The 72,089-nt window shown below is 34.1% G+C and overlaps 1 protein-coding gene across 1 annotated transcript; it reads right to left on the reverse strand.

Moving 5' to 3' along the window:
• Positions 1–11,766: 11,766 nt before the first annotated feature.
• LOC124931763 (protein transport protein Sec61 subunit gamma-like) lies at positions 11,767–16,159 on the reverse strand. Its single transcript, XM_047472315.1, has 3 exons — positions 15,998–16,159; positions 15,760–15,875; positions 11,767–12,075 (listed from the first exon to the last, which is right to left on the reverse strand). Exons 1-2 carry the CDS (start codon positions 16,089–16,091, stop codon positions 15,760–15,762), a joined length of 210 nt encoding a protein of 69 aa, XP_047328271.1. The 5' UTR covers positions 16,092–16,159; the 3' UTR covers positions 11,767–12,075.
• Positions 16,160–72,089: the final 55,930 nt, after the last annotated feature.

The following is a 72,089-nucleotide window of genomic DNA, read 5'->3' on the forward strand; positions in this document are numbered from 1 at the left end:
GTCGAACTTCTAAGAGCCGTTCTTCTAAATACTGAACTTCCGAAAGCCGAACTTCTGAAAGTCGATCTTTTGAGTACCGAACTTTCGAAAGCCGAACTTTTGAAAGCCAATCTTCCGAGTACCGAACTTCTGAAAACCGATCTTCTAATTACCGAACTTCTGAAAGCCGAACTTCTGAAAGCCGGTCTTCTAAGTACCAAACTTCTGAAAGTCGATCTTCTAAGTACCGAACTTCCGAAAGCCTAATTTCTGAAAGCCGATCTTCTGAGTACCAAATTTCCGAAAGTTGAACTTCTAAAAGCAGGTTTTCTGAGAACCGAACTTCTGAAAGCCGAAATTCCGAAAGCTGATATCTTCAAGAGCCGATATCTTTCAAAAACCGATAACTTCCAAAAGTCGATATCTTCCGAACACCGAACCTGGTTTAGTCTGCGTATTATTATTTTTCCACAATTAGTTTCTTATTTTAAATATTTAATTAATAATACTACTTAATTAACTATTTTTACTATTCAATTTCTCCTTTTTTGATTATTTAAACTAAATATTCAAAATCTAGTAGTTTCACAATTGTTGACTAATTTCTTAAGTTGATTTGCATATTTAAATAGTTAATTGATATTACTACTTAATTAATTATTTTTACTTATTAATTTCCCCCTTTTTGATTATTTAAATTAAATATTAAAATTCTACTGTCTATTTCTCAGCACAAAATAATTATTTATTTTTATTTAAATTCCTTAATAAGTTTATAATTTAATATATATATATATATATATATATATATATATATATATTTTAATGGCTTGGGAATATTTTAAAATTTTGAATAAATTGGGTGAGTCAAAACACCATAATAAAAAATTATTTTATTCACTCTCTTATCAATCTTATCACTCAATTCATTAATCAAAATATTAAAATACTCTCTAATTAAAAAATAAATAAAAAAATTACCAATATATATTAATATCTTTTAAGTTATTTACCAAAAAATATTACCTTCTCAAAATTACCATTTATCAACATTTTTTTAAATAAATCAAGTTTATTTACAGAAATTTCTTATCAATTATTATTTTTTAAAATATCAAATAAACAATTATTTTTTTATGATCTATATATTATAAAAAAAAGTTATGAAAAAATTTATTTGATAATTTGACTTAATCAGATAATTTAATATACTAAAAACTTATTTAAAATAATTATGTTTGTTAATACATATTTATAATCACTTATTTTTATGTATGTAAGTAAAAATATATTAAAAATAATAAGTTAAAAAAAAGTTAAATACTATATTCTAAAAACAATTAAAAATAAAAGTACAGCCATATTATTAACCATATTATTATATGTCAAGTCAAATTATTTTTTCATTTTTACTATTTACAAGTAAAATATTCTTTTTTTCTTTAAACCTAATTCATATTATTTTTACTACATTAATTCCAAACATCATGTCATATAAATATGATTAAATTTAAACTAATTATAAAATAATAATAATATATATATATAATAAATTAGTATCTCTAATTTATTTATTTATATATATTAAGTTAATAAATTATAATTTAATATATAGTCATAAAAAATATTAATATTTATTTTAATTATTTTTTATTAATATATTAAAGTTTATACTTTAATATACTGAATTTATTAAATAATATAATTAATATATAAAAGTATTATAGTATTGATATTTTTTTTCAAATATTAATTTTAAATATTATCAAAAAGCAATTCAAATATTAAATAACGAAATTAAGTATGACATACAAACAAAATTTAAGAGTACTTAATAATAATAGTTTTATGAATAACAGGGTATCAGTGGATTATATATATTTTTTTGTATATTTATTATATTTTTATTTTTATTAAAATATAAATCTTTATTATATTACTTTTATAAAATTAATAAACTAATATATATAATTTAAATAAAATATATATATAATTTATTTTTTTAATAATTAAATAAAATTACAAGAGATAATAATGAGAGATGATAAAAGTAGGAAAATAATGAATAAAAAATTATGTGAAAAACTCACATTATAAATTTAAACTTTTACTGAGGAAGATACATAAAAGAAAATATAAACATAAAATATATTTGATTATAATTTTTATAAGTTAAATCAAACTAATTCGATTTTATTTTATAAGTTAAACAAAATTACTTTCAATTAAAATAATATAAAACTAAAGACAAATAATTTTATCCTGGAAAGAATTGAATCAAATCCAGACACAATATTAATTCAATTTAACTCTTATAAAATTAATATAAAAAATATTATTTATTATAGAACCTATAGACTATTGGTAAAAAATAATGGTCATGTTATTATGTATCAAATCATAGTTATTTTATTTGTTAAAAAAGGAAGGTATCAAGAATACAGACAACAAAAACATAGTGGTATTCAACCAGTCGGTTAACTAGTTAATTGGTTAAACGGTTCTGATTAAGTCCAGTTTTACCTCTTATTTTATAAACCGGTTAACCGATCAGTATTAGTATTGGTATTGGTTTTACCGTTTTGGTTCTACTGGTTCCGGTCGATTCCGTTCTGTTAACCGATTTAGCCGCAAACCGATAATTTAATTTTTGAAATTAAGTATTAAACTTATTAAATTATTTTTTTTTAAAATCCTTATTTGTGCCGTAATTTTATGTTATTCTCCATTTATTTATCTATGTTATAATATATTATATTATTGTTATAATATTATATATTATAATAATATTTGATAGATATATTTAAAAATATATTATATTATTATAACAATATAATATATTTGAAAGTGTTCCTTTTTAAAAAGTAAATATATAAATTAATTTGTTTTAAAAATAATTTTATACAAATTATAATTTAAAATTTAAAAATAACTAATATATATATATATATATTAAATATTATTTATAATATATCTAATATTTATCAAATAACTAATTAAAATATATATGATTAAATTATTACTACTTTATTAGTTAAAATAGATATGATTAAATTATTAATCAATTAAATCGCTAGAAAAATAGTTTTATCGAAAACTGAACCAATATGATAATCTATTCTCACGTTTCTATATTTTTTCTCAAAATTTTCAAAAATATTCACAATTTTTTCAAAAAATTCAATAGACACAAACATTTTCACAAGGTAAATAGAATTGTCCATCATTATGCATGTATGTGGGTACCAAACTCAAATTTTCTTCATAAAGTGGAGAGTGACCCGAGATATGTCATGAATACGTACTGCTCCATGTCAGTCAGAACATCGATTGAATCCTCTCATTTTTTGCTCATCGACTTTTCTAGCTAGTTGTTGAATATAAATATATAAAAAATAGAAATAGAAATATTTTTTTTATATATATATAATTAAAAGGTGTAAATGAAGTGAAATTGAAATTGAAATAGTGTCACATGCAGCTTTCCTCGGTCTGTGTATGTTTTAATAAGTGGTCAGCTTTTAAGATGTGTGTTGTTCCAGTAAGATTTGGGATCAGATTTCACTGATTTTGATGCAAATGTGGGGATGTTTGACTAGCTAAATTTGGATAATAATATTTCACATTTTGATTATATCGTTTTGTCTATATCTTCTCTCTTTTTTCTGTTGTACGTACTCTTCTTTAATCCTAACGTCATGATGTAAGATGATCAGAAATGGGGTATGATGTATCAAGCAAATCCTCAGAAATATCTTAATATATTATTATTATGCATGAAAATGAAATATGGAACCGTCCCACTCACCCCCTAGTCCATGTTCATAAACTACTTTTCTACGTCAAAAGCTAAATAACATGGCCCATGACAACTCAAAATTTCTGCTTTTTTTTTTAAATCAATTTCTTTGTACCTAGGAAAAAAATAACTCAAATGAATGGATTGGCCGACGCTGGGACATTGATGGGAAAAGATCTATTTCCTCTCGATGGAGTATTGTAACTTTATAAGACAAAAGGGAGAAACCCTAGAAGTTGAAATTATGTTTTGTAATGAACAAGGAACAAATCGAATGCAAAACAATATGGTCTTGATATGCACAATAAAGGGTTGTTTCAAAGGAACAGAACTGTGGCCTCCATGTTCAATAAAATATTTGAAGTTATTTGAATATTTGACAAGTTTTAGCTACTGTCATGAGTTTCCATCTCCTCTTAAATGATCATCTTATCGGTTATTTATGTGCTCATGTCGGCAACTTCAATGCCCCATAATCCATATTGTTTCATTAGAAATCTCAATTTTTTTTTATTGTCTGAATATTCAGGGGTTAAGACCATTCCAATGCTCCTTTTCGCCACGCATAAACTAAACCAACAATCAAGATAAGCACGAAAATGAAAACAAATGAAAAAGAAAATTTTTAAATTTTTTTGCATAATTTGTTTTTATTGAAAATAAAGAGAACTAGCATGACACCCCATATTCACGGTCATTCGTTTTCATTCAAAGCGTTTTCGTTGGGAATTGAACCCGTGACTTTTTGTTCTCATAGATTGACTCTTTCTACCGGGCCCACTTTGGTGGGGTAAAATTCGAATCTTAGTCTGTCATAAACTGAAATTGTTTCTCCTTGTGAACTTGTCAATGTCAATGCTGACTAATGTCATCTCTCAATTGAAAATAAACAATCAAAGCACTTGAAGCTCTGATACGAGTTTATTAAGCTGAATTATGAATATAGTAAAAAACAATAAAAAACAAAAATATATCATGGTTCCATTAGTAAAAATATGGGTAATATCGAGCAATAATAGCGATTAGTGTAAAGATCAATCGTTATTATCAAGATAGTAGCGATTAAAATTAAAATCAATCACTACTAACTTGTTAATAGTGATTGGTCTTTACACCAATCACTACATATAATGCTGATTGGTTACAAAACCAATCGGTATGTCCCCAATAAAATATCGTGAAAAAAGGCGCCAGATTTTGTCGCGTTTTGGAAGCATTAGTATTGATTGTTATAGCAACCAATCGTTTTACTTCCTTAATAGCGATTGAATGAGTGACCAATCATCATTACCTTAAGTCATATTAACGATTGGTACATACACAGAACGCTATTACCTAAAAAAAACGTAAATTAACCCTAGAGCCTCCCCTACTCCCGATATGTTTCTCTTTCTTCCTTCCAAATAACCGTATAACAGTATAAACTTGAATTGGTTTAAGTTTTTTAAAACAAAATATGATTTCAATGAATATTGATTTAGGGTTTAGTTAATGAAACTATTCTTGATGCTATTAACTGTTGGTGCAATTAGTTTATTCAATTTAGGTTTTAGAATTCAGGATAATCACCGAGTGACGCTACTTTTGATCTCTCCAATGTAGCTGTCATTGAAGAGGTTTGTTATTCTTTAAAACAACTCTATCTATTGTTTTCGTGTATCAAACATTTTGTACTAGTGCCCTGCATTTAGGGTTCATCACTATTGCGCATGTCTTCTAACGAATATGTTACTTTTTATTGTAGTTCTACTGTAATTTTAATACATATTGCTTCAAATAGTTCGTGGAACTGATTTATTAACTGGATCATTGGCCTTGTTGCAATTGTAGGATTATTTGGTGCTCTTGGAAATTAGGAATGATGTTATTTTTAATCAGGCCATTTCAATATTCATATTTCAACTAATTGCCCATTTTTGGATTAAAATGGATACCCCGATCACAAAAAAGCTTTTATGTTCTCGATTGTTCATTAGTAACATTACTATGCATCTTCAATTCAAATAAGTTGAATCAATAGTAAGGGTTTCAGAATATTAAGAATTTCAATTATGTTAAAGGTTGTTGTATGTTAATATGAGTTGTGACAAGGATGAACTTTATTTATTTGCAGCGAATCAACCGCCATCACTCTTGTTGTTTAAGTGGTGAAGTCAGGCTGAAGTTAGAGGCAAGCAGACATCAAATTTTGTTCCAAATGATTGATTTAAAGTAAATCCTTTTTAGTTTATTTGTACAAACTATTGACAAGGATTTAGGTATGGAATTGATGAATTTTTTCAATTATGTTGAAAGATGATGTATGTTAAAATGTATGTATAAAAGACTCTTCTTGCTAAAGGAATAAAATTATAACAAATATATATTTTTTTTTTGCTAAAGGAAGTGGGGATTGGTTAATAAATCAATCGCTAAATGATTTGGGTAGTAGCGATTGGTTATTAAGACAACAACAAGAAGGTTTCTACCGATTGAGAGCGATTGGTATATGACCAATCGCTATATGTTTATAACGATTGGTATGGAGGTTAGTACCGATCGTTTTACCGATTGTTATAAGGTATTTTTTTACTAGTGTTCACCAAAAATAAAATTTGGATACGTTCATCCTGTAGAGAGAGGTGAAAGTTTATCAATAATAGCTGTCATTTAGAAAGTTTCTCCCAAAATCATTCCATCGATATGAATTTTGTGAAAATAACTTGGATCTCTTCAACGGTCTTGAATCTACCATTTTTTTGTTCAAGAATCGACCGATCATGAACTTTTTTGCACCCGCATCTTCGACTTTGTATTTACGTTCAAGAGATTGTCATAGTTCTTTGGCCGTATTTTTTTCATTGTACACATTGTATTGAATCCGACAAAACATTCAATACATAGAGCGTTTCAAATATCAATGACCGAAACCGTTTGCACATTAACTTTCGTACGAACGTTTGCATCCAATAATGATATCACATTTGTCTCATCAAATATTATTTGCTATCATCTTTTAAAATTTTAGCCGTCAAACTTTTTTGACTTATCCAAATGTTTAGCGGGAACAAGCATCGTCATGTTGGATATAGGTGTTTCGGTAGTTATTTCTGTAACATAACATAAACATATAACAATTTGAGATAAGTAATATGACTATTTTAAAATTGTTGGTAATCTTATCTGGTTACAATTACACGTAGATTTATATGGCAATGCGATTAAAAGTAATTTATGAAGTACACTAAAATTATTAAGACAAAAAAGAAGAAAATCGTTTTGTATTGCTCTCGTCTTGTATTGCTCTAAAGCCTATAATAATCATAGTTATCTTCAAACAGTTTCATTGTATTCCGCTTGTGCGAGAGTATTTTTGTCGATGGTTGCTTCTAAAGGTACAACATAACCTATAATGGTTTAGTACATAAAACCATTACACAACGAACTTGACAAAAAAAATACATGAATCACAATCATCGGATTTCAATAAAAATGGTTGAGTGAAAAACTTGAATAACACTTTCTAACGGATAAGCGAAAGTAAGAAAATAACTTTTTGGAATTTTAGAGTGAAAAATAATAAAATGATGTAATGAAAATAATTGAAGTGAATGGATATATATTGCTCAAAATTAAACCACTGAATAAATAAAATCAATTAATAATCTAACTACCATTAATCCATTCATTCATTCAATGATTGACATTGATTGTCTCTTCCTTACATTGACATCAAATATTCATTAGGAGAATGCATATTACATAGTTTCATTTTCCTTTTAATAATTATATTAATAACAATTTATATCAGTTAACTCATTTATATTACAATAGCAATTAACAATATTAATTGTATTCAATATTCATTAATTATTATTCAATACATTAATATTAGTTAAATAATTAACAAATTTATAATTCATTTTGGATTAAATTTCAACATTAATTCAAAATTGAATTTTGTTGAATTTCATTTAATTTATGTACCCACATTCTCTTTTTCATTTATCAATAGAATTCGTTTAATACCAACACAGATATGTATTGAATAATACATTTGGGACATATGAGCAATAACTAATGCATTTGGGATAGTTGGTCATTAATTAATATATCTAGGAAATTTAGGCATTGATTAATGTATCTCATACATTTGGGCATTAACTAATTCATCATGACATCTATATATTGACTAATGCAACCCCGTCAAGGTAGTCTAGTGGTAAAAATCGGCTTAAGAAACCAAGAGATCACAGGTTCGATTTCATCTAGAAGCGCTTTGAAAAGAAGTGGAAGGTCATGATTGTTGGGTGTAATGTTAGTTTTTCTTAATTAAAAAAATGCATTGACTTATGCTTCTATAATATTTAGACATTTGCAAATACATCTAGGATATCCGGAGCATCGACTAATGCATCTGAGGCATATGAATATTGATTAATGCATCTGTGATATATGGGACATCTAAAGATTGACGGAAATAATGCATCTAAGACATCTAGGCATTTACTAATACATTTGGATATCTAGGCATTGTATACCCTCAAACCCAATTTTTATTTTACTACCCGATCCGAACCAGACCGCTACAGGGATCTCTATTTCTATCCCCATCCCCGATTATTCGAATATCCGATCCCTGAAAGGTATCTATTACCAGATTAAATACTTCTAAGATTATAGAGATTGAAGAAAAAGAAACATAACATTATTAAATAATAAATAACTTTCAAATTAGTAATATCGAAATGTTTAAAAAATAAATGAAACAGTTACTTATCTACATATTTATGTTGTAAATGTTGAAGAAGATAACAACTTGAGTTAAAGAAAAGTTAGAATGAAGTTTGAAAAAAAATTAATGAATGAAGATTGAAAATAAATAATAAGAAGAGTCTAATAATATTTGGTTATTAAAAGAAAATTTAAAGATGAAGAATAATGAAGAGACAAATAACTTTTTTGAAAATATTAAAAAAATTAAAGTTGTAGTAGAGTGTGGATAAGAACAAAATAAATGATATATTTATGATAATGTTGGTCATGATGGGTATTTGAAATGTCACATGAAGCCTTAATAAAAAAATATATTATTTGTAATATTAATATAGTTGGATATCAGGTTTAGGTTTTGCACACTCTACATCCCCGATCCCGGACTCGATCAGGTACATCTTCTTCTCCCCATGCTCGACCCAACCCTAAACCTGATTTAAAATATCCAAATCTGACCATTGGGTATTGGGTGTAAGAGCATTTTTTATCATCCATAATATAAGACATCTGAGTATGGACTAATGTATCTAGAACATCTCAGTATTGACTAATGCATTTAAAACATCTGTGAATTGACTGATGAATCTGAGAGCATTGACTAATGAATCTTGGGCATTTAGGAAATCAAGTCAATGTGGAAATTTATTGAGTAGTCTTGAATTGTTTGTTATAATGAAAGAGAATATTAAAAAAAATAACTATATATATTTTATTGTATAATCTTTCTACAATACAATGAAATAAGATTAACACAAATTAAATTTTTTTGTTATAGTAATACAACTAGAAAAATATAATAGTTACAATATTTTAGAGGCTTTCAGAGAGTTTATGACAAAATATTGATATTAATTGACTTAGTTGTGACTTATTTAAAATTGTAAGCTGACACTTTAAAAGGTCAATCCGGCCTAGTTTTATATTTGATAAAGTTTCGATAACCAAGTGTTATATAAACCCGTGTCATAATCCTAGACTTTTATGTTATAATTTATGTTATGTTCTTCTCAATAATATTCTCTCTTCTACATTATGTAACCAAATATTATTCTTGAAATTTATTTTTCTTGATTGTTTCCTAACATTTTAATACAAATTTACTATTATTGTGAGTGTATGAAGTATTTTAAAATAATAATAATAAAACATGGGTTTGGTTATTTGTTTTGATTTTGCTGGTCATGCTTTGAAGTCAATTTAGATTTGTTGTCGAGAAGTGTCCATTGGATGGATATAACAGAGAGTGTTGGGGACCATTATACCATTTAATGGTCCAATCTGACGTAGAAATTAACTCGTTAGATATCATGTTTGTAAAAATAAAATAAAGTGGAGAGAGAACAAAAGGCAAGTCTGTTTGGACTATAAAGTTTTTTTGATCAATTGTGTTTTTCCATCTGATTGGTATCTAGATTAGTCAAAAGCATCTGCTATCATCTTAGGCCTTGTTGTTCAACCTTGATAAAAAAAATAATAATAAATATTTGATTAGTGTGGAATATGTAAAAATTATACAATTATTCTAATAAACTATTATTTTTATTACATTTAAGAACAAAAATAGATATACTTCTTCTTTTCATTATTTAAATAATAATTTTTTTTTAATATTATCTTACCAATAATATTATTAATCAAAATATTAAAATATTCCCCGTTTAAAAATATTTTTTTTATATTATATATTTAAAATTTTTAACTGTTATTTTTTTTTAAACCATTCTAAGCCCAATTAAAATTATTTAAATAACTTATTATATCTTAGAAAATAACTCAAACTCTTTCTAATTTTAATCACCGCCTAACAAAAAAAAAAAAGCATTTAATCAATTCGAATTATGTTTAGAATGATATATATAGGACTCTAGATATAATATAATTTACCTTAGCGCTTAGCGATTTGTTTGAATAATATTTATGTATACAATATTAATTTAGGTATAATTTATACATTTAAAATGGTATAAATGTTATAATAATATACAAGCATTTATAAATTTTAATATTTATCTTTTACATTTTAATTTTATAAAATTATTATTAATTTCTTTATTATATTTTAGAAAGTAATAATAATAATAATAATAATAAACTATAACTAAATATTTATTTATATATAAATGTGTTTAATTTTCTAATTTAAATAATAATAATAAATGTACAATTACATAGTTTTATTTGATTTTTTAATTTATATATATATATATATATAAATATATATATTTAACTCCTAATAAAAATTATAATATTTTAAGTATAAAAATTTAAATGTGATAATTGTACATAATTAAATATAATAATTATTTATAAAAACAAATAAGGTTAATTAAAAATACAAATTTATTAAAATTTTAATTCTGTATTATATTTAATATAATAATAATAATAATAAACTATAACTAAATATTAATATTATTAATTAATACAACTTATATCTATATATATTATTTTTGAAACTAATTATAATTATACATTTTTAGTTTTAAAAATTATTTTATAAAATTATTATTTTATTTTATAGAAAGAATTAAAAAAAAAATTAAAATATACAAATATTTATAATAATACATAAATTTTAAAAATAATTATTAAATATTAATTAATATATATAAATAAGTTTTATTTATATGATTATATAAATTAAATTATATATAAAATAATGTAAACATTTATTTTAAAAATACATTTATACAATAATTAAATATTAGTTCTTTATTAATTTCAATATAATTAATAATAAAAAATACATATAAAATAATAAAAATAATAATTAAAAATACTTTATATAAAAATAAAAATAAAATAATCTCATACACTTCTTACTAATTTTTTATAGTACCACTCAAACAAAAAAATAAACCTATATAATTTATACATATTTTACAAACACTTCCACAATGTGTCTTATATCCCACACTTTTACATGTTTTAATTCTATAAATTAACATAATTATAATTTTTTAGTAAAGAAAAAATAAAAGATAAAGTTTGAATAAAACAAACATAAAAGATAAAATAAAACATAATCAAATCATATTCCTTCAATATTGTGTTTTCAATAAAACACACTAAAATCATGTTAGAAGTTTGAATTGGAGTAAAAAGTGGATTAACTCAAAGTTTGCTCTTGTTGTCCAGCTAAGTTAGGGACTAGATTCGTGTTGAAAAGCTGTTTAGAAAGCAATCAATTCGCCGTAAACAACAATCAATTCGCCAATGGAAAAACATACTTGTTGAGGCAATCACTTGCCATTGATGATCAATCGCCAAACGGAGAAATAGCAAACAATGGAAAAGTTGAGATTGATGAACTCTAGAGAAGTTAACCCGAAACTAAAAAATAACAAATAGAGAAATGTATGAAAGAAAGTCTAAATGGTATGTAAACAAAATTTTCGGAAAAAATATAACAAATAGAGAAATGTATGAAACAAAGTCTAAATGGTATGTAAACAAAATCTTCCGAAAAAACTGTTTGAAAACTAAGAATAGTTCCAAAGAGAATTCAGGTTTTGCCCTCTGAAACATTGTAAATCCATGTCCTGCAATGATGAAATACACATTTATCTGATTAAGCAACTAATGTAACATAAATCATATATCTAATTGTTGATAGAGTGGAATTAAAATGGTGAAGTAATTTATCCATCATTTCAAGTAACCAAGAATTCAGTGGATTTTCTACCTTCTCCCTATCATTTTTGTAGAATCCTTAACAGCTTTAGAAGAAGAAACAGTTTGAAAAACAAAATCAAACTAGAGAAAAACGCCTATTTTTGATACTCATTTTTAGCCCTTTTATGGATACTAGACCTTAAGTCTTTCATGAGATAGATACACAGAGTTTCAAAAAATCAGAATTTTAGTTTCACCAAAATAATAAAAAATAAAATCAAAAGAACGGTTCAAAAATCATAGAATTTGGACTTTGGAATAAAAAAGTTATAGCAAAAGCAAGTTTCATTTTAACTTCATAAAAACCAGTCAAACAGGTCAACCACGACCCATCCAAGAGGTAATGGGCTGAAGCTCTGCCCAACTATACGACTCAACACCCCCTGCTTCACTCTGAATGTATTAAATCGTTGCCCTCATTTGTTATTCCATTGAATGTCATTTAATCACAATTTCAATATCTCTCAAATATCAGGCGATTCTCTATTAAGCTTTCTCCTCCCTATAACTTAATATATATATATATATATATATATACTATTTTAAATCTAAGAGTTATTTCTTCTTAGTAGTGAAAAGAAAACAAAATTGACATACTAGGTAGCTCAATTAGTAGAAGTCGATAGCTAAAAGACTAATGTTCACATGTTTGATTCTCACTTAGAAAGCTTTAAGTTGAAGTAGGGTCATTAGAGACCGTGTTAATTTCCTAAATTTAAAAATAAAATAAAAATTCATTGTCTATAATCCAATTGATTCAATCATCCCTCCACCTTTCTCTTCACTTAACCTTGTCTTCTTTTAAATAGTGTTCCACATCACCTAAGGAACATTTATTCTCAAGGTGGACGTCAATAGATGAATTCACCACGACGACAACCGACTTCCTCTAGAGATGGTTGATTCTTGGGTTATTTAGATTTCTTGAAAATACCATCTATCATATCAGCTATCATTTCAACCATCAAATTACTTAATTCAACTATTAAAAATACTAAAATTCAACACTTTACCTTTTAAATATTTAAATTTAAATCTAAAAGAAAATTTTAGTTAACTTAACCCAAATAATATCAAAATATCCAGTTTTTCATCAAACAAATTTTGATTCCATGACCTTCTAATAACCCAACATCAAGCAAGCTCCTAGAGTGATCACGAAAAAGCTTCTAATTTTGATCCATTGTCACATACACTGAAGCAGAAAACTCATTGTTGAACGACAAACTTACTAGTTTAAAGTTAAGCTTGAGGATATCCATCACTTCTCGCTGAGCATTGTCCAACACTCACCCACTTTGTTTCTTGGGGGTGATGTTTAGATTGATCAATTTTTGTGGGGTAAGAGTCAATAATATGTTATCAATCAAAACATTTGGGACATATTTGTTTTCCATTTTTACCCTGACTATCAAGCTTTGGCTAGTTTTAATCCCCCAGGGGTAAGTCTTCTTCACCAAAGGATATGATATATGTGATGATCCCGTCTTTCAATTGCTTACAAAATTTACCAACTGTTCGGGCGTGGAGTAAGGAGGAATACCTATTTTATTGAGCTCAGTGTTCTACTTAGGTCAATGATGAGGATAAGGAGGGCAATTGGTCACGAGCCATAAGGGATTGTCATTACCATAGTACTAGAGAGTAGAGACTCAAATGCATACAGCAGGACTAGGCTACAAGCTCCCTATAAACACTGTGGACGAATACAAGTTGGGATAAAAAAGGGTTTACATTATCACCTCGATGAATGGCCACTTTGTCAAAAAGGGAATTGTTTCTAGGGGATAAGCTGGATGATTCAATTCCAATATAACTCATGAACTGGTCATTTTTCGATACGAAGAGGGCATAACTCTTAAATTTGACAATAAGAAGAAAGTTAGAGAGAAGATCACCGGAATTTTGAGAATTCTTGTTGGAGTACTCTAGCTTTGGTTTGGAGCCGAGAATGATTGGAAGAAGGCTATATTTACATGAGTAAGGAGATGGAGATTATAGAGGACCTATGGATTAAATGATATTTAATGGAAAAACAAACAGCTTCGAAAGTTTAATACATTAAGGAAGAAGGAACAGGCGGGTCAAGGGTCGGGCCAACTGGCGAAGCTTCAGCCCATCAGCTCTTTGGCGGACTGAGTTAAAACTAGAATGTGTTTTTGCTAAAACTTTTGGCTCCTATGTCCAAATGCAATGAATTTTGGACCATTCTATTGGTTAGATTTTTGCCCTATAAATAGTATAAAGTTTGATTTTCAAAACCGTGTCTCTGTCTTTCATGTTTTGAAAGGGGGCGTCTATTTAACTCATGTTTCTAAATTATATCTTTAACTATATGAATAATTGTATAGATAATGATTCAGATCATAATGTCATTTTTGGTTCATTTGGTATGGAGATTTTTTTTTTCTGAATAATAGTCCATATATTATCTTGTAGTTCATTATGACTTTTCAGTTTTGAAAAACATAACAAATGTAGATTTTTTGAATCACGAAGCACACTAAACAAGTGTATAACAATGTAACCAAATCTTAGGAGAATGACACAACTAAGGGTAACGGCGATCATTGGGTAAAACCAACCCCAAACAAAACTCAATGTATAATTAACCAACCCATTCACTCATTCTATTTGGCAACTGCTAATAGACATGGAAATCTTTCTTTTTTACACCTTCTCAGGAAGGTGTTCATCCATGGATCCATTTATTCAAAGAAGACTATTTCCAGATTCATTTCAAAGATTTTCCAGTATGGCAGTTTAATTGTAATAAGTCCAATGAATCAATGGCTGTTATTTGAAAATGATAATTGAAAAAGGAAGTCAAAACAATGGAGCAAGAGAAACTCTTTTCTTAGTTTCTTTTAGAAGGGTTGTAAGAGATATGGTTTATTCAACTGCCTTTAGAGGATGACTCTGTTTCACTTCTTGCAATACAAACAACGTAATTAAGCGAAGAAATGAAAAAGGCCTAGACAGTAGACAGATAATAACCTTGGTTGTATAACAACAAATCCGAATAATCTCAACAAATTCGAATCCATCTAAATTTTGTCATGAAATCACTTCTTTTCCCTATATAACTCGACAGCTCACTTCACTCACGAAAGTCTACAAACACCAACAAGCTACTTCAACTTCAACTTCACAAACACAAACACCTTTCTTTCTGCAATAAACCAGTTTTAACCAAATTCCCACTCCAGTCAAATACAAACAAGACCAAAGTGAACATGGAGATTGTGTACAGGTTTTTCACTTTTAAATACTCCTCAAGAATTGGATTATGTGTCAATGTTGAAATTTGTTCAAGAATGAATCATAAAGCAGCAAAATAAGCTAGACTCAAACTGATCTCCAGATATTGTTAAAGGAACATACATCTAAATCAAATATGTCAAACAAGCAAGTAAAGAGTCTTCATCATTAGAATTTTTGGGTTTTCAAGGCAAAACAAACGATCAGCTAGCTGGTTCTAATAGATGTTAGTCGAGAACAAACGATCTCGATCTGAAATAGGGCAAAAGATAATAAAACTTGAAACATACCTAACCAGAGCCGACGATTATATTGTTGATGGGGATGAAGATCAGCTTCACGAAGAAACCGACGAATCCCATCACCACGAAACCGATCGCAGTACGGAGTGCAACCTTTGAGAATTCTGAAGACAAAAAAGTGGAAATCAAGACATAAATCTACAAACTTGAAGCGTAGAATACATTTCCGTTGTCAAGATAGATCACTGATCACCATAACTTAAGCATGGAGATAGAAAGATCGAACCTTTACGATCGGGCTTGTGGCATCTCTTGACGAGACGGACACTGTCTTTAGCAAACTCTCTCAAGGGATCGACAACTGAATCAATGGCATCCATCTCCTTGCGACAGGAAGAACTGATGTAAAGCTTTATCTAAGAGTAGGAAGGATCGTAATTGAGGGATTTGGCAAAGAGATTCTATCTCCATAGTAAATATAATGGTATAATTTTTTAAAGACTTTCTTTTACTTTAAATTTATATAAGTTCAATTATTATTTGTTTATGGGTTGTTTTAGTTTAAATGAAATAAAAATTTTAGTTATAAGATTTTTCTAAAAAAATTTATTATAATATATTATTTTTATTTTTTAATTAATTTATTATATTTTTAAATGAAAAATATTTAAAAACATTTTTTAAATTTTTTAAAATTGAATATTATTTTCGATAACCAACTAAAAAAAGTGTAATTTAAGTAAAGAGATATATTTGATAATTAGTTTTCAAAGAATTTTGTAACAACCTAATTTTATGTTCGATTTATCAAGTGGAACATATTAATATTTTAAATTGAATATTTTTTTTAAAAATATATGTGTTTGTACCTGTCAAATACAGTTAGAATGTTTCCAAACATTTGTAATATGTGAGAATGATTATAAAAATTAGAATAAAAAATTATTATTTTATTTTTACAAATAAATTAATTTAAATTTTTTTATTAAAATAAAATATATTTAATAATTCTCTTTGTCAGACAATTTTTAATTACTAAAATGATGATAGTTAAAAATTCACATAACATAATTCAAACTTTTTTTTTTAACTTACGAAATATCAATTGAGTCATTATTATTTAAGATTTAGACGGTCTTCAATTCAACCACATATGAAAACCCATTTTAGGTTTGAAAGTTTATACTATCAAACCTATTAGCATAACGGTTTTTTTTTTTTTTTTTTATTTCTCTCTCTTACAAACTCATATATAAGTTTCCACTTTCTATTATTCATCTACCAAAGGCTATTTTATATATATATATATTTCATTAATATATTTTAATATTTTATAAGTTTAATTTTATTTTTTAATATAATTTATTTATATTTTAATCTTGTTTATATAATTTATTTTATTTTTTATATAATATTTTAATATATTATTTTTGTTTTTATATATATTTATATAATTTATTTATATATTAATTTTATTTATTTATATATATAAATTTATTTATTTTTTCTTATATTTTTGTTATGTATCCTAAATTTATATTAATTAACAAAATTAAAAAAAGTTAAAAAATATATTAAAATAAAATACAAAATAAGAAAATAACATTACAAATTACAAATTAAAAATAAAAGACATTTTAGACTACATTAATTGATAAAGATTTTAAGATGAAAATAGTCATTTTTAAGATTTTTAATTAAATAGAAAAAATATTGAAGTTTAATTTGTAAAATTTATAAATATGTAGATATTATTGAAAATGTTAAAAAGTTGGTAAGAAAATGAATATTTTGAGAATATTCTTTTAAGTTTAAAATCAGTTTTTGAGTTGGAGATAAATTTTTTGTATTTTGAGTGCATTTTGAGTGTGAAAATGAGATTAAAAGTTAGAGAAACCTTAGACCGTCTCAAATTCAACGGCATACGCAAACACATTTTGGGTTTGGAAGCTCCAACCCACTATCAAACTCATATGCATAATGAGTTTTTTTGATAAATTTCTCCCTCCTAAAAACGTATATATGCGTTTCTCCTTTCATTGTTCATCCAAAAAAGACTATATTATATATATTTTAATCTTTATTATATTTTAATATTTATAAATTGAGTTTAAGTTATAGGTTTAATTTTTTTTTTATATAATTTATTTATATATTAATCTTGTTTATATAATTTATTTTAGTTTTTATATAACATTTTAATATATTAATTTAGTTTTTTATTTATTTATATAATTTTTTTTATATATTTATATATATTTAATTATTTTTTTCTTATATATTTTTTTATGTATTCCAAATTTATAATAATTAAAAAAAAATTAAAATAAACTAAAAGTAGGAAAATAACATGACAAATTAAAAATAAAAACCTTTTTAGACTACATTAAACATTAATTGACAAGATAAAAATAGTTGATTTCAAAATTTTTAATTAAATAGAAAAAATATTTGAGTTTAATTTATAAAATTTATAAATATATAGATAGTATTGAAAATGTTAAAAAATTAATAAGAAAAAATATTCTAATAATATTCTTTTGAGTTTGAAAATGAGTTTTTAGGTTAGAGATAAATTAATGATTGATGTGACGTTTACTACATTTTGGGTGTGATAATGAAAATAAAGTGGGGAGATAACCTTAATGAATTGTTTTCACTTGTTGAGATTTTAATTTTGGATATGAATGATTAAAATTTTAGTCGTTTTATTTTGTTTTAATTAAATTAGGGGTATGCCTTTTCATTTTAATATATTATTTTTTTTAAAATTAATTAATCACCTATTTAAATGTTAAAAATGTATTTTTTTACGTATATTTTTAAATGGAATATTTTTTTGAATTTGACACATTTTATATTGTCAAAATTGATTTTAGTGGTTAAAAAGTTTTGTGACATGAATGAAGATTTTTTGTAAAATGGTTTATGAAAAATAAAGCTACAGACAAAAATTAACATGCACAAAGGTTTTTAAGAAGGTTGGATGAGCACCCTAACCCGATTCGATTGACTTTTCAGAACAAATTTTAGATAGTGTAATGATAATGAAGTTATGAATTATATGTGTCGTCGAATATAATCAATGAAAATACGACTATTCATTTTAGCTAAATAGTTCATTAAAAGATAATAGAGATAGTAATACAACGATTTAGACGCAGTTAGGGCCTCAAGACAGTTCACCACTAAAAGAAATGTTTGCCTTTTCAATGCAAATACATATACCTTAATTTATGCATAATTACATCACTTATTTTTTCCGTTGATGCAATTAGTTAATTTAGATTTTATTATACTACTTCTCTATTTTCTAATTATTTTCATTTAACTTCTTAATACTTATTTTTTTTTTAATTTTCAAACAAGTAAAATCTCATTCTCCTTAATTTTTTTTCTTAATTCTCCTCTCTAATTTTAATATTTGTAATTATATAATCATTAACTTAATTATTTATATTATATTTAAAACTGATTTTATGTATATTTGAGTGAATGTATAACTTTAAAAATGTTAGGATCAATACTGACAATAGAGATTGGGGTCTGATTATTGTGAACAACTTACAATATTCGATTCGATAATAATCCTGTGAGAGATTAGTATCTGTTTTTATTCTTTGCAAATCTTCACAAACTCTTGAAACAGATTCAAGTGCGGAACTGTTTGTTGGATTTGAAGCTTTAGTCGTTTTATGGATGTTATGAGATAAAACTCCTACGTCACCCATTTTTCTACAACCGAAAGGATATCCACTAAGACTTTAATTCAGATACAACTCAATTAACTAGCTAACTCTCTGTTAAACAAAACACCCTCTGTTGAACTTATAACACTGAGGTTTCTCATAGAAAAGACAGTATGCAATAACAATATGATCATGGCAAGACAATAAGAGATTTTTTGCTTTAGCTTGAGAGACTCTCTTGAAGCGACTTTGTGAATCAGTTCGACTATAGTCCTTGGGCTTCTATTTATGGTTGAAGTTCACCAACGGTCGAATATTCTTTGTGGACACGTGGCATGTGTCCGTTGAACAATCGTCTATAGTACGAGAGTACAACATACTCTAAATATTTGGATCGTGGCCGTACTGAACAAGTATTGCGTCGAATATCCTCTGATCTTGTCTTGTACTGTGAATGAAATTGAGAGATATCTGCGTACGTGACATTCATTCATTTGATATAATCTACTGGCTTGTCAGACTGCTGAACAACAGACAGCTGAGTGAACGTGGTTAGACGAATGCTTCCTTTAGACGATTGCTAAAGCAATGCATTAGACGTTCTTCTTTAGACCGCGTCTAAAGGAGTTAGACATCGTTTTACTACGTTTCCCTTTAGACCACGTCTAAAGGAGTTAGACGACCTCGTCGAACTACGTTACCGTTTAGACCGTGTCTAAAGGAGTTAGACTTCCTCGTCTAACTACGTTTCCCTTTAGATCATGTCTAAAGGAGTTAGACTACCTCGTCTAACTACGTTTCCCTTTAGACCGCGTCTAAAGGAGTTAAACTACCTCGTTTAACTATGTTTCCCTTTAGACCGCGCTAAAGGAGTTAGACTTCCTCGTCTAACTACATAGGACGTCTATGACTTCCTACTTCAGACCGCGTCTGAAATAGCAAAGTCTTTTAGATTTGTGTCTGCACAAAACACATAGACAACTTAGTCACATTTGTTTTCAATAAGACATTAAGCTCTTCAACTTTGCTTGATCATAACTAAGTTTAACATAAATCATCAAAATAATATGAGCATTGAATAAACTTATTTCCTTATTTATTTTAATCAATTTGATTTGACTCAACAATTTTTTCCTTTTTTAATGATGTTAAAACTTAGTTGAAAAGTCAGGAAAAAGAACGTATCCATAAACAATAAAAGTCTACATATTAACAAAAATCAGGAAAGATTCGATTTTATATTTTAGCAAAGATTTCCCATAAACAACAAAAGTTGGGTCTTTCATAGACTAGGTCTTCCTATCCACCTCTACCCTTGATGATGGTTGTTTTTGCCTGATCTTCCCCTGGACATCAGGCCACTTCTTTCCTCCTTTTTGACATCATCGGGAGGGACGAAATCCTAAAATTCTCTTAGAGCTCTTCGAAGCGCCCAATTTCTTCTCTTAACCTTTAGTCTTCCTACTCTAAGAACATAATCAAGGACTCTTTGATGGTCCAAAACTCTGGTAGACTTAATGAGGACCCCATGTCCAATATTTGCTAGGAGAAAAGCGAGCAGCATGCTGAGAGGAGCAGCATACCTAGATGGTTTCCTTGGAGAAGAGATCCATCTTCACCAAGTTTTCAAAGAGGATTTTTGACCAGTTGATTGTTGTTCCCATGAATATGGACACCATTATCTTAAATACCTTTTTGGAGTAGGTATTAGATGAATCCTTAGCCAAGAGAGACTTAGAGATGATATCGTTGAGAATGAAGAACTCAACTTTTAGAGAAGACTTCTTTCCGTGAGTATCGATAGGGAAGATATGCCCCTCAAAAGATGTATCTAAGAAAACAAGCTTCATCTCAGATAAGACCTCATCAGAAGAGGTGGAGAACTTAGATAACCCCTCGGATGGGAGCCTACAAAATAGAGCGAAAGTTTCCTCACTGAAGCAAACATTTTCTCCATTATTTTTTGCCAGGATAAGCTTATTGTCAATTATTCTTACAGACCTAAAGAATTCACGAACCTTTGATTCATGAATGATGACTAGAGCCCCAAGAAACTTCTTCAAGCTCGAAGCTTTAAGAGTTTCAAACATCGTGACCATTTCTGGAATCACCAAAAGAGGAAATAAATTCGAAGTTCACTTGAAGTGTATTTGGTGCAAGACAAGCCCTTTTCTTGACTTAAGAGAAACTATTAGGAATGCTAAAGGATTTAGACACCTAAGAATCACAAGGGTTTTTCTTAGTGAGAGAACGAGTAGACAAAATCACAAGGAGAACAATGAATCTTTTTGAATATGTGAGTTGCTCTTATAGATCGAGACATATACATGACCTATAAAAGTCATTTAAAAGATTGACCGTCATAAATTTAAAAACGTATTCCCAAAAAAATCATCATTTAAAAAGGAAATATGTCATTTAAAGGTAATCATAAAAATTCATCATAAATGCAAAACCGTGAAGTAGAAGATCGTTAGATATTTTAGTCATATTTTTAATATTGAGAGACACATGTCTTCAAGTTATTAAAAATATGACTGTTCAATTTCTAATCGGGAAGCGTACATGGAGAGCCTATGAGACTATGGACAACTGTCCTACTCGTCTGAAGATGAGACGTCTAAATTCACACGTAGTTAGACGTCTAACATGCTATCCGCATACCTTGCATCTAAGTTGGGTAGTTGTCTAGTTTAGACGACGTCTAACTTCGTGCATCTACAGATGTCTAACATGCGTCTATTTAGATGGAGTCTAACTACATTCGTCTACAAACGCTTTAGACGCTTGTCTCACATATAGACGTCTAGACAAGCTTAATTTGCAAGTTGATTAAGCAAATACACGTCTAAGTACGTGATTTTCTTTAGATGACTAATCTAATTAGACCAACCAGGACCTCCATCTACATACGTATGTCTGATCATTTTAAACATCAAATTTCCCCCCTCAATTTATGCATGTTTTAAAACTAAATAAGTTGAGGTCTACAAGACCTAAATTTTTTTTAATAAAAGAAAACTTAGTCTCAGGGAATGGCTTCGTGAATACGTCTGCCACTTGTTGATTTGTTAGACCACATTCTTAGAAGAGTATACTTCCTGATTCCTCCATGCAGTTGACCTATTGTACCTAAAAATACTTATTTACAACTAGGTACCCACATTTACTTGGGTCCTCGGTCAATCAGTCCCTTAAGAATCCACATTTGAGTTATCTTTAAGAATTTCCCTTGTTGTGTTGTGATTAATGCGTATGATTTAAGCTTAGCTGATGTCTTCCTGCTAGCAGTTGATCCAATAACCTTAGAGGATGATTTTTGTTTAAAACTCCCTGAATTCTTGTTAGGTTTTGTTTTGCCAGACTTGTTGGCTGGTTCCTTCCTTGGTTCCAACTATCCTACAGTTGGCTTAACATAAGTTATCTCATCCTTTAAAGTTAAGTCCTCACAGCTTGGATCAATCCCTTTATTAGTTAAACTACCTTTGATAAAGCTTATAGCCTTAATCTTGTCTTCCACTAGATTTAACTTCTTTGATGACTGATCTGGGATAGCATTATCAAATCCTAAACCGGATTTGCATCCGACAAACCTCAACATACTTATCTGCTATCTAATTATATCTCCAGACTTCATCTAAGAACTGACCACATATGTCAAACGTTGGTTTTCAGAAAACAGAGTTTGAACCTTTTCCTTGAGCTTCTCATTCTCAAATGAGAGCTCAATCATTTTGTTTTCAAAATATTTTGATTCAGAATTTTAGAGGAAGAAGAGTTATCAGTTTCGTATTTCATTATCATTTCGTTACAAGAGTCTAACAACTTCTTGTACTCAATTACCATATCATTAAGTGCAGCAGTTATCAAAGGAGAAGTCAAATACCTCAGATTCTTCCTCTGCCATGTAGCAGGTAACGTCTTCATCATCGCTGTCGCAGAATGATGAATCATCTGAGTCGCTTAGAGCCCACTTGGCCTTGCTATCAACAGTCATGAGAGCCTTCAACTCTTTTTTGTTCTTCTTCTCATCTTTCTATGGCTTCCTACATTCCGTTTTGAAGTGTCCTAGTTTATCATATTTAAAACACTTCAAGTTAGCCTTAAAATTACTCATATCATTATTATTATTATTATTTGAAGAGTTTGAGTTAGAATTTCTCTTCTTCATGAATTTGTCGAATTTCTTTACGAAGAGAGTCATGACGTCGCTGATGATTTTCTTGGCAGTAGTCTTCACATCAGTGGCAGCAGGTTTCCCCTCAGCGGTCACCAATGCCTTGGTGGCGATTATAGATGTGGAATGCTCCTCTTTATTCCTAGAGTTTATCTCAAACTGGTAGGCCTTCAGATTGGCTAGCAAGTCAAAAAGCTCCATCTTGTTCAGATCTTTAGACTCCCTCATTGCCATCGTCTTGATATCACACTCCCTAGGTAGAGCACACATGACTTTGATTGCCACCTCTCTGTTGCTTTAAGTCTTTCCCAGAGTAGAAAGAGTAGTGATAATCTTGTTGAATCTCCCATCAAATCCAGTCATCGTCTCTCTAGGATGCATCTTAATGTTATCAAACTACTGTGTGGAAACCATGAGTTTGTGTTCACTTTGGTTTGCTTGTTGCCTTCATAGAGTTGAGTCAACCTCTCCCATATTTCTCTGCTAGAGTTGTATGATATGATATAGTTGAACATGTTATCATCCAAAGTTTTGTACAAACTATATTTGGCCATGTTGTTGAGGTTATTCTTCCTTTTGTCTTCACTGGTCCACTCAGTCAATCCTTCTCAATCTTTATTAGGACTTCGATGATGACAAACCACATATCATTTATGGTAGCTCGATGAGCGTGGACTCTCGCCTTCCACACGACATAATTTTCCTTTGAGAACATGGGAACCTTGTTGGCGATAACCATAGACATGATTCAGATTCTTGTTGGTGTTTGAGAATAGAAAACGAGGCTCTGATACCAATTGTTGGGATCGATACCGACAATAGAAACTAGGGTCTAACTATTGTGAACAACTTACAATATTCAATTCAATAATAATCATGTGAGGGATTAATATCTATTTCTAGTCTTCGCAAATCTTCACAAACTCTTGAAATAGATTCATGTGCGGAACTGTTTGTGGGATTTGAAGCTTTAGTAAAATGAATGCAAATGGTAGAAAGTAAAGAACATAGTGAATTTTATGGATGTTTAGAGATAAAACTCTCACGTTACCCCCTATTCCACAACTACAAAGATATCCACTAAGACTTTATTTTAAATACAACTCACTGAACTAGCTAACTCCATGTTGAATAGAACACCCTCTGTTGAACTTACAATACTGAGATTTCTCATAAAAAAGACAGTATGCAATAACAATATGATCACGGATAGACAGTAAGAGATTTTTTGCTTTAGTTTAAGATACTTTCTTGAAGCGAATGTGTGAATCAGTTCGACCATTGTCCTTAGGATTCTATTTATGGTTGAAGTGTACCAACGGTCGAATATTCTTTGTGGACACATAGAATGTGTCTGTTGGAAGGCCGCCTATAGTATGAGAGTACAATAGACTCTGAGTATTTGGATCGTGTCCGTACCGAACATGTAGTGCGCCGAATATCCTCTGATCTTGTCTTGTACTGGGAATGCAATTGAGAGATATCCGCGTATGTGACATTCATTCATTTGATAGAATCAGCTGGCTTGTCAGACAGCTGAAGGCAGGAACAGAAGACAACTGAGTGAACGTGGTTAGAATAATGCTTCCTTTAGACGGCTGCTAAAGCAAGGCATCATACATTCTTCTTTAGACCGCGTCTAAAGGAGTTACACGTCGTCTAAAGGAGTTACACGTCGTCTAACTACGTTTCCATTTAAACTGCGTCTAAAGGAGTTAGACAACCTCGTCTAACTACGTTACCCTTTAAACCGCGTCTAAAAGAGTTAGACTTCCTTGTCTAACTACGTTTCCCTTTAAACCGCATCTAAAGGAGTTAGACTTCCTCGCCTAACTATGTTTCTCTTTAGACCGTGTTAAAGGAGTTAGATGACCTCGTATAACTACGTTTCCCTTTAGACCACGTCTAAAGGAGTTAAACTACCTCGTCAAACTATATTTCCCTTTAGACCACGTCTAAAGGAGTTATACTACCTTGTCTAACTACGTTTCCATTTAGACCGCGTCTAAAGGAGTCAGACTTCCTCGTCTAACCATGTTACACTTTAGACCGCGTCTAAAGGAGTTAGACTTCCTCGTCTAACTATATTTCCCTTTAGACCATGTCTAAGGAGTTAGACTTCATCGTCTAGCTACGTTTCCTTTTAAACCACGTCTAAAAGAGTTAGACTATCTCGTCTAACTACGTTTCCCTTTAGACCATGTGTAAAGGAGTGAGACTACCTCGTTTAACTACGTTTCCCTTTAGACCGCGTTTAAAGGAGTTAGACTAGCTCGTCTAACTACGTTTCCCTTTAGACCGCGTCTAAAGGAGTTAGACTTTCTCGTCTAACTACGTAGGATGTCTATGACTGCCTGCTTTAGACCGCGACTGAAATAGAAAAGTCTTTTAGATTTGTGCCTTGACAAAACACATAGACAGCTTAGTCACATTTGTTTTCAATAAGACATTTAGCTCTTCAGCTTTGATTGATCTTAACTAAGTTTAACATAAATTATCAAAATAATGTCAGCATTGAATAAACTTATTTCCTTAGTTTATTTTATTCAATTTGATTTGACTCAACAAAAACATTATCATGTTAATATCACTTTTTTTTTCATCATTACACTTCAACTATTCAATGAAATGGTACTTAGTTTATTTCTTCTATATTTTTATGATAGGATCGGCGACAGCAATAGAGACAGGGATCTAACTATTGATGACGACTTCGGATAAACGATTTGATAGAAATCCTGTTAGGGATTTAAATCACTTTCTATTCTTCACAAACCCTTGAAAACTCTTGAACGATTCAAGTGCGGAATCGTTTGCTCAGGTTTGAAGCTAAGAACCAAAGAATGAGAAGATGACAAAATGTAAATGACACAGCAGTTTGTTTATGGATGTTCGGAGCAAAACTCTCCTACGTCACCCCTTCTTCCAACCACTAGAAGGATTCACTATACGTTTCTTAGAATCAAATAAAGTTGCATGGCTAGCTCACTGTTGAACAGAAAAGACTCTGTTCAACTTACAATATATTGAAGAATATCACTCAACTAGAAAATACTTTGATTCTATATCTCTCTTGATATACACAGTAAGACAAGAAAGAAATACGTGAGATTGTTCCTATATCAGCTTGTATGTTTGCGTATGTTATTCGTTGTCCTTAAAGGTCTTTAAATAGAGAGCAGGTACCAACGATCAGATCTTCTACAATGACACGTGGTGAACTTCCATTGGAAAGCCTCCATAGTACACAGGTACAACAAATACTAAGAACCAGGATTTTGCCCGTACCAATCTGGTAGTGCACTGAATATTCTTCTAGGATTGTCCTGCAAGAAACAAGTAGTGGGAAGAATATTTGCTTACGTGGAATTAGTTAATTGGTTTCAAATGGCTGTCTTACTAATCTGCACATAATAGTGGAGCAGGAGTATCATACAGCTAGTTGATCGTGGGTAGACCGATGCTAGCTTCAAGTAACTACTTAAGCATGCATTACACGTTTTTCAATTAGACTGACAAGTCTAATGAAGTTAGACGCCCCCGTCTAATAGTATGATCCATTAGACCACCTGGTCTAATGGGATTAGACGACACGTCTTATTACGGTTCCCTTCAGACTATTCTGAAGGAGTTAGACTGCACGTCTAACTCTCATTTATTAGACGGCACGTCTAACTACGCTTCCCTTCAGACAAATCAGAAGGAGTTAGACTGCACGTCTAACTTTCATCTGTTAGACGACATGTCTAAGTACGCTTCCCTTTAGACTAATCTGAAGGAGTTAGACTACACGTCTAACTCTCATCTGTTAGACGACACGTCTAACTACGCTTCTCTTCAGACTAATCTGAAGGAGTTAGACTGCACGTCTAACTCTCATCTGTTAGACGGCACATATAACTACGCTTCCCTTCAGACTAATCTGACGGAGTTAGACTGCACGTTTAACTCTCATCTGTTAGACGACACGTCTAACTACGTATCTGTTAGACTGCACGTCTAACTACATATTTGTTAGATTACACATCTAACTGCGCCTGTTAAACTGCACGTCTAACTACGTATCTGTTAGATTGCACGTCTAACTACGCCTATTAGACTGCACGTCTAACTACGTATCCGTTAGACGAGACGTCTAACTACGTATCTGTTAGACTACACGTCTAACTAAGTATTTGTTAGACTGCACGTCTAACTACGTATCTGTTAGACTACACGTCTAACTACGCCTGTTAAACTGCATGTATAATTACTTATCCGTTAGACTACACGTCTAACTACATATCTGTTAAACTGCACGTCTAACTACGTATCTGTTAGACTACACGTCTAACTACGTCTGTTAGAATACACGTCTAACTACGTATCTGTTAGACTGCACGTCTAACTATGTATCTGTTAAACTGCACGTCTAACTACGTATCTGTTAGACTACACGTCTAACTACGCCTGTTAGACTGCACGTCTAACTACGTATCCGTTAGATTGCACGTCTAACTTAATGCGTCTAATAGCTAATAAGTCTAATGAACCTCATTCAAACTTAGTCTAATATAACATGTTTTTGTTACACCTGCACAAAAACAATTAGACGGCTTAGCTTAAGTTTTATACCAACTCATCATCAAAATTCCATTAGTCAGAATACTTTGACTCTTAGTCAAAATAATTTAACTCAACAATTTCCCCCTTTTTGATGATAATGTTAAAACTTTGCACAACTAAAAGATTATATGAGTAATGTAGTAGATAGAAACAAACTATTCATATACCATAATCAAATAAAAGCATAATCAGGAATATTTTTCAACAAAAAATACAAAAACACCTTTCAAGAATAGAAATTAAAAAAAAAAAATCAAGACAACACAAAACAACATCAAAAGATTCTTCCTTCCCGTGGGCACAACCAGATGTAGTAGATAAACCTACAAAAGAAAAAGTGGAGTTGTTCATAACTGACCGCACCACTGGCTAGCCCATACACCCACTACACGAGTAGAATACTTACTTAGTTAAGTAGAAAGGCCAACCTGAGAACAAGGCAGGGAACATGCCACTCTATCTTTTCTTTTTCTTTCCTCTATGGAAAGAGGGGATGATAGGTGGCATGGTATACCTTCTCGTTTAGTTAACGCGACGTACGTAAGTCGACATAAGTCTAAGGCTAATCTTTTTTCCTTTCTTTCTTTTCCCCCCTTTTTAACATCATCTGGGAAGGGAATCTATAGATGTCTTTAGGGATGAGGTTAGAGCAGAGTTGTAGACATCCATTTTTTGTTTCTTCGACGTGAGCCTATTCACCCGAAGAACATAGTTGACAACCTTCTGGTTGTTCAATATTTTGGAAGAGCTGGCATGAAACACATGACCAGGTTCAGTAAGGAGAAAGCAAAGGAATGCACAAAGAGGAACGTCATAACCGAAGATCTTCTTTCGAGAGGAAATAATTCTAACCAGATTGCTGAAGAGGAATTTCGACCAGTTGATGGCTACACCCCTTGTGATGGCCACCATTATTTCAAAGACTTTCGTACAGTAGATGTAGGAGCAGTCTTTTGTAAGGAGGGATTTAGAGATGATGTCGTTGAGTAGGGCATACTTAACCTTCAAGCAGTTACTCTTCCCATGATACTCAACAGGAAGGATTTCTCCTTCGAAGATTTCATCTGAAAAGACATGCATCATTTTAGACATAATTTCATTTAAGGAAGAAGGAAACTCATGGATTCCTTCGGTTGGGAGTCTGAAGAACATTCCGAATATTTCTTCAGTGAAGCAAATACTTTTGCCCAATACAGTTTCACAAATGTACTTATTATGATGGAAGAAAGCGGTGTCAAAGAATTCACGAACAACTTGTTCGTGATAGATGCAGTGAGGACGAAGAGACTTATTCAACCGAGAAGCTTTCAATGATTCAAACATTTGAACCATTTCAGGAATTGTTAGAGTAGAAATAGATTTGAAGTTTACTTGCAGGGATTTCGGAGAGAAGGAAGTCATTTTAGTAAGATAAATACAAGATCTTGACGATTCGAATTCTAGAGAGAGAATCAAGGATTTAAGAGTACTCAACCATTTGAGTGACACCATTCATTAAATATCAGAGAGATAACGTGTAACATTTAATATTTAATGATTATTCCAACTGTCAAAAATTTTAGAAACTATTCCCAAGGGACACAACTATCAATTAATATTAATCATGAAACTACACAGTTAATATTAAATGTATAAAAGAAAGTTATCAGAAATTTTAGTCACTTTTAACAAATTGAGAGACACCTGTCTTCAATTTATTTGAGAAGTGACTGATTTATTTTTGGCGATAAAAAGTACTCAGACAGATACAATGATAGAAGACAACTGTCCCGATAGCCAGAAGATGAAAAGTTTAATTGCACAAGTAATTAGACTTTTAAACTACTTTCCACATTCTTCACTTCTAATTGGGAAATCCATATATTAGATGTTGACGTCTAATCAATCTTGTCTTATAAACGTCTAACGTCTATTAGACGTAGACATCTAATTACGCATAAGCAACACGTACTAGACGTGTTTCAGGTTAGACGTGAGCTTTCAATTGCTATTGTCTTATAAACGTCTAACGTCTATTAGACGTATACGTCTAACCGCGCAGGTTAATTAACCAAGACATGAGTTCCCAAAAGAAGATAAAGACTGCTTGAGTAGACGTACGTCTAAGTAGTCATGCTTCTTAAATTTCTAGTCAATTGGATGCATTGAGACCTCCGTCTTCTTGTTTGTCTAGTTACGTTTTAAACAATATGTTCCCCCTCAGTTTATGCACATAATAACATTAATCAAGATCAACAAGTCCTAAAATGTTTCTAAAGTGAGAAAACTTAGCTACGGGTAGAGGCTTTGTGAATATGTCTGCAGTTTGTTGATTTATTGGGATGTATTCAAGACGAATCTACTTCTGATTGACATGCTCTCAGATGAAGAGATGCCTTATTTCGATGTGTGCTTTGTCCGAGAGTGTAGAACTGGATTATAGGTGATTGCGATAGCACTAGTGTTGTCGCAGAAAATTGGAGATTCTTTAACCTCAATCCCATAGTCCTTAAGTTGTTGTTGAACCCATAAGAGCTGAGAGCAACAACTACCAGCAGCAAGGTACTCTACTTCAGCTGTAGACGTGGAAAAAGACGTTTGCTTCTTTTTGAACCATGAGATAAGACGATCTCCAAGGAACTGGCAAGTTCCACTTGTACTCTTTCTATGCAGACTATGTACTCACCTACATAGTCTGCATCTGAGAAACTAGTTAAATTGAAACTGGTATCCTTCGGATACCACAGTCCTACATTTTGAGTTCCTTTCAAATATTTTAGAATGCGTTTAGCAGCAGTGAAGTGAGAAAGTTTAGGATTAGCCTGGAATTTTCCACAAATACCAACAACAAATTGGATATCTGATCAACTAGCAGTAACATAGAACAATGACCCAATAAGACCTCTATAGGCTGTGACATCTACACTTTGACCACCATCATCTTTGTCCAATTTACTAGAGGAGCTCATTGGAGTAGCTGCAGCAGAGTAGTTCTCCATCCCAAACTTCTTTAGTAAGTCTTTGTTATACTTGGCCCGATTGATGAAGGTTCCTTTCTCCAACTGACGAACTTGAAGACCGAGGAAGAAAGTTAATTCTCCCATCATGCTCATTTTAAATCTGTCCTGTATCAGTTTGGAAAATTTCTCACACAATTTGGGGTTAGTTGATCCAAATATAATATCATTAACATATATTTGAACAAGTAGAATGTGAGAGTTTAGTGAATCTAAACAATGTTTTATCCACAGTTCCAATAACAAAATCATGATCAAACAGAAATTCAGTCAAAGTATCATACCTAGGAGCTTGTTTCAAACCATATAAAGCTTTATCAAGTTTGAAAACATGATTTGGTAAAGTATGATCTATATAACCAAGAGGTTGCTCAACATAAACATCTTCATTTAATTTACCATTTAAAAATGCACTTTTTACATCCATTTGAAAAACTTTAAAATTCTTAAATGATGCATACGCCAAGAAGATTCTAATTGCCTCAACTCTTGCTACAGGTTCAAAATACTCATCAAAGTCGATACCTTCCTCATGTCTGCATCCTTGAGCAACTAAACGGGCTTTATTTCTAATAACTAAATCATCTTCACTGAGCTTGTTTCTAAAGACCCATCTTGTTCCAATGACTGACCGATCAGTCGGTCTAGGAGTAAGATGGCACACTTTATTTCTCACAAATTGGTTTAACTCCTTCTACATAGCATTGATCAAATCTGGATCAACCATTGCTTCACCAATTTTCTTTGGTTTAATTTGAGAAATAAAGGTAGAATTGACCATTTCATCCATCAGTTGACGTCTTGTCCTTCGAGGAGAGAAAGGATTTTCGATGATCAATTCTAGTGGATGATTCTTGTTCCATCTGAAGTTGGATCCAAAGGGATTGGTCATCTGAGTAGGTGACTCCGCGACGTCCGAACTCTCAACTGTTTATTGAATAGGAGTTTGTACGTCTAGTTGGATTTCAACCGGATCAGCCACAAGATCAGACAATGAAATCCGTTTATCCAGAGCTTCATCCTCACTTACAGACTCAAGACTCGTTGCTTCCAATCTATTAGCAAGGTCAATGGGATCAATAGAGTTACTCTCAACAGGCTCATCAAAGACGTCATGAAGGGATTCCTCAATAGTTTGTGTTCTGTTGTTATATACTCTGTAAGCCTTGCTTACTGAGGAATATCCCAGCATGAATCCAACATATTCTTTAGCATCAAAAGCGGTCAAATAAGCCTTTCCATTGTTATGGATAAAACATTTACACCCGAATACTTTGAAGTATGAAACTATGGGAATTCTCCCATAATACAGTTCATAAAGAGTTTTATCAAAACGTTTGTTAATTATTGACCGATTTTGTGTGTACCAAGCTGTGTTTATGGCTTCTTCCCAGAACCTCTAAGGTACGTCTGATTCAGCTAGCCTACATCTCGCTGCTTCCTTCAGAGTCCTCACTCTTCTCTCAGCAATGCCATTCTGCTGTAGAGTTCTAGCACTAGACAACTCGTGCCTAATCCCAAACTCCTCGAGATAAGAGGAAAGGTATCTGTTTGTGAACTCTGTTCCCTGATCACTTCTAATGCACGCAATATTCAAAGATTTCTGATTTTGAATTCTTTTAAAGATTCTAATCAAATTTTCAGCAGTTTTATCATTTGATGGTAAAAATGCTACCCATTAAAATCGTGAGAAATCATCAATAACAATTAGAGAGAATCTCATTCTTCCTAGGCTCTTTACTAGAATTGGACCAAACAAATCCATGTGTAACAGTTCTAAGCAACGACTGAATTGAGATTTCCCTTTACTTTTGAACGATGATTTGCACTGTTTGCCTAATTGGCAAGCAAAACATACCTTGTCCTTAGAAAACTGTAGTTTAGGAAAACCGAATACTAAGTTATTAGAACAAATGTTGTTGATGGTTTTGAAATTTAGATGGTTTAACCTTTTATGCCATAACTATTTCTTGTCATTCTTGGCAATCATGCACATAGGATCAGATGCTTCTTTCTAACAATTCATTTTATATGAGTTTCCTACTCTACTACCGATTAACAAAGTATTACCATGTTGATCCTTAACTAGGCATGCATGAGTTTAAAAATAAACTGATAGACCATTATCACATAATTGACTAATACTAATTAGGTTATAGCATAGATTGTCAACAAGTAACACGTCATTAATGGTTAGATTACCATGGATAATCTTACCATTACCCATGGTCGTACCCTTCTTGTTGTCGCCAAAAATGATCTTAGGTCTAGAACAATCTGCTATATTAGTGAGAAGTCGTCTGTTTCCTATCATATGTCTGGAACAGCCGCTATCAAGATACCATACAGATTCCTCGAGACCATCATTTACTTGTACCTACACAAAATAATATTTACAATCATTTGGTACCCACATTCAATTGGGTCCTCGGTCAATCAGTCCCTTAGAAATCCATATTTGAGTTATTTTGATGGATTTCCCATTTTGTGTTGTGATTAATGCGTATGATTTTGACATAGCAGACGCCTTCCTGCTAGCCACTGATCCCTTAGTCTTTGAAGATGATTTTCTTTTATAAATTCTTGACTTCTTGCCAAGTTTTAGATTGCCAAACTTGCTGGCTGCTTTTAACTTATTTTTCAGCCAGCTAACAGTCGGCGGGACATAAGTTATTTCATTCTTCAAAGCTAATTCTTCATGAATTAGATCAGATTCACTTTTAGTTAAACTTCCTTTGACAAAACTTATTGGCTTAAGCTTGTTAGTTACTGAGTTCAACTTTTTGTAGAGTTGGTTTGGGTCTCCGCTATCAAATCCCAAACCGGATATAGATCCAGCAGGTTTTAACAGACTAATCTGATATTTGACAGCTTCTTTAGACCTTTTCCATGCACTAACAACATAGTTTAATCTTTTGTTTTTAGAAGAGAGTTTTTGGATCTGTTCCTTGAGCATTTCATTCTCGAATGAGATCTCTACCACTTTCTTTTCAAAAACATTTGATTCAGAAATTTCATGTGAAGAGGAAATATTGGCCTCATATTTTACTTTCATTTCATAAAAGGAATCTGATAACTTCTTATACTTAATGGTCATTTCATTAAGTGCAGTAGTTAACTCTTCGTTGGAAAATTCTGGTGGGGAAATGTCATTTACCTTGGATTGATCGTCTGCCATCAAGCATGTTACAGTTTTAGTATCCTTTTCAATAGGAGAATTCTCTAAGTCGCTGTCAGCCCATTTGGATTTGTTTTGATCACACATGAAAACTTTCTGGTCCTTCTGATTCTTCTTGACTTGAACATTTCGACCATATATCTGAATCAGCTTCTCTCAAATTTCTTTAGTAGAGGAGCAGGACTTGATCTCATAGAATATGTTCATGTTGATCTATTGATACAGAATATTTTTGGCCATATTATCCATGTTATTGGTCATCTTATCTTCAGTTGTCCACTCACATCTTGACATCAAAATTTTTATGGGACCATCGGTAATGACGCTCTACATATCACAATCAAGAGCAGCCAAGTGAGCTTGCATTCTCATCATCCAATAGTCGCAATTATCTCTTGACAAGAGAGGGATCTCATTGATGATATACATGATTCATGTTCTAGATACTTGAGAATAGAAACATGGCTCTGATACCAATTGATAGGATCGACGACAGCAATAGAGACATGGGTCTGGCTATTGATGACGACTTCGGATAAACAATTTGATAGAAATTCTGTTAGGGATTTAAATAACTTTCTATTCTTCACAAACCCTTGCAAACTCTTGAACGATTCAAGTGCGGAAACGTTTGCTCAGGTTTGAAGCTAAGAACCAAAAAATGAGAAGATGACAGAATGTAAATGACACAATAGTTTGTTTATGGATGTTCAGAGCAAAACTCTCATACGTCACCTCTTCTTCCAACCACCGGAAGGATTCACTATACGTTTCTTAGAATCAAATATAATTGCACGGCTAGCTAACTGTTGAACAGAAAATACTCTGTTCAACTTACAGTATATTGAAAAATACACTCAGCTTGACAATACTTTGATTCTATCTCTCTCTTGATATACACACAATAAGGCAAGAAAGCAATTCGTGAGATTATTCGTGTATCAGCTTGTATGTTTGCGTATGTCCTGATCGATCGAGAGATCATTCGTTATTCTTGAAGGTCTTTAAATACATAGCAGGTACCAACGGTTGGATCTTCTACAATGACACGTGGCGAACTTCCATTGGAAAACCTCCATAGTACACAAGTACAACAGACACTGAGCACCAGGATCGTGGCCGTACCAATCTGGTAGTGCGCTGAATATTCTTTTAGGATTGTACTACAAGAAAAAACTAGTGGGAAGAATATTATCTTACTTGACATTAGTTAATTGGTTGCAACTAGCTGTCGTACTGATCTGCACGGAATAGTGGAGCAGGAATAACATACAGCTAGTTGATCGTGGGTAGACGAATGCTAGCTTCAAGCAACTGCATAAGCATGACATTAGACGTTTTTCAATTAGACTAACAAGTCTAATGAAGTTAAACACCCCCGTCTAATAGTAGGATCCATTAGACCACTTGGTATAATGGGATTAGACGACACATCTAATTACGGTTCCATTCAAACTAATATGAAGGAGTTACACTACACGTCTAACTCTCATCGGTTAGACAACACGTCTAACTACGCATCCCTTCAAAATAATCTGAAGGAGTTAGACTGCACATCTAACTTTCATCTGTTAGACGACACGTCTAACTACGCTTCCCTTCAAACTAATCTGAAGGAGTTAGACTGCACGTCTAACTCTCATCTGTTAGACAACACGTCTAACTACGCTTCCCTTTAGATTAATCTGAAGGAGTTAGACTACACGTCTAACTCTCATTTGTTAGACGACACGACTAACTACGCTTCCCTTCAGACTAATTTGAAGGAGTTAGACTACACGTCTAACTTTCATATGTTAGACGACACATTTAACTACGCTTCCCTTCAGACTAATATGAAGGAATTAGACTGCACATATAACTCTCATTTGTTAGACGGCACATCTAACTACGCTTCTCTTTAGACTAATCTGAAGGAGTTAGACTACACGTCTAAATCTTATATGTTAGACGACACGTCTAATTACGCTTCCCTTCAGACTAATCTGAAGGAGTTAGACTGCACGTCTAACTCTCATCTATTAGACGACATGTCTAACTAAGTATCTGTTAGACTGCGCGTCTAACTACGTATCTGTTAGACTGCACGTTTAACTGCGCCTGTTAGACTGCACGTCTAACTACGTATATGTTAGACTGCACGTCTAACTTAATGTGTCTAATAGCCAATAAGTCTAATCAACCTCATTCAAACTTAGTCTAATATAACATATTTTTGTTACACTTGCACCAAAAACAATTAGACGACTTAGCTTAAGTTTTATACCAACTCATCATCAAAATTCCATTAGTCAGAATCATTTGACCCTTAGTCACAATAATTTGACCCAACATTTTTCCTTGCATTTAAGTAATTTATAAAATACTCACCTAATTTGCGTAATTTGTCTTAAAATTCAGTATAATCATAGTTTTAAGATTTAAAAATTTAATTATTTGTCCAAACTAGTGAAAATCCCCCACCCGTACAATCCAAAAAGAATACAAATAACATTATATAATAAATATATTAATATCCTTATTTTTTGAAAATAAAACGTCAAATTAGTGAAAATTCTCCACCCATACCATTCAAAAACCAATTTATTGAATGTTTTCTAATTTTATTTTCCAATCTAGGAAAGTTCTTAGTACCATTTTCCAAATAAAATAGTTAAGGCTAAGTTCAGGATCACCTTAAATTCCAATACACCCAACTCTAATTTCCTAATCTGTCCCTAGTCATATATGTTGACTTCAATCAATTCTTAAACGGTTGGAAACATTAGTGTGCAATCGACGTATTCACTCACAAACTCAAGATAAGATTAAAAAGAAAAGGGAAGAGATTTTATTTTAGTTCATCTTTTTTCTATAAATACAGTTATTCTATTATACTAAAAAACACTTAAACTTCTAAAAGTGACTTTTAAACAGTCTGAATTATTGGTAATTAAGACACCTATTAAACAAAGACAAAATATAATAACATCTAATATTAACTAGATCTTTAATGCTAATTAAGACACCTATTAAACAAAAGATAGTAACATCTAATTTTCAATTATTAATTAAATTTATTTTCAACACTCCCCGTAAAATTAATATTTGTTAGTGATTCCAAGCATATTTCTCATTCTATTGAAAAACTCCATTCCAAGAGGCTTCGTAAAAATATATGCAACTTGATCAACATATTTCACATGTTCAAGTCTGATATCTTTTTTCGTAATACTCTCTCGGATGAAGTGATAGTACGTATCGATGTGTTTACTTCGATCATCAAAAACATGATTCTTTTTAGAGCTTGAGCTAACTTGTTGTTGACAAAAATTGTGGTCGCTTCATTCTTTAACAAACTTATCTCTTTCAACATTCTTTTAAGCCAAATTGCGTGACAAGCGCATGTTGTCATTACGACATATTCAGTTTCACAAGATGATAGCGAGACTATCGCTTATTTCTTCGAACTCCACGAAATTGCATTAGATCCCATAAAAAACATAAATCCAATTGTGCTATTCCGATTATCTCTTTATCTCCGGAAAAATCACTATCGGAATATCCAACAAGTTGAAATTCCGTAGACGGTGAATAAAACAGTCCAATATCAATAATACCTTTCAAATATCTCAAAATCCTCTTTGCCGCCTTCATGTGCTCCATCGTGGGCACCTCCATGAATCGATGTATAATTTCCACACTAAAAAGAATATCCGATCGAGTACATGTCAAATACCTTAGACATCCAACGAGATTTTTGAATAGTGTTGGATACACAATTTCTTCCTTTTCGTTCTTGCAAAATTTAGCTCCAACCTCCATAAAGATAGCCACCGGTTTGCTATTAGACATATTAAATCTATCTAGAACTTCCTTCACATATGCTTGTTTCCCAACAAAAATTCCATCATCCGATTGACGCACTTTTAATCTAAGATAAAATGACATTAAGCCAATATTTGTCATCTTAAATTCTAGGGCCATATCATTTTTGAAATCTTCAATGAGACTCAGATTATTTTTAGTGAAAATAAGAACTGCCATGTAGAGGAAAACAAATAAACAATCGCTATTTTTATCCACTTTCACATAAAGTGCATACTCATGTGGACATCTTTCAAATCTTTTTCACGAAAATAAGCATCAATCTGACTATACCATGCTCGAGGAACTTGTTTGAGACCATACAAAGACTCTTCAACTTTAATACCTTTCCTTCTTGTCCTTTCATCACATAACCTTCTAGTTACTCCACAAAAACATCCTCCTCAAGGAAACCGTTAAGAAATACTAACTTCACGTCCAATTAAAATATTTCTCAATTTCTTTGTGCCACTAGGGAAACAAAAATCTAATTTTTTCTAGACGAGCAACTAGAGCAAATATTTCATCATAGTCCAATATGTGTCATTGTCCTTACCCTTTGACGACTAATCTCACTTTATATTTTTCCACAACACTTTTGGCATTCTTTTTTCTTTGAATATCCACTTGAAACCAATGGACTTCTAGCCGAATGGAAGAGAAGTGAGTTCCCTTGTATTGTTCCTTCAATGGTTCAAATCTCCTCGTCTATAGCTTGTCTCCATTTCTTCTCCTTACTAGATTCTTCAAAACTCAAAGGCATTGTTTCGGCTAAAAGATAGAATATAGAGACATCATTCATTACCTTTATATTCTTGTAGAGTTCTTGGATAGTTCTCATCCTTTGTGATCCTTCATTAGGGATTCCACTTGAAAATTCACTAGAAGATGTGTTCGGTGTTGTCGTAGGAACTGCAGGCTTCCATGTTTCTTATTCTTAATTGTCCTCATCGAAGAATGGGAAAAAATCCATTAACTTCCCAATTCCAAGAAGCATCTTCATCGAACTTCACATCACAACTCAAAACCATCTTTCTGTTGATAGGATTGTAGAGCTTGTACCTTTTTGATTTTTTGTCATAGTCGATGAACACAAACATCTCGCTTAAATCATCAAGTTTGGTTCTCTCTTGCTCCGGTACATGCTTGTAGGCAATACTCCCCAAAATCCTTAGGTGAGATACATCTGACTTCTTTCTGCTCCAAGCTTCAATTGGTGTTAGATCGTTCATGCTTTTAGTCATACAACGATTAAGGAGATACACTGCACAAGTCACTACTTCAGCCCAAAATTATTTTGGCATCTTCTTATATTTCATAATGCTTCGATCCATGGTGATGATAGACCGATTCTTCCTTTCAGCCACTCCATTTTGTTATGGGGATCTTGGAGTTGTGAGGAAATTCCTAACACCACTTTCTTTATAGAAAAAATTAAGGCATTATAAGTAAATTCTCCACCTCCATCGGTTCTCAACATCCGAATCATGTAGCCAAACTCTTTCTCCACCAACATTTTGAAATTCATAAAAGTATAAAAACTCTTATATTTTTCTTTCACGAAATAAACCCAAGTCTTCCGACTAAAATCATTGGAATAAAGTAAGAAATAATTACTTTTACCATAAGATGATGGTTTCATCGGTCCACAGACATTGGCATGAATTAATTCAAGCGGCTTCATTGTTCTTGACGTTTCTTCCTTTGGAAAACCCTCTCTTGCATGTTTTCCTAGAAGACATGCTTTAAAATTTTGGCCTAGATTATTGTTCAAAGACATCCCCTTCACTATTTTCTTTTCGGACATCAATTTTAGAACACCGAAATTTAGATGTCCCATCCTCATGTACCAACACCACGCTGGATCCATCACAAACACTTGCAAGCAATTTGGCCCTTCGGTTTGAATAGGAGCAAAATCATCATATTCTTCGACATCATCACTTTCGCAATTAGGTTATCACTTCCGTCTCGTAGCCAAAGATTACTGTCCTTCATTAAAATCTGGTAGCCTCTTTCTATGAGTTTCCCCAAACTTAAAAGATTACTCTTTAATTTGGGGACAAAATACACATCGAAAATAAACTTGTGTGTACCATCCTTCAACCAAATCAAATGGTACATTTGTCTTCAATCTGGATTTTCGAAGTATCTCCAAATGTGATATTTCTGGTTGTCTTTTACACAATTTAACTAATTTCAACTTGTCACATAATCATATAATTCTTTTTATTATATTTTACTTTTTAATCAAAATTTGAAACATATCCTGTTGGGTCAAATTAATTTGACTAAAAAAAACTAAGGAAATAAGTTTATTCAATGCTGACATTATTATGATGATTTATGTTAAACTCAACTATGATCAAGATAAGTTGTGTATTTGTTTTGTGTAGGAGCAAATCTAAAAGAATTTGCTACTATAGACGCGGTCTGAAGCAAGTAGTCTTAGACGTCAAACGTAGTTAGACGTTGTTTAAAGGGAAACGTAGTTAAACGAGGTCGTCTAATTCTTTTAGACGTTGTCTAAAGGGAAACTTAGTTAGACGAGGACGTCTAACTTCTTTAGACACAGTCTAAAGGGAAACGTAGTTAGACGAGGACGTCTAACTCCTTTAGACGCAATCTAAAGGGAAACGGAGTTAGACGAGGTAGTCTAACTCCTTTAGGCGCTGTCTAAATGGAAACGTAGTTATACGAGGTAGTCTAACTCCTTTAGATGCTTTCTAAAAGGAAACGTAGTTAGATGAGGGCGTCTAACTCCTTTAGACGCAGTCTCAAGGGAAACGTAGTTAGATGAGGACGTCAAACTCCTTTAGATGCAAACTAAAGGGAAACGTAGTTAGGCGAGGTAGTCTAACTCCTTTAGACGCTGTCTAAAGGGAAACATAGTTTGACGAGGTAGTCTAACTCCTTTAGACACTCTCTAAAAGGAAATATTGTTAGACGAGGTAGTCTAACTCCTTTATACATTGTCTAAAGGGAAACATAGTTAGACGGGGTAGTCTAACTCTTTTAAACATTGTCTAAATGGAAACGTAGTTAGACGACGACTTCTAACTCCTTTAGACGCGGTATAAAGGGAAGCGTAGTTAGACGAGGACGTATACCTCCTTTAGACGCGGTCTAAAGAGATATGTATTTAGACGAGGTCGTCTAACTTCTTTAGACATGGTCTAAAGGAACGCATAGTTAGACAAGGACGTCTAATTACTTTAGACGCGGTCTAAAGGATTGCGTTGTTAGACGGGGACGTCTAACTCCTTTAGACGTGGTCTAAAGGAATGCGTAGTTAGACGGGGATGTTTAACTCCTTTAGACACGGTCTAAAGATGAACATCTGATGCCTTGCTTTAGGCGCTGTTTGAAGGAAGCATCCGTCTAACCACGATCACTTAGCTATGTGCTCCACTTCTTTCTGTAGTCTGACAAGTCAGTTAATTCCATCAAATGAATGAACGCGACGTACGCTGATATCTTTCAAATATATTACAAGTACAAGACACGACTAGAGGATACTCGGCGCACTAACTGTTTGGTACGACCACGATCCAAATACTCAGAGCCTTTTGTACATTTGTGCTATAGGAGGCCGTCCAACGGACACATGCCATGTGTCCTAAAAAAATATTCGATCGTTGGTGTACATAACACATAAATAGAAGAATAAGGACAACGGTTGAGCTTCTGGCTGAAAAACATATTAGTCTGAAATACTCTACTAAACACAAAATCTCTTATTATTTAACTGTAATCACATTGTAATTGTATACTGTGTTTTCTGTGAAAACTTCAGTGTTGTAAGTTGAACAGAGGCTATTCTGTTGAATAGAGAGTTAACTAGATCAATGAGTTGTATCTGATTTAAAGTCTTTAGTGGATATCCTTCCATTTGTGGAAGAATGGGTGACGTAGAAGTTTTATCTCCAAACATCCATAAATCTTGTTGTGTTCTTTACTTTCTACCATTTGTATTTAGTTGTCCAAAGTTTCAAATCTAACGAACATTTCCGCACTTGAATCTATTTCAAGAGTTTGGAGGATTTGTGAAGAATAAAATAGATAATAATCCCTCATAAGATTATTATCGAAGAGTTTATCATAACAAGTTCACTCTAGTTAAACCCTAGTCTCTATTGTTAACACTGATCCCATCAAGTGGTATCAGAGCCTCGTTTTCTATTCTCAAGCACCAGCAAGAACCCAAATCATGTCTATGGCTGCCACAACTAAGGTTCCCATGTTCTCAAAAGAAAACTATGTCGTGTGGAAGAAGAGAATCTATGCTCATCTATCTTCCATAGATGATGACATGTGGCTTGTCATTATCGAAGGTCCGATAAAGATTGAGAAAGACAAATCTAAGTGGACCAGTGAAGACAAGAGGAAGAACAACCTCGACAACTTGACCATGAATATTATGTACAAAACTCTGGATGACAACATGTTCAACTACATTATATCATGCAACTCTGCCAAAGAAATCTTGGAGAGGTTGACTCAACTCTGTGTAGGCAACAAGTAAACCAAAGAGAACAAATTCATGGTTACCATACAGTAGTTTGATAACATCAAGATGCGTCTTAGAGAGATGATGTCTGAATTTGATGGGAGATTCAACAAGATTATCACCACTCTTTCCACCTTGGGCAATACATACAGACACAGAGAGGTTACAATCTAAGTCATGCGTGCTCTGCCTAGGGAGTGGGATATCAAGACGATGGTGATGAGGGAGTCAAGAGATCTCAACATGATTTGACAATGCTATCCCAAACCAGTCGTCTAAGAAGTTAAACGTAGTGGAAGACAAGCATAAGACTTTAAAATTTGTCAAGGGTAGTCTAACTGATATATATGAACTGATCCAAACTTTGAGGACTTAACCTTAAAGGATGAGATTATCTATGTCAAGCCAACTGTAAGCTGACTGAAACATAGGAAGGAAGAAGACAACGAGCCTGGTAAAACAAAAACCTAACAAGAAGTCAATGAGTTTTAATCAAAAACCTTCCTCTAAGGTTAATATTTCAACTGCTAACAGAAAGAAGTCTGCTAAGCTTAAGTCATATGCATTAATCACAACATAACATGGGAAATCTATCAGGATAACTCAAATAAGGATTCCTAAGGGACTGATTGACCGAGGACCCAAGTGAATGTGGGTACCAAAAAGTTGTAAATATGTATTTGTATAGGTACAACAGATAAGCTGTCTAGAGGAATTTGTATGGTATCTGGACAGTGGATGTTCCAGAAATATGACTGGAGACAGACAACTTCTAACCGAAGTTACGAATTGCTTAGGGCCTAAAATCACATTTGGTGATAATAGCAAGGGTAAAACCATGGGTAAGGGTAATATTATCCATGACAATTTAACCATCAATAACGTGCTACTTGTGGAAAACTTGTGTTATAACCTAATTAGTATAAGCTAATTATGTGATAATGAATTTACTGTTGATTTTCAAACACATGCATGTCTGATTTAGGATCAATAGGGTAACATTTTGCTGACTAGAAGTAGAGTAGAAAAAATAAGATATCTAATCCCATATGTATGATAGCCCAAAATGATCAAAACTGGCTATGGCATAAGAGATTAAATCATCTTAACTTTAAAACTATTAACAACATTTGTTCGCATGATTTAGTTTTTTTGGTTTACCTAATCTGAAGTTTTCAAAGGACAAGATCTGCCCTGCCTACCAGTTAGGCAAGCATAGAAAATCATCGTTCAAGAGTAAAGAGAAATCTCAATCCAATCGATGCTTGGAACTTTTATATATAAATCTATTCGGTCCAATTCCTGTAAAGAGCTTAGGAAGAATGAGATTCACCTAGTCATTATTGATGATTTTTCAAGGTTTACGTGGGTTATTTTCTTAAAATCTAAGGATAAGACGGATGAGAATCTGATTAAGATCCATACGAGACTTCAAAACAAAAAATCTATAAGCATTATCACGAATAAAAGTGACCGGAGAACTGAGTTTATCAACAGTCGCCTAACTTCGTATCTCGAGGAGTCTGGTATTAAACACGAGTTGTCTAGTACTAGAACTCCATATCAAAATGGTATTGCTGAGAGAAGAGCTAGAACACTAAAGGAAGCAGCGAGATCTATGCTTTCCGACTCAAGTGTTCCTCAGAAGTTTTGGGCAGAAGCCATAAACACAACATGATATACATAAAACTGGTCAATAATTAATACCCTATGAACTCTTTTATGGAAAAATTCATACAGTTTCATATTTTCGAATTTTTGGGTGTAAGTGTTTTATTCATAACAATGAGAAAAATTATTTGACCGCATTTGATGTTAAAGAAGACACTGGAATCAAGTTAGGCCACTCCTTAGTTAGTAAATCTCTTAGAGTATATAATGATCGAACACAAACTGTTGAGGAATCCTAACATATTGTTGAAAATAATTCTAACGATTCCATTGAAATTGTTATCAAGTTAGAAGCGACAAGTCTTGAATCTGATAGTGATGAAGCTCTGATCAATATAATACATTCGTCTAATCAGATGGATGATCCAGTTGAGAGTCAACCAGACGTCCACACTACTAGTCAGCAAATTGTTGATAGTTCGGATGTCGCGGGGTCATCTAATTAGATGTCTAATCCTTTAGGATCAAGCTTCAGATGGAAAAGAAATTATCCACCTCAATTGATAAATGGCAAAACTAATGCTCCTCTTAGGACCAAACACTAATTATTAGATGAAATGGCAAACTTCGCCTTTATTTCTCAAATTGAGCCAAAGAAGATTAATGAAGCATTGCTTAATCCAGATTAGATTAATGCAATGCAAGAGGATTTGAATCAATTCAAAAGAAATAAAGTGTGACATCTAACTCCAAGTCCAACTGATCAATCGATCATTGAAACAAGATGAGTTTTCGAAACAAGCTTAGTGAGGATGGCGTAGTTGTGAGAAACAAAGTACGATTGGTAACTCAATGATATAAATAGGAGGAAGGAATTGACTTTGAGGAGTCATTCACACTTGTGGATAGACTTGAAGCAATTATAATCTTCCTAGCTTATGCATCTTTTAAAGATTTTAAAGTGTTTCAAATGGATATAAAAAGTACATTTTTAAATGAGGATGTATATGTTGAGCAACCACCTGGATTTTTAGATCATTCATTGTCAAATCATGTTTTTAAACTTGACAAAGCCTCATATGCTCTCAAACAAGCTCCTAGAGCTTGGTATGACACTCTAACTAAGTTTTTATTTGATCATGACTTTGTTATGGGCACTGTAGATAAAACTTTGTTTAAATTTGTTAAAGATTCCCGTATTCTGCTTGTTCAAGTATATGTGGATGTTATCATATTTGGATCAACTAACCCCAAACTATGTGATAAATTTTCCAAGTTAATGTAGGACAGATTCGAGATGAGCATGATGGGAGAATTATCTTTCTTCCTCGGTCTTCAAGTTCGTCAACTTGAAGAAGGTACATTCATCAATCAGAATAAATACACCAGAGAGCTATTAAAGAAGTTTGAAATGGAAAGTTGCTCGGCCACATCTATTCCAATGAGCTCCTCTAGTAAGCTCGACAAGGACGAGGATGGCCAAGTGTGGACATCACTACCTGTAGAGGGATTATCGGTTTTTTGCTCTATCTTACTACCAGCCGGCCGGACATCATGTTTGCTATCGACATTTGCGAAAGATTTCAGGCTAATCTTAAACAATCTCATTATGTTTCTGCTAAGAGAATTTTGAAGTATTTTAAAGGAGACATAAAATGTGGGACTATGGAATCCGAAGGATTCCTGTTTCAATCTATCTAGTTACTCAAATGCAGATTATGTAGGGTGCAAAATTGATAGGAAAAGCACTAGTGGAACTTGCCAGTTCCTTGGTGATCGCCTGATCTCTTGGTTCATCAAGAAACAGTCATATGTCACCATGTTTACATCTAAAGCGGGGTACCTTGTTGCAGGCAGCTGTTGCTCTCGGCTCTTGTTGGTTCAACAATAGTTGAGGGACTATAACATTAAATCTGAAAAATCTTCGATTTTCTACCACAACACCAATGCTATTGTGATAACATGTAACCTGGTGTTGTACTCTCGGACCAAGCGTATCGAAATCAGACACCACTTCATCCGAGAGCATGTTAGTTAGAGGCATATTCGACTAGAATATGTCCATACATATTAGAAAGTAGAAGACGTGTTCACAAAACCACTCCACGAGACAAAGTTTTCTTACTTTAGAAATATTTTAGGACTTGTTGATTTAAATTAAATTGATATTTTTAATATTCATGAATTGAGGGGGAATATGTTGTCTTAGTGACTGGACAATCATTTATAAATGGAAGTCTTAATTAGTCTGATTAGATCAATCGTCTAAAGGGAGCTATGTACTTAGACAAATATTTTCTTAAGAAATTTGTAAATTAAGTCTAGTTAGACGACTATTTGTTAGACATACGTCTAAAGCATCTATAGACGGGCGTAGTTAGATGCCGTCTAAACAGACGTCTACCCAACTTAGACTCAAGGTATGCGGGTGACATGTTAGACGTCTAACTACGTGTGCATTTAGACGCTTTGTCTTCAACCAAGCCGGACAAATGTCCATAGTCTCGTAGGCTATCTATGTACGCTTCCCGCTTAGAAAGTGAAAAGTCATATATCAAATAACGTGAAGACACGTGTCTTTCAATGTTAAAGATATGACTAATATATCTGAAGGCTTGCGTCTTTCTACCTTCCAAAATTATGATAGATTTTATTATGACTTTTAATTGACGTATTTTAATCATGACTTTTATTAGGAACATGTTTGTACATTAAATGAAGGTTCACCTTTAATGATGATTTTATTAGTCCATTGACAATCATATCTTATAAAGAGTAATTATTTCATCCGAATAGACATCCCATCTTCTTTGTGATTCTAAATACGTGTTTATTATCACTAAGAAAAATACTTGTGACTCCTGGGTATCCAAATACCTTATTACTCCTTCCACTCATTCTTTAGTCAAGAAATGGAATCTCTTGCGCCATCTACTCTTCAAGTGAACTTCGATTCTGTCTCCTCTTTGATCATTCCTGAAATGGTCACAGTGTTTGAATCGCTTAAAGCCTCGGGCCTTGAAAAGTTTGTTGGGATCGGGATCGCCAATAGGGACTAGGGTCTGACTATTGATGAATACTTACACACACTAGTTGATAATAACCATGTTAGAGGTTGATTATCTCGTTTCTACTCTACACAAGTTGTCACAAACTCTTGAACCGAGTTCAAGTGTGGAAGTATTTTTGTTTAACTTGAAGCAACAGATGGTCAATTAGAGGATACTGAGGAAGAAAAGACACAACACAATGTTTATGGATGTTTAGAGTAAAACTCCTACGTCACCCCTTCTTCTCAGACTTTGAGAAGGATATCTAATAGAAGATTTGATTGAATACAAAGCTCGTACACAATCCAGTCGAACAGCCAGGACCTAGTTGTTGCCTGTTTTCAAACTCTTAGCACACACTCTTGTTGAACAGAAACGGATTCTGTCAACTTACAATGCTCACCACTCACATAGAATAGTTAGTATTGCAATACAAAGTTGGAAATTTAACACACTTAAAATGCTTAGTGAAACTTGAAAAGATTGCTCGGAAGATGTGTATTACAGCTGGTTGAAGTTCGAGAAAAGTTGTTCGAAAAAATATATGTTAATCTGGTTGAGTCGTGTTCTCTTAAATAGGCATGTATCAACGAATATGTTTTTGCTTCTTCAACGGATATATTTTGCTTCATAGGACATCTTTCTTGATCTTGATTGGTTGAGATTCAGAAAAGTACATTGGATAGGATATCCTTTGATGTTGTTTGTACTTTGATTATAATAAGTTAAGATGACATTAATTGGATTATGATTTCCTAGGAGCATGCAGCAAGGATAATTTGTCTTTTGGTGCTCTTGACAGTCTGAACTGTATTGGTAGACATCTGAATTAAAAAGTTTTCCTCAGACTTGCACCATAATGGAAATAAAATCCTGATGTAGCATAAAGCTGATTTCTGCCGCTACTGGAAAGGTGTTTGTATTTTGAGAAGTAGTAAAACCAATTTCATCTGCTACTGGTTGCGCTTCTTCAAGAAACCAATATCTACTACCGGTTGTGCATCTTCAGGAAACTGATGACTACTACCGCTTACGCATCTTCAGGATACCGATGTCTACTACAGGTTACGTGTCTTTAGGAAACCGATGTCTACTATCGGTTACGCTTCTTCCGGAAACTGATGTATACTATCGGTTATGCTTAGATTGATGTGCAGAATACCGATAATTGAGATAACCGATTTTCTTAAATACTGAAGTAGAAATCTGAGCCGACTTGATAAAATACCGATCAACTTTCCTTCCGATTTTCTTTAATCTGCACAAAATTAACTTAATTAAGTTCTTTTTTAATAGTTAATTAATACTAATAATTAATTACCTGTTTTTACCTTACAATTTCTCCCTTTTTGATTATTTAATCTAAATATTCAAAACCGTGTAATTATGTAATCGTTGGCTGCTTATACTAAGTTAATTTTTATTTTTATTTTAATCTAACAATTTCTCTCTTTGATTGTTTAGAATAAATTATCAAAGTCAGTTAGATTTATCAAAAATAGTAATATGTTCCTCATTTGTTTCTTAGCAATTTCTCCCCTTTTGATATTTTTATTTAAAGATTTATCAAAACCAACAGTGAATAGCAGAATAATTATCATAAAGTCACCCCTGCTATATAAATTATCATAAAGTCACCCCTGCTATATAAATTATCAAAGTCAGTTAGATTTATCAAAAATAGAAATATGTTCCTCATTTGTTTCTTAGCAATTTCTCCTCTTTTGATATTTTTATTTAAAGATTTATCAAAACCAACAGTGAATAGCAGAATAATTATCATAAAGTCACCCCTGCTATATAAACAGAAACCAATGCTGTTAGCAAAAATAACTAGATGTTCAACATAAAAGAATTTTGAGTTTAAAATGCACTAAAGAAAGAGCAAAGATAACGGGGAAGTTTTAGTGTCTCCCTCTTTTCGGTGTCGGTTCCAGTTTTGTAAAGTCGCCTATGAGTCTCGTCATGAAACCTTGAATTGGTTGACCCATAATATTGATTTCAGGACTCCTTTCCCTCGGTTGATCAAGTATCTCGTCAATGTTGAGTCCACCACCTCATCGTAATCTACGACCTGACCTAGCGCTGCGTGGGATTTCTTGTGGAGGTGCTTCAAGTTGAGATCGAGAGCTTACAACTTGAGTTGTATATCGGAACAATGTCATCCTTCACATCCCCAGTTTGTTTAACCTTCTTACGTTTAATAACTTTAGTCTTTCTAGCAGCATCGACTTGTTTAACAGCCTCAACATTTGCGTTCTCCTCCTCCTGAATACGTCGGGAAACTTCTTCGTGTTCTCTGAGTATCTCAGCATCAACAACGTTCTAAGATTTTACCATTTCTATGAGTTGCGAAGAGATGACTTCAAAAACAGACTTTGTTTGTGTCTGGATGGTGAGTGTCTTGTGGATCATGGGTTTCATCTCTCCCAAGTCATGCTTCATCTCCTGCCTTAACTTTGCCAGTTCTTGATTATGGAATCTAAAGAAGATGCTTGCTTCATTTTCATTTCATCCAATCGGGCATGAATAGATTCTTTCCACGGAGCTAAAGCTTCCATGACAATCTGCCTGATGTCCTGCCTTGGGGTTTCCTTAGGGGTGGATCGAGTTGAGACGTGAGATCCAAGAGCAACGGCCCGGAGAGGACGAGCATGATGAGAGCTAATTTGAAGATACATTTTCAGACGGGCTGGTTCTTCAACGTTTGCATTCCTTTTCTTATGACCATGACCCGATACTTACATAGATTTTGAGGACTTATCCGATTTAGATGGAGCAGGGGTTTGCTTCTTGGAAGGTGGAGCTTCAATTTCTTCTTCAACGATTTGTTTTTTTGAGGGAGGAATCTCAACACCAGTCGGTTCAGGATTCTCAATCTGATGAGAAGAGGCAGGACCCTTGTCACCTATGGATTGGTGATTGGAGTGGGCTTCATTTTCCTCATCCTCGCTCTCATTCTCTTCGAAGGTTCCCAAATCTTCTTCGCCAGCCAGGTAACTTTGTTTCTTTCAGTAATTCGTTCCCAGTCTTGTCTTGACATACCAAGATATTTCTCTTTAACATAGGGTCTCCGTACTTCATATCTGTCAAATAGATCACGTTCTTCGGAGGGAGTCCATTTTTGGCTTGAAGTTCCTCCTTTATGAGTCAATTGCTCAGTTCTGATGTTTTGAGTTTCACCTTGAGGAGAAGGCATCTCTTCAACGAAAACCAATGATTCCTTCCCGTCATCGTCTTTTAGTTCGGTTCGAGGGCAGGGGATATCGATTTCTTCCGAATTGGACATTAACCCGCCGTCCACATATTTCAAAGTGATGGACATACACTCCTCCATAACGGCTTTTAAAAGTTGAAATACTTCCTCGTCTACCCTTGCAGTGGAACCATAGGGTTAAGGTTTTACTTGTATTCTTTAAGGAACGGAAACAACACTCTCCCTCCTGCATATGCTTCCACGAACTCGCTCCTTCGCGGGGCTTCAGCAACAAATTTGGTCTTGGTCTTGGTCAAGGAGAACATTGCTTTTTCCAAAATAAGAAGTTCAGACCACTCTTTTCTTCAGGAGCTCTTGGGAATACCACACTGAACCTTGTTCCAAGTCTTATATCTGCCCATGAGTAGAACAAGTCAATGTTTGCACTAGTCTTTGTCACAACTTCTTCGAGGTTAAGCTTAATAGTTTCTTGAGCTTCTGGGGATATGTCGAGGGGAGACTTAGGAGTAGGCGGTGCAATTCCTTTTTCTGCTTTGCCTTGGCCTTCTTCAATTGCTTTTTCAGATTCTAGAACCGGTTCCCTGATTTCAAGTCTCCTCGAGTTTCTCATTGCAGGAAAGGAAGAGAACGATTCAGAAGGGTGCCCTTTTCAGATTGTCTTCATTTGGAGGGGGCGTGGTGTGTATAATTTCCTTTGGAGATGTTGATATTGGAGTGGATTCTTTATTAATGATTGCTATAATTATCTGATCATCCGTAGTTAAAGTGCCCATAACTATAGTTGGAATCTCCTCCTAAGACGCTTGATTCACATTGATTTGACCGGTTACAGCTTCCTCTAGTTGGCCGGTTTTTAACATGTTTGACCGATCGGTTTCAGGAAGAGTGGACCGATCAGTTTCAGATACCACATTTAACCAATCAGTTTCATCTAACTGAACCTCTAAAGTTTCTACTAATTGAACCTCTAAAGTCGCAAGCTCAATCGTAGTGGCAGGAGGTGCCAAACCTCCTTCTAAGTTGGAGCAATGGTTGTGGAAATAAAACTTGGTGGAGTAGGAATATTTACTTCAGACCGGGGCTTCTTTCGTGAGGATGTGATTTCAGTTGTTTTTCCTGGTTTCTCTTTAGCACAACTGGTGGTACTGATGGCAGATTCAACGACTGAACTTAATTTCTTTGATGATGCGGCATGAGTGGACGGATTAATACTTTTCGAACCGCCCAATGACCTTCCTCATGCATTCTTCATATTGACAATCTTTCCTCCAATCGATTGTTGGCGAGTCGCCTCGGAGTTAGACTCCTTGGCTTTGTTTATTTTTGTGATATAGCAACCACTCGAGACAACAATTATAATTTTGCTAGAGTTTAGTGGAATACTTGGACCGGTAGGGACGTTTAGATGTGTCAGAATCCACCCGATCTGCATTGCGAAGCCGAGACTTCATTTGTTGTGGGGAGACATCATTTCGCACAAAGTGTTAAAATAAGATTAACCCCTAGTTGATGTTATCGCCCCTTACGATGGCACCCATCATATCAAACTTTGACTGGGTTATGCTATCAATGTTTCCGCCCCTTCCTTGTAGTGCTTTAGCGGCAATATCGCACAGAACGCGATATTCACCCTTTAAATCTTTCTTTTTTCTGCTAACGCCCACCAAAACGCTGCTATCGGAGAACAAGGACTGTAATTTAGATAGAGCAATCAGAGATAACACTTTAGAGAAACCCCGTCCCATAGTTGGGAGTCTCAAGACTTCGACGAACATTTGTTCGGTAATGGTAAATTCCACACTGTTCACCTTGGCGACAATAGAGCATGCAACCAGTTTTTCCGAATGAAAGAATTCCCAGAACTCTTTAGGGTAGTAGATAGGAGGGCCTTCTAGAAAATATTTTAGGTCAGATTTTTTCAACGGATCGGAGTATCTGTTGCATTTCAATGCTTCCAGATTCATATATGGAATCAAAGTTTACCTGTACGATATGATTAAACAATGTATTATCCTAGGCCATGACTGTGGATTTTGAGAAAGAGAAGAGACGATTTCTAGAGAGAAGGTAGAGAGAAATAAAGAGTTTAGAGTGAGGATTAGGGTTTCCGTATTATGAGCCCAAAACCGGCATGCATTGCCTATAAATAAAGAAGGTACAATTTATTGAAAGAGGCCAATAAATAAGGATATTGAACCGTCACATTTCCAGTGCGTGTATCTATGCTCTATCAAATAAGGAAAAATTGGCGCCCTTTTTCAAAATGATCATATTCCCAAGAAAGATTTATTATAATTTTAACTCATAAATATTTTATAACCCTTGACAGTTTAATTTATTTATGATATTTCCTTGATGCATTTTCAATAAACCATGGTTTTATTAATTATAAATAAGAAAACCAATTTAAACATATAATAATAATAACCGGTTCATGATATAAAATGACCGATTTGCTTCGAACATAGCAATGGATAGATTTAGATCCTAAGGCTAATGACTTGGAGACCCTAGAGTCATTTCTATCTTGATCATAACTCTTTCAATTATCTCAATATATGATTGAACCCTTTTATTTGTTAGAAATTGGGATGGATTTAGTCCGACTCCTAGACCGAAATAGATGTCAAGATCAAATAAGAAACTACTTAGTTGAGATGCATAGCCGGTCATCATTTTATCTGAGGAGACCATTTTCTTCAAGATCATTTTCTTCAGATTGTCGAAGATCATCTTCGACTAGTTTATGGAAATGCCTCTCTTGATGGCTACCATTATTTCAAAAGCTTTCTTGGAGTAGATGTTGGTGGATTCGTTTGCTAGAATAGATTTGCCAATAACCTCGCTAAGAATCTGGTATTCGATTTCTAGGAGGGATTTAGCTCCATCAGTTTCGACAGGTTTGAAAGAACATGAGAAGTAATGTGACATCTCATCTATGATTTCACTTGAGAAGGAGAGATCAGAAAAGCCTTCAGTCAGAAGTTTGCAGTTTCGTGCAAAATTTTCTTCATTGCAAATGAATTCCTTGCCTTGAACTTTAGACAGGATACGATTTTCGCGAAACACCTTAGAATTTTTGAATAATTCATGCACTATATCATCATAGATAGGATGAAGATCCTCAAGGAAAGGTCTTAAGCCCGTGTATCCAAGGACTTGAACATGGAGACAGTTTCTTCATCTCCACTTGACAGAACATATTCAAAATCAATGAGAAGAGTGTTTTTAGCAAGAACTGGATTCATTTATTTGATTTTTGAAGAAAGAAGGGAGTCCTTTATTTGTGAGGAGGGTTTAGTGTGAGAAATGATATAGTTTGGAGGTTTTCAGATGTGTGTTTTTCCTCTTCATGAAAGCATCATTAAATATGAGAGGTTATTATTTAGAATTCATCCTAAGTTCTACTGGACAAAGGAAAGTGACTGTTATATTTACTAGGAAAGTAATTGTTGTATAAATGTTAATCATCCAATTAGACTGTGAGAGAGGCAAGTCTTCACGTCGTTTGAGTAGTGAATATTTGCTTTTTGAGAAGGAATATATTTAGGCAAATAAAAAAATACTAGCCAGCTGTCCAATTTTGATTGGAAGATGAAACTACCGAAACGTTTCATGTAAATAACAGGTCGGCTGTTTGCAAATTTGGTATTCAAAAGATCGGTTATTTAGGCCTGAAAAAAAAACCGCTTTTGCTTGGAGCTGAAAATTTTATCGGGCGGTAGTTGTTTAGTTAAATAACTAATCGGTTTTATCTCCATTTTGCTTGAGCCGTTCGATTTTGTTTACACTTGATTCGGTATAGTGATTTTACCGATTTCAAAAGGAAAGAGCCGTCCGGTTTTATCTGTCTGGTCATATATTTTCCGTCTATTTTTATGCACATGAATGATTTTTAGAAATTTTATGCAATTATAAATATTTTGAGAGGTAAAGGCTTCTCCCTGAAAATATGATCGTTTTTTCATGACATCAATGCATTAATAGTATGTGGAGAAACAAAGGCTTCTCCCTTAGTGTATGCCGGTTTTTCATGAAAACGCATGTAACGACTTCTTTTAAAATGCAACACTGGTCTCCCTATATACATGCCGATAATTTAAAAAATTTAGTTCAGTTAATATCAGCAAGTCCTAAGATATTTTTAAAATAGGAAAACTTAGTCACTTGGAGTGGCTTGGTGAATATGTCGGCCACTTGCTGGTCGGTTGGCACATATTCTAGCCGAATATGCTTCTGAGTCACATGGTCCCGAATGAAGTGATGTCGGATATCGATATACTTTTTCCTTGAGTGCAACACAAGGTTGTACGTTATGACAATAACGTTGGTATTGTCACAAAAGATCGGGGACTACATAGCCTCGATACCGAAATCCCCTAGCTGTTGTTGAATCCAGAGAAGTTGAGCACATCTGTTGTCAGCTGCGAGATACTCTACTTCTGCTGTTGAAGTTGCAATAGATGTTTGCTTCTTGCTGTAACATGAGACAAGCCGGTCACTTAGAAACTAGCATGTTTCGTTGGTACTCTTTCTGTCCACTTTACATCCTACATAGTCTGCATCAGAATAGCTTATTAGATTGAAACTAGAATCCTTCGGATAACACAGTCCCACGTTTTGAGTTCCCTTAAGGTATTTTAATATTCTCTTTGCAGCAACATAATGGGATTTCTTGAGATTGTCCTGGAATCTCCCATATACACCAACCGCAAACAGAATGTCCGATCGGCTTGCTATTAGGTAAAGGAGAAAGACGATAATTCCCCTATAGGAAGTAATGTCAACGCTTTGACCATCTTCATCCTTATCAAGTTTTAATCGAGGAGCTCATTGGAGTTGAGGCAGTAAAACAACTTTCCATAACAAACTTCTTTAACAGCTCCTTTGTATACTTAGATTGATTGATGAAAGTGCCTCCTTCAATTTGTCGAGCCTGCAGACCTAAGAAAAAGCTCAACTCCCCCATCATACTCATTTCAAACTTGTCTATCATTAACTTGGAGAATTTCTCACACAATTTGGGGTCACTTGACCCAAAGATAATATCATCAACATAGATTTGTACAAGTAAGATATGCTAATCTTTTTCAAATTCAAATAATGTCTTATCTACGGATCCTATGGTGATGTCATGATCAAATAAGAACTTTGTAAGTGTATCATACCAAACTTTAAGAGCTTTTTTAAGACCATAAAGTAATTTATCTAATCTATAGACATGACTAATTAGTGCAGGATTTTTAAAGCTAGGAGGTTGTACAACATACACCTCTTCATTTATAATACCATTAAGGAAAGCGCTTTTAACATCCATTTGAAAGACTTTAAAGTTTTTTAAATGCAAAAATTGCTAGAAAGATTGTAATGGCCTCCAATCTGGCAACATGAGCAAATGACTCATCAAAGTCAATGCCTTCTTCCTGTTTGTAACCTTGGGCCACTAGTCTAGCCTTGTTTCTCGTAACCAAACCGTCTTCATTGAGTTTATTGCGAAAGACCTATCTAGTTCTAATGACAAATTGATTAGCTGGTCTTGGAACTAGATGCCAGACTTTGTTCCTCTCAAACTGATTTAGTCCCTCTTGCATTGCTAAAATCCATTATGGATCAAGCAATGCTTCATCCACCTTCTTAGGTTAAATCTGAGAGATGAAAGCATAATTTGCATAATCTTCTAACAATTTATGTCTGGTCCTAATTGGTATAGAGGTGTTACCTATGTTTAGCTCTAGAGGATAATTTTTATTCCATTTATGGTTCGATCTTGAAATGCTTTCTGACCAACCGGTTATTTGATCAAGATTTGATTGACCGGTAGGCTGATCAATGTAAGACCGATCGGTTTCCTCGGCAGAGTCAGAAGTGTCAACTACTTGTTGTGGAACAACTTTATCTTGCTGAACTTCAGCATTGTCAACCGTTTGGTCATAAGCAATTCGTTGGTAGACCTTAATTTCTTCTTCACTATCAAATATGATATTAATATTCTCCAATTTGATAGGAAAAGCACTAGTGGAACTTGCCAGTTCCTTGGTGATCGCTTGATCTTTAGGTTAAGCAAGAAACAGACGTTTGTCGCCTCATCTACAGCTGAAGCCGAGTACCTTGCTGCATGAAGATGCTTCTCTCATCTTTTGTGGGTTCAACAACATCTGAGGGAATACATCATTAAAGTAGAAGAATCTCCGATTTTCTATGACAACACTAATGCTATTGCGATATACAACCTAGTGCTTCACTCTCGGACCAAGCATATCGAAATTAGACACCACTTCATCTAAGAGAATGTCAGTAAGAAGCATATTTGACTAGAATATGTCCCACCAGATCATCAAGTAGTAGACGTGTTCAAGAAACCACTCCCCGAGACTAAGTTTTCTTACTTTAGAAATATTTTAGGACTTGTTGATTTAAATTAAATTGATATTTTTAATATGCATGAATTGAGGGGGAATCTATTGTCTTAATGACTGGACAATCATTTATAGACGAAAATCTTAATTGGTCTAATTAGATCAATCGTCTAAAGGGAGCTATATACTTAGACGAATATTTGCTTAAGCAACTTGCAAATTAAGTCTGGTTAGACGTCTATTTGTTAGACAGACATCTAAAGCATCTATAGACTGGCGTAGTTAGACGCCGTCTGAACAAATGTCTACACAACTTAGACGCAAGGTATACGGATGTCATGTTAGACGTCTAACTACGTGTGCATTTAGACGCTTTATCTTCAACCAAGCAGGACAGTTGTCCTTAGTCTCATAGGCTGTCCATGTACGCTTCCTGCTCAGAAAGTGAAAAGTCATATCTCAAATAATGTGAAGACACGTATCTTTCAATGTTAAAGATATGACTAATATATTTGAAGGCTTGCGTCTTTCCACCTTCCAAAATTATGATAGAATTTATTTTGACTTTTAATTGACGTCTTTTTATCATGACTTTTATTAGGAACATGTTTATACATTAAATGACGGTTCACCTTTAATGATGATTTTATTAGTCCATTGACAATCATACCTTATAAAGAGTAACTAATTCATCCAAACAGACATCACATCTTCTTTGCGATTCAAAATACGTTTTTTCTGTCACTAAGAAAAATACTTGTGACTCTTGGGTATCCAAATCCCTTAGAACTCATTCTACTCGTTCTTTAGTCAAGAAATGGGATCTTTTGCACCATTTACTCTTCAAGTGAACTTCGAATCTGTCTCCTCTTTGATCATTCCTGAAATGGTCACAATTTTGATTCGCTTAAAGCCTCGGGCCTTGAAAAGTTTCTTGGGGATCCTGTCATAATTCATGAACCAGAAGTTTGTGATTTTTTTAGGTTTGGAAGGATACACGACAATAGGCTTGTTGTGGCAAAAAGTTTTGACGAACATGTTTACTTCAGTGAATGATCTTTCGCTCAATTCTTCAATCTCCCTTCGGAGGGGTTATCTGAGTTTCCCACATCCTCTAATGAAGTATTATCTGAGATGAGGCTTTTCTTCTCAAACACAAATTTTGAAGGGAATCTTCTCCCTGTCAATACTCATGGACCGAAATTTGCTCTAAAAGTTGAGTTTTCCATCCTCAACGGTATCATCTCCAAGTCCCTCTTAGCTAAGGGCGTCTTCAACTCCTACTCGAAAAACGTATTTAAGATAATGATTTCTATCACCAAGGGAATAACAATCAACTGGTTGAAAATCCTTTTCAAAAACTTGGTGGAGATGATCTCGTATCAAAGGAAGCCATCTGGGTATGCTACCCCGCTCAGCATGCTGCTCTCTTATCTCCTCACAAATGTTGGACATGGGGTCCTCATTTAGTCTTCCAAAGTCTTGGACTATCAAAGAGTCATTGACTATGTTCTTAGTCTAGGAAGACTAAAGTTAAAGAGAAGAAATCGGGAGCTTTAAAGATCTCAAAGAGCTGCTTAGGACTTCGTCCTTCCCGATGATGTCAAAAAGGGGGAAAGAGGTGGCCTAATGTCCAAGGGGAATCGTGGGTAGAGGTGGATAGGAAAGACCCAACTTTTGTCGTTTTTGGGCGCATTCTCTACTAAAAATGTTAAATCAAATCTTTTCGGACTTTTGCTAATATATATAAACTTTTTCTATTTATGGATTCTTTCCCTTTCCTAATCGTTCAACTAAGTTTTAACATCATTAAAAAGGGGGAAATTGACAGGTCAAATCAATTTGACTAAAATAAACTAAGTGAATAAGTTTATTCAATGCTGACATTATTTTGATAATTTATGTTAAACTCAACTATGATCAAGCTAAGTTGTCTATTTGTTTTGTGTAGGAATAAATCTAAAAGACTTTGTACTTCAGACACGGTCTGAAGCAGGTAGTCTTAGACGTCAAACGTAGTTAGACGAGGTAGTCTAACTCCTTTAGACGTTGTTTAAAGGGAAACGTAGTTAGACGAGGTCGTCTAACTCCTTTAGACGCCGTCTAAAATAAAACGTAGTTAGACGAGGATGTCTAACTCCTTTAGATGCGGTCTAAATGGAAACATAGTTAGACGAGGACATCTAAATCCTTTAGACGCGGTCTAATGAGAAACGTAGTTAGACGAGGTAGTCTAACTCCTTTAGACGTTGTCTAAAGGGAAACATAGTTACACGAGGACGTCGAACTCTTTAGACGAGGACTTCAAACTCCTTTAGACGCGGTCTAAAGGGAAACATAGTTAGACGAGGACATCTAACTCCTTTAGATGCAATCTAAATGAAAACATAGTTAGACGAGGTAGTCTAACTCCTTTAGACGTTGTCTAAAGGGAAACATAGTTAGACGAGGTAGTATAACATCTTTAGACGTTGTTTAAAGGGAAATGTAGTTAAACGAGGTAGTTTAACTCCTTTAAACGCTGTCTAAAAGGAAACGTAGTTAGACGAGTTAGTCTAACTCTTTTAGACATTGTTTAAAGGGAAGCATAGTTAGACGAGCACGTCTAACTCCTTTAGACGTGGTCTAAAGGGAAGAGTAGTTAGACGAGGACGTCTAACTCCTTTAGACGCGGTCTAAAGGGAATCATAGTTAGACGAGGTCGTCTAACTCCTTTAGACGTGGTCTAAAGGAATGCATAGTTAGACGAGGACGTCTAACTCCTTTAGACGCGGTATTAAGGAATGTGTTGTTAAATAAGGACGTCTAACTCCTTTAAACGCAATCTAAAGGAATGCGTAGTTAGATGGGGACGTATAACTCCTTTCGACGCGGTCTAAAGAAGAACGTCTGATGCATTGCTTTAGTAGATGTCTGAAGGAAGCATCCATCTAACCACAATTACTTAGTTGTCTACTCCATTGTAATCGTATATTGTCTTTTTTATGAAAAAACTTAGTGCTGTAAGTTTAACATACGTTGTTCTGTTCAACAGAGTGTTAGCTAGATCAATGTACTGTATCTGATTCAATGTCTTCAATAGATCAGTGTTCTTTACTTTCTGCCATTTGCATTTAGTTGTTTAAAACTTTAAATTCAACGAACCAACACTTAAATCTATTTCAAGAGTTTGGAGGATTTGTGAAGAATATAAATAGATATTAATCACTCACAGGATTATTATCGAATAGTTTATCGTAACCTGATAACAATAGTCAGACCCTAGTCTCTATTGTTAGCACCAATCCCATCATACCCATAAGACTAGCTATAGATTTATTGCTTATGGGCTACCCCAAAATCCAATTATCCACATAACACTATTTTCTATCTTGTTTTCCAAATTCTAAATCCTTTTATGACTTTTTGAATGTTTTGATTGTCTTTAATCATCTCTTGTTTAGATCTGTATATCAAAGATTGGTGTAAGCATGAAAATTTGATTTACCCTATTTTCAAATAATATTATTATATTTAATAATATTATAATAATATTTTGGATTTCTATATTTAAAATAACTTAAAGAAGGAATTAAAATCTAATTAAGGATTAATTATTGTGATAATTAAACGTTAATTAAGGAAACTTTCCAAAATTCCAAAAATAATTTGAGAATAAAATATTTGTATATAATTTTACCCAAATTAGACTAAGGAAGGAGTTAAAAATATTTAATTGTGATTTAATCATAAATAATGTTTAATTTATGACTTAAGGCAATTAAATAAAGTATCCCAAAATTCGCAAAAATTCCAAAAACAATAAAATATGATCATAATTGTTGTTATGATTCTAGAAATATTTTTTGTGAAATTTTTGGTAAAAAAATGTATTTAAAAGGAATTAAAAACCAATTTTTAATAACATTTTAAATAAAAATATAATTGCATAATCCTGTGTAGCTGAAATTATGTTTAATATCTGCAGCAGGATTCTGGACCATTAGATGAGCTCCCAGATCTCATCCAACAGCCAAGATGCTCTCACACGGTCGGATGTAACAGAGCCACGCATGCTGTCACGGGCTCAGTCTTTTCACTTACGATCCGTGCGGCACTAGTTACGATCTTCGCAAGAACGAGTAACTAGTCAGCCTTACTCGACGCAACACTCGGCGTTTAATATAATTGACACAAGAATTCTAGAGAGAGAGAGTAACTCTTACAAAGAATAGTATATTACTCGAATACTTGGTGATTTACAATGTAATACCTCACAGGTATTTATAGGACTAATTCTAGCTGTTACATTGATTGTGCACTAATTTAGGGATTCCTTATAATTATCAATCAAGGACATTCCTTATTAAGGACATTCCTTTTATATGTCAATTAGTGATGCACTAATCAAGGAATTCCTTCTAACTCTCAATTAGGTGCGCTACTCAAGGACCTTCCTTCCAGCTTCCTTCCAGTTTAGAATCTTCCTTGGGTTGGGCTTAAGAGGGCTCAAGCCTCCTCCTCTTCTTGGGCCAGGAGCATTGGGTCGTGACATTCTCCTTAAGCCTCCTCTTCTTGGGCCAGGAAGATTGGGTTGTGACATTTTCCCCCACTCAATCTGGCGACGTCCTCGTCGCTTCCTCCTTGTAGGCCTGGATGATGTCTCCACATGAGATAAAAGTTTTGAGCGACGTGCTGACTTTCTAACCCGTTTCTTCTTCTAAGAAAGGGCCTTCGTATTGCCTCACAATCCCCTTATGAATTTTGGAAAATTGTCTCTCTTGATGGAGGAGAAGTTTTACTATCACTCGGTTTCCTCCGAACTCCAAGTGTCTTCTCTTCTTTTCCTCCCATTTCTTCATTCTTTTGGCGTTCTTGGCTATTTCGCACTTCTCTTTCTTGAATGGAAACTCCTCTGGTTGCCTCTTCAATTCCTCCAATTTGGGAGGTTTAATGCGATAAAGAACCGTCGCCGATGGTTTAGTACATTTGACTAACTCTTCTATATTCTCCACCTCTCTCTTATGGTGGAGTTTCTCTGATACTCCAGCGGGCATTATATCGTGACCTTTCTCTAGGACAATTGTAACTTCTGGATGTATCTTCTCTTTAGACGTAGTGTTCTCATCTTCTTTCACAATGACAAAAGATGATGGGTAGGTGTCCTCCGCACCTTTTGAGAGTTGCATGGCTGATAGGTGCCTAGTTTCTCTCCTGCCCTCTCTTGTTAGAGGTATTGTGCGAGTATTACCTTGCTCTAGAATGTACATCATATTGGCAGAAGGGAGTAGGATGGCATTTACCTTGTCTAGGAACTCTATGCCGAGAACCATTTTGTAGTCATCCATGTCGAAAATGGAGAAATCCAGAAGGCCGGTCCACTCCCCTAAGTTGATCTTTACATTACGAGCAACTCCATAAGTCGCACTTGGTGCCGAGTTGACTGCTTTAAGCCACCCTTTCTCTTTAGTGTACTTAATCCTCAGTCTTCTCGCCTCCTTCACCTCTAGGATGTTGTTGTTGGCTCCCGTATCCAACAAATCTTTAACCATGTGGTTACTTACTTTAGTTTCCACAAATAGTCGTCCTTTCTTCGCGGACTTTGGCTCATCAAACTTTGCTGTAACGGCACTAATTAGGTTTAACGACCCCAGTCGAGCTTCATCGTGGAGGCGTTCTTGCTCCTCCATCAATGCTGATAGTTTGTTCTTCATAGGGCACTCTCTTGCCCTGTGTGGCCCTTCACAAAAGAAACACTTTATCCGGGGTTTCTCTCCACACTTCTCATCCCGATCTTCTCTACTATTGGGTTTGGTAGACTTAATTGGGTCTTCGTTGTTGTAGATATGGTTTCCACCATTTTCCCCCTTGTCGTTCCTCTCATAGGTCGATTTTGGTTTCTCTTGCCTTCTCATTTCGACGAGCGATTCAGCCACGGCAATAGCGGAGCTTAGATCATGGACACCACGTCGTTCCAACTCCAACTTTGCCCACATTTGTAGACCATCAGTGAAGGAGAACAAGGCTTCATCGTCTGAGTAGTTAGGGATCTCAAGGAGAGTAGCGATGAACTCCTTGACATACTCCTTGATACTCCCTTTTTGTGAGAGTCGCCGCAACTTGGCCCTTGCATCTCGAATGGCGTTTTCAGGATAGAACTGTCTCTTGAGTTCATCCTTGAATTCACCCCAGATATTGATAGAACACGTACCTCTTTCAATATCGCTACTCCTTCGCCTCCACCACAACATTGCGGTGTCTTCCAGGTATGTCGTGGCAGTATCTATCTTCCTCGCCTCTTCTACTAGGCCGAGTGCTTTGAAATACTGGTCCAGACTCTATAAGAAGTTATCGATCTCTTTCGCATTCCTCTCGCCTAAATACGCTTTAGGCCTTGGAATGTCTATCCTTATCGGATTGGGGACTCCTACAGGCGCACGTCCGCACTCTTGCGCAACCGCCTTCTTGAGTAACGCCACATCTTCTTCGGTGGCTTGTAATTTAGATGACATTACCTCGAGTTTCTCGATCAAGGTATTGATTTCACCAAGGAGGGTCTGCTCCACGATCCGAGTTTGCTCTTGACATTTGAACAAGCCTTCGTTTAGGGCACCTTGCATTCCTTCTCGGAGCTCGTCTCTCTCCTTCACAAGCTCGGCAATGCGTTCCTCTAGGTCCTCGGTATTATCTTGTCCGTACGCCACGGTGAGTTCTACCTTCTCCAACCTGGCGATAATGTCAACGATAGCGTCTCTTGATCTTTCCCTTTCTTTGGTAGCTTTGGTTCCTCCTGCTTGAACCTTGCGAGAGTTCCTACCATCTTCTTCGGTCCCGTGGGGAAGATTCTCTACTTCATCCACGACCTTTGAATTTTCTTCCGATTTCTTCGTCATTTCAGCTCTGATACCAATTGTCACAGGCTCAGTCTTTTCACTTACGATCTGTGCGGCACTAGTTACGATCTTCGCAAGAACGAGTAACTAGTCAGCCTTACTCGACGCAACACTCGGCGTTTAATATAATTGACACAAGAATTCTAGAGAGAGAGAGTAACTCTTACAAAGAATAGTATATTACTCGAATACTTGGTGATTTACAATGTAATACCTCACAGGTATTTATAGGACTAATTCTAGCTGTTACATTGATTGTGCACTAATTTAGGGATTCCTTATAATTATCAATCAAGGACATTCCTTATTAAGGACATTCCTTTTATATGTCAATTAGTGATGCACTAATCAAGGAATTCCTTCTAACTCTCAATTAGGTGCGCTACTCAAGGACCTTCCTTCCAGCTTCCTTCCAGTTTAGAATCTTCCTTGGGTTGGGCTTAAGAGGGCTCAAGCCTCCTCCTCTTCTTGGGCCAGGAGGATTGGGTCGTGACATTCTCCTTAAGCCTCCTCTTCTTGGGCCAGGAAGATTGGGTTGTGACAATGCGCGCTTGCATTGGTTAGTCTTTCCCGTTGACCGCGGACGGAATGCTGACGGCGTCAGGCGAAATGACGTCGTTTCAGCCGTCTTCGGTAGAACGTTGCTCTCGCCAAAATCACGACCTTGTCGACGTCTAATCTTCCAGAAGTTCTAGCTTCGACCATAGGTGATCAAATCCGCTGATTTCTTCTCATACACGTTCCTCTCGTCAGCGCCTACGATAGCCTTCTATCTAGAAGCCTTATCCTGCTTTAGATAAGGCTGACAATTGTCGGATAGGATTTTAGGGATAAGATCGTTGGAGGTTAATTTCATATCAAATTAACCCTCCTCAACTAACCTTCCCCTACTGGAAATACCCCTACCCTTCCACTACCAAATCAACGAACAATAGCCATCAATTACACCCCAATTTAATTCGGACGACAACCTATAAATTCTGGCCAAGAACATTTCTTGTCAAAACTTTCTCCGGTGAGCTAAGATTCGATTCAGGCTTCTGGATCACTTCCAACACATCCTAGGAGTGTTATTCAGCTATTTGTATGAATCCAGAAACCCTGAATTTTGATTTGTAATTGAAAATTTTGAATGTTTCCAAATTTTCTTGTTCGATCGGTTTGATCTAGTTATTAACGTTGATTATGGAATTTCTTTGTTAAGAATCGTTTTATATATCACATATATGATTTTTGTTGAAAGAAGTTAAATCAAATCTATATGAATCAAAAATTTTAGAAAATCAAACTTGAAAACTGGATTTTTTGAAATCTTATGTTCTTGGGTTAAATTCAAAGTTTTTGGTTCAAGTAGTTGCTTTACATGTTTGTATACATGTTTGAATGATTTCCAAACAATTGTAATCAAGTTTTGATCATATTTAATCAAACTGAAATTTGAGAAAAAAACTTGAAAATCAGGATTTTTAAAATTCAGTGTTCTTGCTTTTAATCTAGATTTGTTGATTCAATTAGTTGCAATACATGTTTATAAACATGTTTAGATGATTTCTAAGAAACTGTAATCATGTTTTGGTCATGTTTGATCAAAATAAAATTTTGAAAATAAATTTAAAAAAACTATTTTTTTATAATTTTGTGTTCTTATTTCTAATATGAATTTGTTGATTCAATTAGTTGCAATACATGTTTGTTAACATGTAAGGATGAATCTGAAGTGTGTGTTTCATAAATTTGATGGTGTTTAATCTAATTGAGTTTTTGAAAAAAATTAGATTTTGATTCAATCTTCAAAAATGGTTTTAATGTTGTTGTAATGTTCTTGTTTTGGTTTAGATCAACTATATTCATCATTTCAAAGCTAATGATACAAAAATCAGGCCTTGAAATGGCCTAATTTAAAAGATCTCAAAATTTGACCTGTAATTGTTTTTTTAAAATTGATCCTCTTAAGATCTTTAAAATCGTGATTTATGTTAGAGTTTTTGTTCTTATGATCATATGAACCTATTGTATCTTACGAATTTTGATTTCGACATCCCAATCAAAAGTTATAGACTTCTGAAGTTTCGGACCAAAATAAGAACACTCGGTCCTAAAATTTTACCTTAGGACCGAGGAAACTGACCTAGGACCGTGGAGCCCGACCGAGTAAATTTACCAAGGACCGTGGAGCCTGACCAAGGAAATTCACTTAGGACTGAGGACAGACAGAACTCACTTAGGACCGACAGAATTCACCAAGGACCGGTAGAATTTGCATAAGACCGTAAAACTAGGACCGGTTGAATAGACTTAGGACCGATAAAACTAAACCTATAAAAATTAACCTAGGATCGACCTTGCCAATTGACCTAGGACCAGTAAAACTAATCTTGACACTTAACCTAGGACCAGAAAACCTAACACCTAACATAGGACCGACATCACCTAGCCTCATCTTAGCCTAGGAGCGACAAAACCAAACCCTAGCCCTAACACTAGAACCGATATTTCCAATCTTAGGACCTAGCCTCATCTGAGACTAGGATCGAAAAAACCAAACCCTAATCCTAACACTAGGACCAATGTTTCCAATCTTAGGACCTAACATCATCTTAGCCTATGACCGACTTAACCAAACCCTAGACCTAGCCTAAGACCGACGATTAAGCATAGCCTCATCCTAGCCTAGGACAAACAAAATCAAGCCTTATCCCATCCTAGGACCCATGACTAGGACCTAGCCCCCACTTAGCCTAAGACCGTTACACCTAATCCCAGCCCTAGGCCTATGTCCGAACCCTCACTCAATATTGAACCTCTCAAACCCTACTAAGCCCATATTGAAAAAATCGGACTCGAACCTAGTATTTAATCCTTATGCTAGTTTGGTTCCATTTTTCAAAAATACAAAACCATTTTTGAACCAAACCCCATTTTCTAAAAATGGTATTCCCGAGGTTAGAAAATAACTCTAAAAAATTTCTTGGATGTTTCCCAAAGAAAATGTTTTTGCTAAAGCCTTGTTTGGTTATACTCTCTAACACTTTTCTCTGATATTTTCAGATTTTGTTAAATTTGAACATCAACGCAACAGGTACACAACTCATTTAAATAATTTTGTACAATTATTTAAAGTCTATCCTCATTTAGAACTCATGAACTTCATATTAAAGATAAGGAATGTTATAATTAGATTTATAGAAGCAAAATTTGTTTATATTAGAAGGATTTTGAAAACCATCATTAGGCGGTCGTAGATGACTTAGCGTGAAAGCACTTTTCTGAGCGTCAATAGACAATGAACCATCTTTTTCAGAAACTCTAGTATAAATATGTTTGTACACGTATCATTTTATTGATTTTTATAAAATCTCTTGGTGACTCTAATTTTCAAATAAGTAATCTTTAAATTAATTATGTTTAATTAATTTAAATTGTACTTAAGTTAAATTATTATTTAGCCACCTAGATTATTAAAATTTGAACAAAGGATTAATTGTTTTTACATAATTATTTTCTTACTACTCCAGATATTTTCAAAATCTTATAAAAACTAAATGTTTTATTTTTAAAAGATTCCTGGCATGTAAACCAATGTTGAAACACATCGAACCTCAAACTTCCTCGTGGTAGTCCTTCCATATTGCCACGTGTCTCACAAACATGTGCTAAGCTATGGAACGGGACATAGACCGGGGGTAACTATACAACTTTCTTGGCGACTTTGCTGGGGATAGCTTGTTATTTTAAAATGAATAAAATAAAAAAACTTTGGCTATTTATAATTTCTTATTTATAACATTCCACTCTCACAATAGTCCACCTCATGTGGTCCATCACCCCAACGGGTACTTAGGTTTTACCATATACTTAGGTTTTACCCTAATACTTGCCTCGGATGGGTACATCACCCAGACTTACGTGAAGGAGTACCAAATCGGAATTCTGTACTCCTACAATTATGTGAAGACCGATCATACCGGTTTGTGACCGAGAGATGTTGCGTGAAGAAAAACTAGGAACCCTTAGTGGATCTCTCCTGTCGGACTTGGTACATCCTCCAAGATGCAATCTTAGCGATAATGGGGAGAGATTCCCACCCACACCTCGACAGAAAACCTTAGCACACAAAACCTGGTTACTTTATCCAACCGTTGTTTGGACGTGCCCAAACAGTAAGGCTTTGACAAGTCAACTCAATACGTTCTTATTTATTATACATTCGTACATTTATAATAGATATATTAAACATCTATAAACATATTTTCTTTCAAACAAATCACTCAACATATTTGTTAAAGTTGATTATGCTCATAGAATGTCCTTTTTAGACAAGAAGGACCTCTCCATGTAGACCCACCACTTCAATGAGTATGCGTGGTATTATGACTCATTTTGTATAAACACCGCTCTCAACTACACTAATCATCGCCTTCATCAAGGCTTCATGATAGAGATACATCGCAGATGGGATCCGGTGCACCGCGCCTTTATGATAGGGGATTTCCAAATTTTCCCAACTATTGAAGAGTTTAAAGCCATAATGATGTTCTAAAGCAAAAACATCCCGAGGCTCAAACCCTTTGCCGAGTCAATGTCTCTCAGACAACTCCTCCAAGATTAGCTTGGCTACCCGAAAACCGTGAAAAACAAAATCCTCGCTAGAACTCACTTTGACCTTCTTCGCTGGGTCAAGGTGGCAACCCAAATGGAGAAATACCTCCACTGATCTTCGGTGCTTCTCTACTCACCATGACCATTATGGTAGCTCATTTCCTTCTCGCTCCCTCGAGCAATCGCCCTCCATCCACAAGAATCTTGGATGTAGTCTATAATCTTAGAGGTGAAAATAAGGATCCTACTGGGATCATTCTAGAGAGACACTAATGGGTTTCAACGAGTCATACTATTCCTACTCTCTCAATCAAATAGGAGATCCTATCATTCTCTATGTATGGCTCCTAGAGAAGATGAAGCACATTCCTCCTCCACTTCTTGGAAACGTGATGGATGCTGCCCTCCAAAATCGAAGCTTTAGAATTTTAAACCAGAACTCCCTGTCCACGACGATGATCCCATTCGAGAGTTTTTTCCATGGTACATCATCAAGAAGATGGTCCATATGATGAGAAACCAACCCATCATTATACTCATGGGTCTCGAGTAGATTAATGCATACTACACTAAAGAACTGTTCAAATAGTTCGGGCATGACTGTATGCCCCCATTCCATGACTGTGTGGTTGCCATAGATAGGCCAATCCAACATAATGACTTTTCCGACTATCTAGATCTTTGGAATGATTGCGTTAAGATGGGAATCCCCAAGGATCGCAAGGACTATATCGACCAAATCATGAACGAATTCCTACTCCAACAAGTAGAAGAAGAAAGTGAAGGCTTTGTCACCTTCACTTGTTGTAGTCGAACTCCCTCCCCCTAAAGAGGAGCCCTCCCTAAGTATCACCCTTTTTTTACGAAGCGGAAAAAACTTAGAAGCCTAGTATAGTCAACTAGACAAACCCTAAAGAACTCCGAAATTTTGAAATGTAACATCGGAAGTTTTTCTTTTGAAAGTAAATGTCTATAAAACCTTACGAGATGTTTATCTATAGGTCATGTTATTTACATATGCATTCGCTTTTGTTGTTACAATTGCAATACATTCTCTCCTACTGTCACAGTCATCCACGATTACCATGTTGACACAAGCCGAGCTGCTCCCTTGGACGAAGTACTTTTGTGAAAACTAGTGGTACTTCGAAGACTACGGTCTCAACCCCATCATGATATTTCTAAAATATGAAGTCAATCCTAACTTCATGATAGAAATGCAACAAAAGTAGAATCCTGATCAAAGAGTCTACGTCCTCGGTTGTAGGATCATGTGCCCCACCAAAGAAGAATTTCAGGCTATTCTAATGATAGATAACATGGATGTTATACATCTAAAGCCATTACTAGACTCGATGTCTATCGGAAAAATTCTACAAAAGGTGTACCACTACTCTAAAGAAACCTTTTGATGCCATCATCTCCGACATAAGCATCAACTTTCTAACTTGGGCCGAACTAGAGATCAAGGACGAAGAAGTCTCGATAAAAGTAGGAACATCCATGATCACGATGTCCATCCTACTCGCTCACTACTTTATCAGGCCATCTAATGACAATCATTCTTTAAGGATCATCGATGTGTCACATCAGTTGCGAAAAGGCAACAAAGATCCTTCTGGAATTCTATTGGCAGAAATGCTCATGGGTCTGAACAAATCTTATCGATTTGTCACCACAAGTAAGAGGGGCTCTCCCTAATCCTCTACATATGGCTGCTTGATAAGCTCAAGCGTCTGCCGTCAGTTCTATCTAGTAACACCCTATCCCCCTTTGTTCAATACTAAATGATGAGGGAAGCTCTCCACGAAATCCCGATACTAGATGATAATGAAACTTGTGACATCCTTCCCTAGTACCCTATCAAGAAGATGACCTTCATGATGAAAGACAAGGCACTTGTCATACTCTTGGGTTTAGAATGGATCACCTACTACTATACCTATGACCTGTTCAAACAGTTTGGGCACAACCATGTCAAACCTACTGTTGCAACCAACATGCCTATAACCCGAAGGAACCACGTAGAGTACCTTGGCCAGTGGCACGATGCCTTGCATGTCAATATCATGACAAGATGAAGGAACTACCAATATCTTATCACCAACAGGTATGAGAGAGCTTACCAAGCCGAAGAATAGGAGAATGCTCATATAGAACTAGACTATGTTTGGACTTAGGAAGTTTTCACTTTCATTTGGGACTTTTTCCCATTTAGACAGTTTTGTAAAATCTCAATAAGAGAATCTCTCTGTAACAAACATTGCGAGTATGTTTATATACAACTCTATGTTTGTCGATCTGATCATGAATGTGTCTTTTGTACACGCACCAAGAAGCCAAAATTGCTTTGTTGATGCTTTGGCTACGCTAGCAGCTATGACCCGAATTACTGTTAGAATTAAGGTCAAACCTTTGAAGATCCGTCCGAAACGGAAATCTCATTTTGAAATCGGAGTGGTAGTCTCCATTCAAGTGCCCACAAAACCATGGTTTGATATTCTTTAAAACTACATCTTGTATGGAGAATATCCGTCCCATTTTTAAGTTAAAGAACGAAGAGTCCTACGCCATTATTCCACCAACTATGCTTGGATAGCTAACAACTTATATAGACGATCTTTTGATGGTCAAAACATATTTTGCGTCATTGGTCTTGAAGCACGACAGATCATAGAAGAAGTAAACGCAGGTGTGTGTGGTCCACACATAAATTGGCTAGCCCTTGCCAAGAAAATACTCCGCCTCAGATATTATTCGAAAAACATCGAGCAAGAGTGCGTCAGTTATGTGAAACGTTGTCACCAATGCCAAATATATGCTAATTTAAAGGATACTCCAACATCTTTATTGTACTACATGACATCATTATGGCCCTTTTCCACATGGGGCATTGATGTCATTGGGAAAATCTATCCCATGCTTCCAATGGACATGCGTTCATACTCGTGGTCTAATTGGTTTTTGATGAAATTATTAGGTTAAGATTATTAATGTTTAAACTGGTTTTGATAATTTAGTTTAAATAATCAAAAAGGGAGAAATTGTTGGGTTTGGATTTTTAATTGATTTAAAATAACTTAACAATCTTGATTTTAATGATTGATGAAATGGTTTTTGATAATAAATGGATAAAATTAAGTTCAATAACTGTTAGTCATATAAAATATATAAATATATATTTAGATATCAACATCGTATGTAGTGTAGTGGTAAGTACACTAGCCTGTCACACGGGTGACCTAGGTTTGAATCTCACCATGCACAAAATTAATAATTAGAGTTTATTAGTTTGCAGGCACATCTCAAAGTCAACGCGCGCGAGCAGACGTCTCAAAGTCTAACAAGCACGAAGTTAGACGTGTCCTCTAACAGGCACGTAGTTAGACGTGCAGTCTAACTCCATTAGATATGATGGTCTAATGGGATGTAAAGTTAGACTTGTCAGTCTAACACCATTAGACTTGGTGGTCTAATGGGATGTAAAGTTAGACTTGGCAGTCTAACTCCATTAGACTTGATGTCTAATAGGATGTAAAGTTATACTTGACAGTCTAACTCCATTAGACTTGGTGGTCTAATGAGACGTTAAGTTAGACTTGGTAGTCTAACTCCATTAGACTTGGTGGTCTAATGGGACGTAAAGTTAGACTTGGCAGTCTAACTCAATTA

This window comes from Impatiens glandulifera, chromosome 3 (assembly GCF_907164915.1).
Source record: "Impatiens glandulifera chromosome 3, dImpGla2.1, whole genome shotgun sequence".
NCBI lineage: Eukaryota > Viridiplantae > Streptophyta > Magnoliopsida > Ericales > Balsaminaceae > Impatiens > Impatiens glandulifera.

Excerpts from the sequence above, each read along its gene's own strand:
- LOC124931763 (XM_047472315.1), bottom strand. The coding sequence starts at position 16,091 with ATGGATGCCATTGATTCAGTTGTCGATCCCTTGAGAGAGTTTGCTAAA. Across the intron at positions 15,876-15,997 it reads CCACAAGCCCGATCGTAAAG|AATTCTCAAAGGTTGCACTC; the intron begins GTTCGATCTTTC and ends TTTTGTCTTCAG.